The sequence below is a fragment of the Aotus nancymaae genome, unplaced genomic scaffold, assembly GCF_030222135.1.
Source record: "Aotus nancymaae isolate 86718 unplaced genomic scaffold, 86718_ANA_hifiasm-v0.15.2.pri h1tg000049l, whole genome shotgun sequence".
NCBI classification, from domain to species: domain Eukaryota; kingdom Metazoa; phylum Chordata; class Mammalia; order Primates; family Aotidae; genus Aotus; species Aotus nancymaae.
Genome location: NW_026988463.1, coordinates 29,343,331 through 29,415,419, shown reverse-complemented (window position 1 = coordinate 29,415,419; position 72,089 = coordinate 29,343,331). Strand labels below are relative to the sequence as shown.

Here is a 72,089-nt window from a genome sequence, read left to right as displayed (position 1 = left end):
GACAGTCTATACAAATGACTAAAAAGCACACTAGAAAAAAAAAAATAGAAAAAGAAAAAGCACACTAGAAGATGTTCAACATCATTCATCTCTAAAGAAATGCAAGGCAAAACCACAACAATACCACTTCACCCCCCTACCCCAATTATAATGGGCATAATTTTTAAAATGGAGGACAGGTGTTGCAGGGGGATATGGAGAAACTGAAACCCTTGTACATTGCTGATGGGAATGTAAAATGATGCAGCTGGTGTGGAAGTTTGGCAGTTCCTCAAAAAGTTAAACAATTGCCATACAACCCAGCAATTACACTTTTAGGTATATAGGCAAAAGGATTCAAAATAGGTATCAAATACTTATAAACCACTCAAATGTCTGTCAGCAGATGAATGACAAATTGTGGCGTATATACACAATGGCATTTTAGTCCTAAAAAGGAATGATGTACTGCTAAATCCTCCAAGGTGGATGAACCTGGAAAACATGCTAAGTGAAAGAAGGCAGACACAAAAGGTTACATAATGTATGATCTCACTTATATGAAATATCTAGAATAGATAGATCCATAGAGACAGAAAGCATATTAGTGGCTGCCAGGGTATAAGGGGGAGAGAGAACAAGGAATGACTGCTTAATGGGTATGGAGTTTTCTTTTAGGATGGTGAAAGTGTTTTGAAACTAGGTAGAGGTGGTATTATACAACACTGTGAATGTACTAAATATTACTATCTCCCAATTGTATACTTTTAAATGATGAATAAATAATACATAAATTTCACTTCAATTAAAACAGGTAAACAAAATCTTTGAACAAAAAAACTGCAGGCCTAAATGGTTTCATTGATTTCAATCCAACAGTGAGGCAGAAACAATACCAATTATATGCAATTTCTTCCATAAAAGCAAGAAAAAAATCACCATTCTCAACTCATTTTATGAGGCTCACATAAAAGAGAGACCCAAATCTAACAAAAGGGATTGTTAGATCTAACAATCTGAGACCCAAATCTAACAAAAACATTACCAGAAATGACAACTACAGTAGTTGCTGGCACCAGTTTGTATCAGCTCAGAAGATTAAGTTTTTAGGATGTACTTGAAATTTGCCATGGTGAGAGTACTTATACTACAACAATTGATAAATAGTATAAATCAGCTTTCCCAACTCCTAAAATATAATTATTAAACATTTACTACTATATTGATCACTGATCAACATCCCTCATGGTGACAGATGCAAAAATCCTCAACAAAATGTTGGCAAACCTAATTCAGCAATATATAAAAATATACACAGGCTGGGCACAGTGGCTCATGCCTGTAATCCCAGCACTTTGAGAGGCCAAGGCAGACAGATCAGAGTCAGGAAATTGAGACCATCCTGGCCAACGTGGTGAAACCCCATCTCTATTAAAATACAAGGACTTAGCTAGTGTAGTGGTGCGAGCCTGTAGGCGGCTGAGACAGCAGAATCACTTGAACCCCGGAGGCAGAGGTTGCAGGAGCCGAGATCACACCACTGCACGCTAGTCTGGCAACAGAGTGAGACCCAACTCAAAAAAAATACATATATGTACACATTATGACCTATTTATCCTGGCAATGAAAGGTTGATTCCACATTTGAACATCTATCAATGTATTTCACTATGCTAACAAACTAAAAAAGAAAACACGGTCATCTCAAAAAAAGCAGAAAAGCATTTGACAAAATTCAAGATTCATTAATGATAAAAACTGAACAAACTAGGAAAAAAGGGAACTTCCTTCATCTGACAAAAGGTATTTATGTAAAATCTGTAGCTTATACCATACTTATTATTGAATGGCTAAATTCTTTCCCCCCAAGGTCAGGTTTCATTATGTACATTCCTTTGATTATATAAAGGATGATTTTTAAATCAACAAAAAAATCAAAATTCAAAGTTTTTTACAGCCTACAAGGGCCATACATATTCTAGCTTCCTCTGCCTCTCTGATGTTGCCTCTTACTATTCTTTCCCGAAGTCACATCTCTTTAGCTTCAATATCCTACATACTGTTTCTCGAACATGCTTTGGGGTGTTAGGATTACTGTTTTTCCTGCTGCTCCCTCAGATTTCTACTTGGCTCTCTCTCTTGTTTAATTCAGGACTTTCCTCAAATATTATCTTTCAGGGCAGCATTGTCCTAACCAACCTATAACTGGTTCCTCACTTCTTTGTATCATTTTGTTCTCCTAAATTGCTTGAGATTATCACTGAACATATACCTCAGAAATATTACTCAAGTGCTGACATATTGTTATAAAATGTATTTTAAAAATCACATTTTTGGCCAGGACTGGTAGTCATGCCTGTAATCCCAGCATTTTGGGAGGCTGAGGCAGGCAGATCATTTGAAGTGAGGAGTTGAGACCAGCCTGGTCAATATGGTGAAACTCTTTCTCTACTAAAAGTACATTAATTAGCTGGGCATGGTGGCAGCTGCCTGTAATACCAGCTACTTGGGAAGCTGAGGCAGGAGAATCACTTGAACCTTGGAGACAGAGGCTACAGTGAGCTGAGATTGTGCCACTGCACTCCAGCCTTGGCAACAGAGCAAGACTCTATCTCAACAACAAAAAAATCACATTTGTTAGCATCAGCGTGATTGTCTACCTTATGCCAAACAGGCAGCAATCTATTTAGCATTGCTTTCATGCCATCAGTGCAAGTATCAACAGTGTAAAAGGCAATCTGCATTTTAGCACTCTGAGTCTGGACCTCATATACTCGAGAGGGTCTTGGAGCCCCCAGGGATCTGCAGACTACATTTTGAAAACTACTGTTTCATTCAAATGACATTTTGCCTGAAGGTGATTTTTAACTATTTCTATGTTTCTAATTTAGTATATAGGCTCTAGTTCATAAAACTCATTACACACACACACACACAGTGAAACAAAGTAAGGGGTAAATAAATGACTCACCTGGAACTTGTTCATTTTCTGCTGCTTTTGGGAAAGGGTGAAAACTACAAAGCCAGAGCAGGGAAAGTTGAAAGACAGAAGTCATAAAGGGATCTTATCTGGCAGCCCCAAGAATCACCTGTGAGAAATTTCCATAAAATATTTTAGTAAAATATATATGTCTGAGAAAATGTCCCTTTGACCCATTAGAAAGAATAGTAAGGACCATGATAAAGTAGCACCCACCTGTCCACTGGTGACTCTGATATAAATCTTGATGAACCTGGGACATTTTTGAGTGAATCTAAACATCTCTTTCCTGTTGGCTGTTTTGAAAATTACGTTTCTATTTTCTGAATAACACAAAAGAGTTGAAAACTTAAGTATCCAATAATGACAGATTAGTTAAATAACATGTATAATATATCCAAAGTATGGAGTCCTTTGCTGACACTAGAAATGATGTTAGAGAGATATATTTATTGACACATAAAAGGTACTTAAGTTACATATCATAACCATTTTTTTCTATTATAAACCCAAGGTTCAAAAGTCTCTTCAAAGTTCTCAAAAACAAGACTTTTTTTGTCCCTAAATTGCAGTTTCTCAAAAACCACTTCTCCAAGAACCTTCTTTTGATGTAAATATGATATAGTGAACTTAAAGACTCAGTTCTACCCTAGGCTCTGCTATAAACAAACTTAGTTTCAATGCTTTTGTCTTTAAAATGAGTAGGAAATAGATAATTTGAATAACGCTTCATGTACCATTCTGATTCTGTAAGTCTTCACCCAGGATCACAAATACAGACAGTACCTGCAATGCACTGTCCCCTCAAAACCTGGGCTGGGCCTAAAATTTAGTTAGGGCCTGATGAACTCTGACTTTACAATCTAATCTGCTGACAGTGACACAAATCTAGCTTCTAAAGTAACAGGCATCATTATTCTCAAGTGCTTCAAGGTGGTAGCAAAAGGCAACTACATGTCATAATCCTTAGATCTTTTTCATAAGCAGCAGAAACCATACAGGGCATCCAAATTGGAAAGGAAAACATCAAATTATCTTTGTTCACAGTTGACATGATCCTATATTTAGAAAAACAAAGAGACTCCACCAAAAAACTGGTAGAACTGATACATGAATTCAGTAAAGTTTCAGGTTACAAAATCAACATTAAAAAATCCATAGCATTTCCATACACCAATAGTGAACAATCTGAAAAAGAAACAAAGCAATCCCATTTACAATAACTACCAAAAATACTCCAACACCTAGGAATAAATTTAACCAAAAAAGTGAAAGAGCCTACAATTAAAAGTATAAAACAGACTGGGCATCATGGCTCACACCTATAATCCTAGCACTTTGGAAGGCGGAGGTGGGTGGATCACCTGAGGTCAGGAGTTCAAAATCAGACTAGCCAACATGGCAAAACCCTGTTTCCACTAAAAATACAAAAACCAAAAGAATTAGCCAGGTGTGGTGATGCACTCCTGTAATCCCAGCTACTCGGGAGGCTGAGGCAGGAGAATCACTTGAACCCAAGAGGCAGAGGTTGTAGTGAGCCAAGATCATGCCAAACTGAGACCCTGTCTCAAAATAATAATAATAATAATTAAAAAACACGGGTGAATGATATTAAAATGTAAAGATATCCCATGCTCATGGACTGGCAGAATTAATATTGTTAAAATGTCCATAGTACTAAAAGCAATCTATAGATTCAGTGCAATCCATATGCAAATACCAATGACATTCTTCACAGAAATAGGGGAAAAAAACCCTAAAATTTATATGAAACTACCAAAGCTCCTGAATAGCCAAAGCAATTTTGTGCAAAAAGAACAAAGCTGGAGGCATTGCACTACCAGACTTAAAAAATATACTATAAAGCTACAGTAAACAAAACAGTATAGTACTGGCATAAAAACAGACACATAGACCAATGGAACAGAGAATTGAAAAATAAATACATGCATTTATAGCCAATTTTATTTTTGACAAAGGGACCAAGAAGCACACATTGGAGAAATGACAGTTTCTTTAATAAATTGTGCTGAGAAAACTGGATATCCATGTGCAGAAGAATGAAACTAGAACCTGTATCATCATGTAAAAATCAAATAATAATAGATTAAAGACTTAAATGTATGACCTAAAACTATGAAACTACTGGAAGAAAACATTTGGAAATGCTTCAGAACAGGTCTGGGCAAAATCTTTTTGGTAAGACCTCAAAAGCATAAGCAACAAAGGCAAAAATAGACAAGTGGGGTTACATCAAACTAAAAAGCTTCAGCATAGCAAAGTAAACTATCAGTGAAAAGACACCTAAAGAATAGGAGAAAATATTTGCAAACTACCCATCTGAAAAGATAGTAATAACCAAAATATATAAGGAACTCAATAGTCAACAAAAAGTTGATTTTAAAAAATGAGCAAATGATCTGAACATTTCACAATAGAAGACATACAAATGGCCAATAGTTATATGATAAAATGCTTAACATCACTAATCATCAGACAAGTGCAAATCAAAAACTTCATGGGATATCATTTTACCCATTAAAATGGCTATTATAAAAAAGACAAAAAATAACAAATGCTGGGATATGGAGAAAGGGGAACCCTCGGGTACTCTTGGTGGCAATGTAAATTAGTATAGCCACTATGGAAAACAGTATGGAGGTTCCTTAAAAAACTAAAAATAGAACTACTATAAGATCTAGCAATCTCACTGCTATGTATATATCCAAAAGAAAGGAAATCAGTATATTGAAGAGATCTCTATACTCCCATTTTTATTGCAGCGCTATTCACAATAGTCAAGACACACAATCAATCTAAGTACTCATTAGTACATGAATAGATAATGAAAATTGTGGTATTTCTACACAGTGGAATATTATTCAGCCATAAAAAGAATGAAGTTTTATCATTGCAGCAATAAAGATCAAACTGGAGGACATTATGTTACATGAAATAAACCAGGCACAGAAAGACAAATATCATGTTCTCACTCATATGTGAGAGCTAAAATAGTTGATCTCATGAAGGTAGAAAGTAGAATGATGGTTATCATAGGCTGTGAAGGGAAGCAGGGGGTGAGGAATGAAGAAAGGCTGATTAATGGGTTCAAAAATACAGTTAAATAGAAGGAATAAGTCCTAGTGTTCAATAGCACAGTATGGTAACAGTTGTTAACAATAACAATAAATCATTTATTGTGTATTTCAGAATAGCTAGAGGATTTGGAATATTCATAACGCAAAGAAATGATAAATGAGATGGTGGATATCGTAATTACCCTCATTTGATCATCACACATTGTACACATATATCAATATTTCACGTGTACCCTATATGTAAATTATGTATCCACCTCCTCCAAAATAAAACTAGGAAAAAAACCACTTCCAGCTAGCATGGTGCTTACAAAAGGATTGTGTTATGCCACAATCATAATATGGGGGCACTGATGAACTACAGTTTTCATCTGTAAAAGAAAATTCTTTGTCCCATTTCCTCTCTTTGGAAACTAGCCTCTGGCCTGGATGGGATTCCCAGCTTCTCTTGTAAAATGCAAAATTGAGGACTCAAATGGTGGTTTGAATTTACACATTTAATAGTCCTCTAAGAAGAGACTAAGGTTGGAGGATGCAGGAAGGCCTTAAATGATCAACTTTTTGACTCAAGGCCTCTGAAGACTCCCCAAGCATTTTTGGAAACAAAACACTACCTGGTAAGACTGGGTTCAGTATACCCCACAACTGTCTTCTGGTGGTGCTCAAGGGACAAATGCTTTGCTAAATACAATCCAAGACTGGATTTTAGTGTGGCAAGGTGCATGAACTCAGAGGAAAAAGTGAGGATTTAGATCTTGCCTGCTAATACTAGGTAAACAAATTTATCTCTCTGAATCTTTAGTAGTCACATTTCTTTAAATGGAAGTGATTAAGTCCAAAGGATGGTTAACGATGATTAAATGAGCCAATAATGAAAACAGCATGTCTTGTAATAATAAAAGCAGCTCACCTTTATTGAGTCCTGTATCATACTTTACATCTACTACCCTATTCAGTACCCAGAGGCCCCCATCATTTCCCAGATGGGCGTCGAGCTGAAATGGGACCACTTGCAGACGCTAGACCGGCGTCCATGTCCCTCTGGCTTCCTAGCACCACGTCTGCAGTGGCCAGCGTGCCTGATGTGGTGGCTCCGGTCCACGTCACACAGGGTGGCTGCCTCGGGTGCCTGCTGCCCTGCCGCCGCAGGCCTCCTTGGGCCACCCCTCAAACAGGTTGGGCAAATGCCATTCAGAGCAGAGGCACAGCGCAGACGGCCAACCTTCACACCAGGCCTCTACCACCTGGGGTCCTTCGCGGATCCCGGGCCAGAAGGTGGCTTCCAGGCTTGAGACCCCGCCTCCCAGTCCCTCCCACCCGCAGAGGCCTTCAACACACCTGCAGGGGCTCTGTATTTGCTCTAGGCTGGCGCGGAACCTAGGCCCCGCCCTTTGCCGCCCAGCCGAGACCTGGAAGCCCCAGAGTCCTCTCACTTCCTGGGCCGTGAGGCAAAAACGGCTAGGCCATAAAGAAGACGGCACTGCACATGCGCAGAACGTTCTCCAGGCCCTACCCCAGAACTACGCTTCCCAGAAGGCCCGGCTGCGACTCCATTTTGGATGACGTCCTGAGGCGCTGCCTCCTAGAGTGATTGCTGTCAGATTTCCTGAAGCGGGCTGGCACTGACTTTGCTCAGTGATGGCCCTAGAGCCGCACCCCACACAGTGTCCTTGAAGATAAGGCCACCGTGAGATGCTGCAAGGAACACTGATGGACAGTTTTGTTAAAGTGATTGAACTCCGTGGCTACAGTAGTACATAGGATATGAGGGATAATGCCTAGCTTCCACAATTGTGCAAACACACGAAACGTAATAAACTAGAAAATATGTGTAAGCTAAAATAGAAAACGAGTGCCACACATACCACTTCCCAAAAACAAAAACGCTTAATGTTAGGTGTACATCCTTCTCAGAAATTTACACAGATTTTATCCTAATGGTATAGAATTACATAAAATAAGTAAGCTCTATATTTGCCACAGTTTACTGCCTTAAAAGAGTCTGCAGGCTGTGGCACAAGGAAGGGGATCTCAGGCTGAGTGTCGTGGACTCCTTGAATTGGGGAGATGCAGCTGAGAGTCCAGAGAGACCAAGGCAGTTAGAGTTTACAGGACAAGTTACCCAGGAAGAGAATCACAAAGAGAGAGAGAGCTCTGGTGATCTTCAGAAGGTCCTCCTTGATACCGCAGCAGAGTGCTGTCTGGAACATGCGTATGAGGAAACCACTTGAGGTTGGGGAAAGAATCATCCAAAAAGATTAAAGGGAATAGAGACCAGTGATGCTGGGGAAAGTGCCTGCTGTCACTGGCCAGGGTGAAAAAATCATGACTCATGAGCATTGGGTAGAGTACTCAGAATGGTCTTGTCCTGGCAATGAAGAATAATTAGCCCTAGAATAAACACTACAAATGTTAAAAGTAAAATTCAACAGTATCAATTAACTGCATCCCAGAAAAAACCTCAATAATATTTAGAGAAATACAAAAACATTTTATGATGTAAAAACACCATAAAATTCACAATATCTGCTAATCTCATTCAAAGATTAGCTGGCAGGCTGGGTGTGGTGGCTCATGCCTGTAATCCCAGCACTTTGGGAGGCTGAGGCGGGTGGACACCAGCCTGGCCAGCATGGTGAAACCCATCTGTACTAAAAATACAAAACTTAGCTGAGTGTGCTAGTGGGTGCCTATAGTCCCAGCTACTTGGGAGGCAGAAGCAGGAGAACTGCCTGAACCCGGGAGGTGGAAGTTGTAGTGAGTTGAGATCATGCCATGCACTCCAGCCTGGGCAACAGAGTGAGACTCTGTCTCAAAATAAATAAATAAATAAATAAGATCAGCAGGTTTGCAAAGAAATATGAAAATAACAACTCACTATGAGGAGAAAAATGAGCTATGCAAAACTGACTCAGAACTGATACAGATGTCTGATTTATCAGATAAGGACATTAAAAAGTTTCCATAATTGTGTCTAGCTGTTCAGAGACAAGCAGAGACATAGAAGATATTAAAAGATCAAACCAAACATACAGATGGAACCTACAATGTCTGTGATGAAAAATACACTGAATGGGATTAATAGCAAATTAGAAACCAAATAAAAGATTGGTAGATTTGAAGATAGCAGCAGAAACTTCAAAATGATAAAAAGTGAAAAAGAAGCATCAGTGGAACAACTTCAAGCTGTCTAACATGTATGTAATTGAAATCCACAAGGAGAAGAGAGTGGAGAAGGGGAAGGTAAAATTTTTATTTGAAACATTAATGGCCAGAAATTTTATGCATTTTATGAAAACCATATTTCAGAGAACCAGGAAGCTTGATAAACCACAATCTGCAATTATAGTTTGAGATCTCATACTCCTTCTCAATATTTGGTGGAATAGAAAATCAACAAGGATATCAAAGACCTAAACTACACTATCAATCATGTTAGGTTATTGACCTAACATTTATAAAACATTCCATTTTACAACAACAAAATATACATTCTTTTCAAGTGCACATGGAATATGCCAAAAGACTATAATTTGGGCCATCAAAGATGTCTTATAAATTTAAAAGAATTCAAGTCATTCAAAATACATTCTTTGGCCATAATGGAGTTAAATTATAAATTAATACCTAATTATATTTGGAAAATAATCAAATATTTGGAAACTAAATACCAAACACATTTCTTTTTCTTCTTTCTCCTCTTCTTCCTTTTCTCCTCTCCATTCCCCACCTCCACTTTTTCCTTTTCCTTCGTCTCCTTTTCCTTCTCTTTATTATTCTTCCTTTTCTTTTTTGTTGCCTAGGCTCTGTGCAGTGGTGTGATCATAACTCACTGCAGCCTCCAAACCCTGGGATGAGGTGATCTTCCAGCCTCAGCCTCCCTAGTAGCTAAGACTATAAGCACGTGCCACCATGCCTCCAACTATTTTTTGTAGAGACCAGGTCTCACTGGGTTGCCCAGGCTGGTCTCAAACTCCTGGACTCAAGCAATTCTCCCACTTTGGCCTCTCAAATGCTGGGATTAGAGGCATGACACACTGCACCCAACCTAAATAACATAATTCTAAATAACCCATGGGTCAAATTGCAAATTAAAGAGAGGGGGAATTAGAAGGTAATTTGAATTGAATGAAAATAACAACACATCAAAATTTGTGGGATGCCATTAAAACTGCACTTGGAGGAAAATTTATAGCAGTAAACATTCAAAAAAAGAAGTCTCTAATGAATGACCTCAGCTTCCCACCTTAAGAAACTAGAAACATTTAAGAGCAAAAATAGCTAAAAGTAAGCAGGAGAAAGGAAATAATAAGCATCAGAGTGGAAATCAATGAAATAGAAATATATAGAGAAAATAAATGAACTGAAAAACCGATCCTTTGAGAAGATAAATAAAATTGACAAGCTTCCAGCCAGAGTAACTAGGAAAAGAGAGACAAAAGAAATAACTAATATCAGGAATAAGAGTGGTTACATCACTACAGATTGTACAGACATTAAAATGAAGCAAGGGGCTGGGCACTGTGGCTTATGCCTATTTGCATATTTTAAGTAAAATATGCAATTGGTGATTCCTGTCTATAATCCCAGGATTTTGGGAGGTTGAGGTAGGTGGATCACCTGAGGTCAGGAGTTCAAGACTATTCTGGCCAACATGATGAAACCCCATCCCTACTAAAGATATAAAAATCTCTCCAAGATTGGCAACAAGGCTAGGGTTTCTACTCACACCATGTCTATTCTATGTTGTTTTGAAGGATCTGCTAGTACATTCAGGCCATACAAAGAAATAAAGTAGTTGGCCTGGTGCTGTGGCTCACATGAGTAATCCTAACACATTGGGAGGCTGAGGTTGACAGATCACCTGATTTGAGGAATCCGAGAGCAGACTGGCCAACATGGTGAAACCCTGTCTCTACTAAAAATAGAAAAATTAGCCTGGTGTGGTAGTGCCCACCTGTAATCCCAGCTACTTGGGAGGCTGAGGCAGGAGAATCATTTGAATCTGGGAGGCAGAGGTTGCAGTGAGCCAGGATCATGCCACTGCACTCCAGCCTGGCCGACAGAAGGAGATTCTGTGTGAAAAATAAAAATAGGGGCCAGGCACAGTGACTCACACCTGTAATCCTAGAACTTTGGGAGGTCAAGGCAGGCAGATTACCTGAGGTCAGGAGTTCAAGACTAGCCTGACCAACATGGAGAAACTCTGTCTATGCTAAAAATACAAAATTAGCTGGGCGTGGTGGCATGTGCCTATAACAACTCTACTTCAAATGATTATTAGTTTGCAAGTTTGTAATGCTTCAATGGTTCAACCCCTGTTTGAGGTTAGTTCTGAGTTCAGACTTGAGAGTGACAGACACACAAAGGCAGCTACGAGATTATCAAATACACTCAGTTAAAATTTTTGTGGTAGTTGCTATTATCTATTTTTATTTGTACGTATTTGAACGTCATATACCAAAATGCAAGCATGTACTTTGTGATGAATTGTTTGAAAATTGGAGATTTATTAAATGAGGAAAGATTCCTTTTGAAGCTTTTTGTGCAGTATGTAAAAATGGAGAAAGGCATCAGCACATAATTACAGCTAAACACAGATGTATGATTTCCTCAATACTACAGAGAGTGATAAAACAGATTTTTTTATTTTAAGGCTGGGCGTAGTGGCTCATGCCTGTAATCCTAGCAATTTGGGAGGCTCAGGTGGGCAAACTGCTTGAGCTCAGGAGTTTGAGACCGGCCTGGTAAACATGGTAAAACCCCATCTTTACTAAAAATACAAAAATTAGCTGGGTGTGCTGCTGTGTGCCTGCAGTCCCAGCTACTCAGGAGAACCAGGAACAAGAATCCCTTGAACCAGGTTGCAGTGAGCTGAGATGGTGCCACTGCATTCTGGCTTTGGTGACACAGTGGGACTCTGGAAAAAAAAAAAAAAAGCAGCAGCCCTGGGCCTGAAATCCCTGGGTGTTCTGTGAAGGGGCAGGGCAGATGGGGACTCCCTGTGGCTTTCCCAGGGAGGAAAATAACCATGGACAGCTGTAGTAGCCTGGTGAAGGCAATGCTGTGCTCACACACTCCTTGCTTTGCTTCGTATCTCCAAATGCTGCTCTTCAGAACAGACTGGGCTTGGGGTGGGATAAGGAAGCGAGGTTCTTGTAAAAGGAGTAAAGAGTCCATGAAGAAATATGATGAAAGTGGTGCAAAGCTTCCCAGTCTCAAGACAATTGAAGACTCCTGTCCATGTTCTAAAGGGAAGGAGCTAGTCTCTCTGGAGAAAAAAAAGACTCCCAGGAGTGAGAGGTGACTGGGGCCGGGAGGAGCAGATGGCCATATGACTCAGTCCCTGCCCAGGAAAGCGAGCCCACAGTTCACTATCAGTTATAACCACAAACAAGTAGCCATGAACACTACAGTCAGCAAACACACACAGGGATGCATCACAGGAGTTGGAGAAACCTGCAGGCTGCAGTGGTGACGCAAGAGATTAGTGGCATCATCAGGTTGAGGAATGGTGTTAGAAGGGACAGGGAAGGACATGGAGGGGGGGTCACAGAAATTCTTGGCTCCTCTTGGGGAAAGATTTGTTGATGAAACGGCTCTTTTCTTAGGTATCAATATTTGCATCTAGAATCTCAAGCAGCTGGAGGGCTACACTTCATATAGTTCTCTGCTTTCTAGAGCTCTGTTGCATTTGCAGTGATGAGGTTCTCCCCCTGGGCATCCTCCTCCCCTGGGATCCTGGGCTTCTGATTGAAACTGCACTTGGACCTGCAACCTAGGATAAGGAGGGTCTGAACAGAGAAGATGACCACAGCACATAGCAACTCCCCAATCCTCAGGGTCTGGTAGTCATAATGAAAACAGTCAATTTCCTTCTCCTTCTCAGCTACACTGGCCAGGACAATGAGGGCCAGCATCCTGCATAGAAAGATCAGCATCACCTCCACGGTGCCAGCACAACCAGTTCCCTCCGAGATGATCCCAGAAGGATGTGTCTAGTCCCAAGGAGCCTGGGAGTGACATGTTCACAATCTCTTTAGGGATAGGATTATGCAAATTGAAAGAAGAGCAAACAATGTTACTGAAATAATCCACTGAATAATGGAACCTGAATGCATTAAAGAAATAATAGAATATTCACAAGTGTCAAGACTGTTCTTAAAATGGAAAACATTAGGCTAGGCGTCGTGGCTCATGCCTGTAATCCCAGCACTTTGGGAGGCTGAGGTGGATGGATCATGAGGTCAGGAATTCGAGACCAGCCTGGCCAACGTGGTGAAACCCCATCTCTACTAACTATAAAAATTAGCCGGATGTGGTGGCGGGTGCCTGTAGTCCCAGCTACACAGGACACTGAGGAAGGAGAATCACTTCAACCCAGGAGGTGGAGGTTGTAGTGAGCCGAGATCACGCCACTGCACTCCAGGCTGGGTGACAGAGCGAAATTCCATCTCAAACAAAAAACAAAAAACAAAACCAAAAAAACAAGGAAAACATGATTTATGAACAGGAAAATAAACTGTGACTCAAATTGATAATCATTATTGTACTTGCCATGGCTGTCTTCTGAAATACATCTCATACCTTGAATAATTTGATTCTTTTACATGGATGTTACTAAATGCTTTTCCAACATGGGTACAAGTGGTATCATCAGTGGTTGTAAGGAAGGGAATAAAAATGGATAAAAATGTTTCTTTTTTGGTCGGTGGACATTTATTATTTATTTTTATTTTAAACTTCAATAGCTTTTGGAGTATAAGTGGTTTTTGGTTGTGGATGAATTATAAAGTGGTAAATTCTGAGATTTTAGTGTATCTGTCACCCGAGTAGTGTACACACCGTATCTAATGTGTAGTTCCCAGCCTCCCCTCCCCCCGCACACGGAGTTTTGCCCTTTTTCCTGAGGCTGGAGTGCAATGGCGCAATCTCAGCTTACTGCAACCTCCACCTCCTGGGTTTAAGTGATTCCCATGCCTCAGCCTCCCAAATAGCTGGGGCTACAAGTGTGCGCCACCACAACCGGCTAATTTTGTATTTTAAGTAGAGACGGGGTTTCACTGTGTTGGCCAGGCTGGTCTCGAATCCCTGTAAGTGATTCACCCACCTCAGCCTTCCAAAGTGCTGAGATTACAGGCATGAGCCACCGCGCTTGGCCATGTGTAGTTTTTTTAATCTCCGGCCCCCTTCCCATCCTTCCACTTGAGTCTCTAAAGTCCATTATATTACTCTGTATGCCTCTGTGTACTCACAGCTTAGCTCCCACTTATGAATGAGAGCCTATGGTTTTTGATTTTCCACTTCTGTGTTACCTCGGTCAGTGGACATTTAAAAAGTTATTGTGATCAGCAGGACGGGGTGCCTCATGCCTGTAATCCCGGCACTTTGGGAGGCCGAGGCAGGCGGATCACGAGATCAGCAGATCGAGACCATCCTGGCTAAGACAGTGAAACCCCCCCCTCTACTAAAGAATACAAAAAATTAGTTGAGCGTGGTGCTGCGCCTGTAGTCCCAGCTACTAGGGAGGCTGAGGCATGATAATCGCTTGAACCCAGGAGGCGGAGGTTGCAGTGAGCCAAGATCGCACCAGTGCATTCCAGCCTGGGCTACAGAGCGAGACTCCGTTTAAGAAAAAAAAAGTTCTTGTGATCAAGAGATTCAACATGTACTCCTGAAGAATGGAAAATGCAGGTTTGCCATGAAAGACGGTAGTACGTGGCTTAACAAAATTTGAAGAGCAATTCCGAATTATCTTTATGACAGTGTACAGGCTGGTAATGCTCATATCCAGCGTGTTTTCTCACTGTGAGCGTCCAATGGACCAGAACGAACCAAGTGGGGGTGGTGCCGTTGCAGCGCTGCGGCGCCACAGGAACCGACAGCATTTGGAAAAATGCCAATCGTGAATTCTGCCAAACGAGGAAGTGTTGAGGACAGCCAAATCATTAGGGAGACATAATTCATGAGAGAACTATGTAATTTAAATACTCATAATTTATTTCAGATAACAAATAAAACTGCAATACTGCACTTGCTGCATCTGGGAACGAACTCTACCCAATGCAGCTGAAACCTCAGGTCATTTCTAAAGGAGCCACCCGAGGACTTGTGGGAAATGTAGTATGCACGTTCTGAGGGAGCGACGCGAGGACTTATGGGAAATGTAGTGTGCACTTTCTGGCCCCAATCGCGGGAGGCGCTCCGGGCCTTCTGCGCCCTGTGGCTCCAGGTTTTTCTTTTCATCAGCCTGGTAGGGAAGGCTGTCTCCCGGCGACAGGGCCGAGAACGTGGTGGGTGAGTAGGGGAGGGCTGGGGCAAGGGTGGACTGGGGGTTCCGCGCGGCCTGGCGGCGGGAGAAGGGGGAGCGGCTTTGCCTCCTGGCCTGGGTCCGAATACTGCCTGAGTCGCACTCGTCCCGCGCCTGTGACGAGTGAGGTTGGGTTTTCTCGCCCCTGGGGTGAAGAATGCCCAGCAGGACAGCGCGGGAACGGGCCTTCTGCCCAGTAGATGCGCGCTTATCTCCTTATTCTTTACCCTCAGAATCTCGCTGTTGCCTCCCAATCACCTGTGGTCAGCGTCGCTGTCTCCCCAACGCGGAGGCCAGCCGGATGGCTGGAAGTGGACTCTACACTGAGCCTCTGCCCAGCGTCACCCGGCCTGCTTTGTCCTCGTAGGTTGCAGCTTCATGGCCTGACACCTTCAGGAAGTATTTTGAAGTCACCATGGCTGTGGATTGGGGGATTTGTTTCCACTGACCCATGAGGTTGCGCACGTGGAGGGAGGCGCCCCTGGCCTTATGGCACTGTCCAGCCTCCCCCATGTCCCCAGTAGTACCAGTGGGCATTTCCAGATGGTTCAGCTCGTGGCTCAAGTGACAGGAAGATGTAGGACCTTTCAGTCTTGGATGAGGATTTGAACTGAAGGACTTAGGTCCAGCTGTCTTGGAACAAAGCAGCTGTTGTGAGGTAAGAAGGGAAGGGTGGGGATCGAGAGCCCAGGGGCTCTCCTAGGTCACGCGGCCAGTTGGGCTGAGGCCTCATTAGACATCTAAAGCAGGGTAGGAGGAGAGACTCAATTTGTGTCCCGTCCAGACTCCCACAGGCTGGTTGATGGTTGGAGCTTTGGGCCCACTCAGAGATGTGGCAGCAGAGGAGGGCAAAGGGGAAGGAGCAGACAGCCGCTTCTTGGGGAGTTGTGAAGGCATCAGGCGGAGGGACAAGCTTAGCAGCCAAGTGGAGGAGAGCACCCCCATGCCTGCATTTGTTACTCGCTTTATCCTGTTATGATGCCGAGCTGCTGGCACACTGCAACACAACTAGAGATAAACGGATGCCCCTTTTTTGATCTTGCAGAATCAGAGGTGCGGCCACAAGAAAGGTCTTAAAATTATCTATTTCAGCTTTATTTAAAAGATGGGGTGGTGTGGAGTGGGGTGGGGCAGACAGGAAACGAGCTTACCATGTTAAGGGACTGGTGACATTGACACATTTTGTTGTGGCAGAATCAAGAAGACATTGAGTCGCTTGAGGACTCAGGCAGGTGTTTGCTGCATTGACAACAGAGTAAGTAAAAATCAGTTTGCCTTTTTAAATCCAAAGATGGTTTTGAGAACCTGAAACCAAGTTAGAGGGAGTTCGTTTTCCTTCTAAAAAAAAAAAACTGGGCTGAAAAATACCACATCCCTTTTTTCAGAACCTTGTTGGGATTCTTTGGTTTATAATAAACATTAAAACCTGAGTATTTTTGTTTAGCATCAGTTTTCATGAAAGTATTATGTTTCCTTCTTTGGCTTTTCCTAACTTGCTTAATTAGTTTAATATATTGGTTTGCATACTCTGTTAGAGTACAGCATACATTGTTTTTAAGTCAGTAAAAAACAAACGTTTTTACATTTGAAAACTAATGTGTCCGAGCAGTACATAATCATGCCAGAGTCATGCATGACATATGAGTATCTCCTTTTCAGAGATGTTTTGCCAGCTGTGAAGTGTACCTTTTCAGGCAAGTGACATCTCTCATGATCTTTTCTTATTTCTCAGCTACGCCCTCACAGTTTTCTCTGCTCTTCCAACACCAGTGGAAGATGATCACAGCCCAGGTAAGTTGTTATTATTATTTTTACAATTTTGCTTAAAACTAATTATTGAGATTTAAAAAATATCTATACATTCATATGAAAGAAGAAATGACATCATGGAAAATATGGAGGAGAGGTCACATTACAGTTCATGTGTCAAATGCAGCCTGCTGCCTGTTTTTTTATGGTCCACAAATGAAGGATGGTTTTTGTATTTTTAGGTGGCTGAGGGGAAAAAAATCAAGAGTATTATTTTGCTTGGAAATGATGTGAAATTCAGACTTCAGTGTTTATAAAGTTTTATTGGGACTCAGTCATACTCATGTATTTATGTACTGTCTGTGGGTACTTTTGCCCTACCAGGGCAGAGTTGACTGGCTGCAGCAGAGACTGTAATGGCTCACAAGCCTAAAATATTTACTGTGTGACTCTTTACAGAAAATGTTTGCTAATTCCTGTAGCAATTTTGTCCAGTAGGACAAAAATGCCATGTAGGTGAATGAAGATCTTGTGATCTCACTGAGTTGTGAAACTGGAACATAAAACAGTTTGTTAATGTTTTATTAGGTGTAACATTTTATTAGGTGAAACTGGAACATAAAACAGTTTGTTAATGTTTTATTAGATTTATTAGATGGCATTGTGAACCTTCTGATAACAATTTTGCAATTACATAAAAAAGTAGTACAACAAAGTGAATAATTCACATGCAGTCCAGGGAAAACTTAAGAGATGGCAAGAGAAAGTATGTGAATAAAAAATTCAAATGAATCGTATAGCATTAGGACTCATGGTCGTTTAAAGAAACAGGTCTGGTAGGGTAGGGAGATCATGGATCGTTAGGATGTGGCAGGTTTTGCGACAGCCCTACAGACTGGGTAGAACTAGAATATTTGCAATAACTTTTGAGGGATTCTACCTAAAAAAAAAAAAATTATGGAAAAGTACACATCACATGAAATTCACTATTTAGCCATTTTAAAGCATATAATTCAGTGACTTTAGTACATTCACAATGTTATACAACCATAACCACCATTTATTTCTGGAATATTTTCACCACACCAAAAGGAAACACAGTGCCCTTAATAAGCAGTATTGTAACTTAATACAGTTTCTCCCTTTTTCCCCTCTACTCCCAGCCCCTAGCAACCAATAATCTGTTTCCTGTCTTATAGATTTGCTTATTTTGGATATGGCATATAAATTGAATGATATAATTTGTAGCTTTTTGTTTCTGCTCTCTCACTTAGAATAAGGTTTTCAAGACCCATTTCTGTTGTAGTTGTGTATCAGTAATTTGTCCAATTTTATGGCTGAACAATATGCTATTGTATGGCTATACCACCTTTTGTTTATCCATTCATCAGTTGATGGACATTGAGGGTCATCCTGTGTTTGGCTATTGTGAATAGTGCTCCTATGAACATTCATGTACAAATATTTGTTTGAACACATGTTTTCAGTTATTTTGGGTATATACTAGGAGTGAAATTGCTGGGTTATATGGTAATTGTACATTTAATTTATTGTGAAACCGACAGTTTTCTCCAGCAGAGTGCTTTGCAATCCACAGGAATTTTTAGTTAGCTTTTCTATTTCTGCAAAACAAGAATGTTGAGTTTTTGATAAGTATTGCATTGGATAAGTGTTGGAGTGGGTGATAACACTTTGGGGAGTGTTATCATTTTAATATTAAATGTTATAATCCATGAACATGTGATTTTTTTTCCCTAGGTCTTCTTTCCTTCATTAATGTTTTATAGTTTTCAGTGCACAAGTGTTGCATATCTTTCCTTAAATTTATTAAATATTTTCATTTCAATGCTATTGTAAGTGGAACTTTTTATTTGCTTTTTGGCAGCTCATTGTAATTAGTACACAACTAATTTTTGAGTGTTGACTTTGTATCCTGTAATTTTGCTGAATTTGTTTCTACTTCTAATAGTTCCTTTGTGGATTGTTTAGTATTTTCTGCATATAAGATCATGTCATCTGCAAACAAAAACAGTTTTATTTATTTCCAATTTTGGTTTATTTATTTAGCCTAATTGCTCTGGCTGGAATTTTTATTACAATGTTGAATATATGTGGCCAAAGCAGGCGTCTTTATTTTTTGTTAGTTTGTTTTCACCATCTTAACTATTTTTGGATGTACAATTCAGAAGCAGTGTTAAGTATATTAATATTGTAAATCTAATCTCCAGAACTTTTTCTTCTTGGGAAACTGAAATTCTGTACTCATTAAACAATAACTCTCCATTTTTCCATCCTCCTTACCCTTAGCAACCATCTTACTTTATGTTTCTATGAGTTTCATTACTTTCGCTGTATCTCATATAAGTGAAATCATACAGTATTTGTCCTATTGTGGCTGGCTTATTTCATCTAGCATAATATCCTCAAGCTTCCTCAGTGTTGTAGCATGTGTCAGAATTTATCTTTTTTTTAAGGTTGAATGATATTTCTTTGTACCTGTGGTTTGTTTATTCATTCATCTGTCAGAGGACATTTGTGTTCCTTCCTCCTTTTGACTGTTGTGAATTATGCTGCTGTGAACATGGGTGTATAAATATTTCTTTAAGATCCTTCTTTCAGTTCTTTTGGTTATATACTCCAAAGTGGTATGGCTGGAACCTATGGTAATTCTATTTTTAATTTCTTGAGGGAACACAAACCTGTTTTCTACAAAAGGTGCACCATTTTACAGTCCCACCCTCAGTGTACAGGATTCTGATTTCTCCATATTCTTGCCAACACTCATTATTTTCTTTTGTTGTGATAGCAGCCATTATAATGGGTGTAAGGTAATTTTTCATAGTAGTTTTGACTTGTATTTCCCTAATGATTAGTGATGTTGAGCATATTTTCTTTTTCTTTCTTCTTTTTTTTTTGAAATGAAGTCTCACTCTGTCGCCCAGGCTGGACTGTAGTGGCACAATCTTGGCTCACTGCAACCTCCACCTCCAAAGTTCAGGCAATTCTCCTGCCTCAGCTTCCTGAGTAGCTGGGATTACAGGCATGCACCACCACGCCCAGCTAATTTTTGTATTTTTAGAAGAGACGGGATTTCACCATGTTGGTCAAGTTGGTCTCAAACTGCTGACCTCGTGATCCACACATCTTGGCCTCCCAAAGTGCTGGGATTACAGGCGTTAGCCACCGTGCCTGGCCTGTTGAGCATATTTTCATAAGCTTGTTGACCATTTGTATATCTTTTATGGATAAATGTCTGTTCAAGTCCTTTGTCCATCTTTGAATCAGGTTATTTTGTTTGCTTTGAGTTGTAGGGGTTCTTTGTACATTTTTGATATTAATTCCTCTTCAGATATATGAATTACAAATATTTTCTCCTGTTGTTTTGTTTGCCTTTTCATTCAGTTAATCATGTCCTTTGATCACAGTTTTTAAGTTTGATGTTGTCCAATTTATTTTTACTTCTGTTGTGTGCTTTTTGGTATTACATCCAAGAAATCATTGCCAAATATAATGTTAAGAACCCTTTCTCCTATGTGTTCTGCTATGAGTTTTGTAACTTTAGCTCTTAGAATTAGGTCTTGGATTCATTTTGAGTTACTTTTCTTTTTTTTTTTTAATTGAAACAGAGTCTCGCTCTATCACCAGGCTGAAGTGCAGTGGCGTGATCCCGGCTCACTGCAACTTTCGTTTTCCGGTTTCAAGCAATTCTCCTACAGGCATGCACCACCACCCCGGCTAATTTTTTGTACTTTTAGTAGAGATGGGGTTTCACCATGTTGGCCAGCATAGTCTCGATCTCTTGACCTCGTGATCTGCCTGCCTCGGCCTCCCAAAGTGTTGGGATTACAGGCATGAGCCAGAGTTACTTTTTTTTTGGTAGTTTTCTGTTTTGCATGTGGCTATCCAGTTTTTTCAACACTATTTGTTAGAAAAATTGTCCTTTCCCTATTGACTATTCTTGACAACTTTGTTGAAAATCATTTTACCATACATGCATGGATTTTCTATACTATACTGGCTATTTGAGACCCCTTGAAATGCCATGTAAACTTCAGGATGATTTATTTCTGTTACTATGTCTCCTTTGTAGATTGATCTTTTTTTTTTCCAATAAATATGTAATGTTTTTCTCTTGTAAGAATTTTTGACTTAAAAGTCTTTTTTGTCTCAATATAGTCACCCTGACACTCTTTCAGTTACTATGTTCTGTCATTTCATTTTTAACCTATTGTGTTTTTGTATCTAAATAGAGTGTCTTATAGATAATATATAGCTGGATCATATAATTGTATTTATTTTGCCAATTTCTGTATTTTAATTGGGAGTTTATTTACATTTAAAGTAAGTGATAAACTGATAAAGGACTTATGCTATTTTGCGATTTGTTTTCCATATGTATTACATCTTTCCTGTTTTCAGTTTTTCTGTGTATGCATTCTTTTGTGTTTTTTTTTTCTAATGTGCCATTTTAATTCCTTTTGCATTTCTCTGTATTCATTATTTGCCTAGTGGTTATACTTGGAATTACAATTAACATCTTGAATTTACAACAATCTAGTTTCCACTAATACCAACTGAGCCTTAATAGTATATAAAAACTCTGCTCCTATACAGCTTTGTCCCCATCCTTTGTCTTGTTATTGTTACAGATTATACCTTGATAAATTGTGTGCACATTACCATAGATTTATAATTATTGTTTTATGTATTTGTCTTTTAAACTAGAAAAAAGAGAGAACATAAAAGCCAAGAATACAATGAATACAATAAGACTGGCTTTTGTATTTACTTATAGTAGTTACTTTTACCATTTGAATTTTTTGTGTGTTTGGATTGGAGTTACTGTCTAGCGTCCTTTTGTTTCAACTTGAAGGACTTCTTTTGCATTTCTTGTAGGACAGGTCTAGTACTGATAAATTCTCTCAGATTCTGTTGATCTAGAAATGTTTTAATTTCTCCTTCATCTTTGAAAGCTAGTTTTACCAAATACAGAATTCTTGATTTTTTTTTCTTTTGGCACTATAAAGGCACCATTATCCTACTGCCTCTGGGCTTCATGGTTTCTAATGAGACATTGGCTGTTAATCTTATTTCAGATCCTTTGTACATGGTTAGCCACTTATCTCTTGCTATTTTCTTTTCTTTCCTTTTTTTTTTTTTTTTTTTTTGAGACAGAGTCTCACCCTGTCACTCAGGCTGGAGTGCAATGGCACAATCTTGTCTTGGCTTACTATAACCTCTGCCTCCTGGGTTCAAGTGATTTTCCTGCCTCAGCCTCCTGAGTAGCTGGGATTACAGGTATCTGCCACCACACCCAGCTAAATTTTTGTATCTTTAGTAGAGATGGAGTTTCACCATGTTGGCGAGGCTGGTCTTGAACTCTTAACCTCATGATCTGCTCCCCTCAGCCTCCCAAAGTGCTGGGATTACAGGCATGAGCCACCATGCCTGGCTGATGTAAATTCTTTATCTAGTAAGATCAATAACAAAGGTGTGTTGGGGAACAGGTTTTATTCATTTCTTTTTTTGTGTGTCTTTGGGTCATATTATCTTCTTTGCATTCCTCATCTTTTATTGAAAACTGAACATTTTGAATATTAAAATGTGCTAAATCTAGAAATCAGATTCTTCCTTTTCCTCAGAGTTTCTTGTTGCTGTTTATTTTGTATTGTTTGTGACTTTTCTAAACTATTTTTGTAAAGTCAGTGTTGTTTGTTGTACATGGTCACTGAAATCTCTGTTCTGTTATTTTAGTGGTCAGTTTGTGATTTGACAGAGATTTCTTTAAATGCCCAGAGCCAAAACAAAACAAAAAACCGTTCTGGTCTTTGCATATCAACCCGTTTTAGGGCACTCCTGTAATGGTTTGCCAGGCCATTTACATCTCTGCCTTATCCTTTACTTCCTGCTTACACAGAGCCTGAAAGTCAACCAGATGTGAAAGCTTAGGTTCCTCTCAGGTTTTCTGAGTATGCATACTGCCCTGGCCTTGCACATGACCTCAATTCCCTGGTTTTTGCAGAAGCTTTTCAAACCCCTTATTCCTACCCATGGCCCCCATGTATTTCTTTCTCAGTTTTATCAGTCCATCTGCTGCTTTTCTCATCTGGCTGCTATGGCCAGATAATTGGCTTTAAATGTTTTCAACAAGCACTTCCTGGAAGACTACTCTAACCCTGAGAAAGTTCCAAGGCAGGCAAAACAAAGACAAACCTGTGAGCCACTTCTTCAGAGAGTCTGCACAGACATCAAAATACAGAACCAGAGTTCTCTGAAAACAAGGTGCATACTGTTCATTTTGACACAGGCACCAGCAAGCCATATCAGGAATGTTCCAGGTGTACTAGTTTTTTAATTATATTGTAGCAATCTGAAAAGCTTGATTCTGAGAGGGTTCCCCCACCCCCAGCTTAACTGTTGCTTTCGTCTGGGATGGAGTTTTGGAGTTACCTATTCCATTTTCAGCCTGACTCCCACATCAGTTTTTGAGTAATTACTTTGTGGCACAACAGATGCGCCTGGCCCATTTTGTCCTTTTCCTGCACTACCTCTGCCATCAGCCATTTCTCCAAAGGACATTGTTCTTTTTAGTGGAGGATAGAATTTAAAAACCAAGATCTGGGTGCTCATTGGTAAAGGCTGTCGCTGCCTCAGACCCTCTCAATTGACAGAGTTAGAAAATATATGTATGAATGTATACACACACACACACACACACACAAATACACATGTGTACATCTATTTTTGTATTGTCTGTCTATATGTAGTTTTTTAAACAATGAGTATACATAGACATTTCCCAGTTTCAATCTTAACTCCATAGCCTTTCTGTTTTCTGTTTCTGTTATCTACAAGGTTTGTTTGCTCCTTCTCCCTGTTTGTATCCAATCTCTCAAACCTGCCAGTGCTACCTGTCTCCTCAACTCTGGGTTGATTCCTTAGATCACCATCTTCCTGGAATTTCAATATTTGCCATATTGCATATTCAAATCAGATTTGATGTATGAAAACATTTTAGAAATTAAAAGGGGCCATTTGACTAAGTCATTTTAGTTTTGGAAAATCATCATTATTTTATGTAAACTTGTCAAAAATAAAATTTCTGATTATTGGGAGCACAGTATCTAAACTTGTCTCTCCAGGTTGTCAAGCCACTACTTTGTCCATTAAGTTATAAGGACACTTCCCATTCATGAGGGCAGAGCTTCCTAATCACCTCCTAAAGGCCAAGCCTCTTCATACTATTGCAGTTGTATTAAATTTCAACATATAAAGTTGCAAAAGGCACAAACATTCACATCATAGCACTAAGTATTTTATTCTACCAGATATTATTGTAAATAGAATTGTTTTCTGAATTTCCTTTTGGATTGTTCATTGTTGGAGTGTTTTTTTAAAAGACCTAATAGTAGTGTGTTGATTTTGTACTCTGCAGCTTTGCTGAAACCATTTATTAGCTCATAGATTTTTTTTGTGGATTTGATAAATAATATTATCTGCAAATTAAATAGTTTTACTTCTGCCTTTCAATTTGAATGTCTTTTATTTCATTTTCTTGCCTATTTGCTCTAGCTAGAACTTCTAATATAGTGTTGAATTGCAGTAGTAAAAGCACTATCCTTTGCCTGTTCATGATCTTGGCACAGGTTGGGGGGTTGAGGGGGAGATCTTTCAGTCTTTCAATCTTTCACTATGGAGTATGTTACCTGTGAGATTTTCCTATGTGCCTGTTATCATGTTGAGGAACTTTGCTTCCATTCCTTTGTTTTTGGAGTTTTGTTATCCTCAAACGGTAATGGATTTTGTACTTTTTTCTGCATCAATTGATATGATCACATGTTTATTCATTTGTTTTATTAAGGTGTTGTCTTACACTGATTAATGTTCTTATATCGAACCACTCTTGCATTCCTAGGATAGATCCAACTTGGTCATAGTATGTAATGTTTTTAATATGCTGCCAAATTTGGTTTGCTAGTATTTTATTGAGAATTTTTTGCATCTGTATTCATAAGGAATATTAGTCTGTAATTTTATTTTCCTGTGAAGTCTTTATCTGGCTTTGGTATCAAGGTAATGCTGGCTGGCGAGTTAGGAAGTATTCCCTTCTAATTTCAGAAATGTTTGAGGAAGATTAGTATTACTTCTTTAATTTGATAGAATTAAGTGGTGAAGTCATCTTGCTCTGGATTTTTTTTTTTAGGCAGTTTTTTTAAAAAAAAATTACTGATTGAATCTCTTTAGTGGTTATAAGTATGTTGAGATTTTATATTTCTTCTTGAGTCAGTTTTAGTAATTTGTGTCCTTCTAGGAAATGTATCTATTTAATTGAGTTACCTAATTTATTAGTGTACAGTTGTTCATTCATAGTATTCTCTTATAACCCTTTTTTTCTTTTTGTAGTGTCACGTTAATTTCTGATTTTAGTTCTTTGCATCTTTTTTTCTTTAGACAATCTAGATGAAAGCTTATGAATTTTGTTCTATTTAAGGAATCAGCTTTTAGATTTATTGATTCTCTGTAGCTTTCTATTCTCTCTTCGCTTATCTTTGCTCTAATATGTATTATATCCTTTTTTCTGCTAGCTATGGCTTTAGTTTGATCCTTCTTTGCTAGCTGCTGAAGGTGTAAAGTTATTGCTTTCTTTTTGAAAATAGGCATTTATTGCTACAAATCTCTTGATAGGCATGCTGTTGGCTGCATCCCATAAGTTGTGGCATAGGCTCTTTACCCTTTCACCCATTTCTAAGTATTTTTAAATTTCCTTTGTGGTTTCTTCTTTGATCCATTAAACGTTGTTTAACATCCATGTTAAAAAACTCTATCACTGTTACTGATTTTGAGCTTTATCCTATTATGGTCAGAAAAGATATTTTTTATGATTTCAGTCTTTTGAATTTACTGAGATTTACTTTGTGCCCTAATCTATGGGCTTCCCTGTAGAATGTTTCTTGTACACTGGAGAAGAATGAATATTCTACTTTTGGTAGGTAGAGCATTCCACATACTTCTCTTAGGCCTATTTGGTTTATACCATTATTCAATTACTCTGTTTTCTTATGAATCTTTTGTCTGGATATTCTGTCCATTAATGAAAGCAGACTAATGAAGCATCCAACTATTATTACAGAACTCTGTATTTCTTCATTTAAATCTGTCCATTCCTGAAATTAGAACACTGACTTCTCTTTCATTAAGTAGTTGCCTTAAGGCAAATTATGTGCTCTTATAGAAGATTGATGTTTTGGGAGTTATATTTCTTGGTTGGCTTTATTTTGGGTGGAACTGTCCATATGGTCTATGTATAGAACTGGTTAAAAAAAAAGTCCCTCACTTTCCAGAGGTGGCTGCTTATTAGTTTCCATCTTCATGAGCTGCGAGGTGTCTAAAGAGTAAGGCCCACCAAGTTGCCCTGGAAGTTAGGTACTTTGTCAGTCATTGATCCTACTACCTTGGCTAACCCCTAACCCTGGTTGAAGGTTTAGAGCTGCACTGTCTCTGGCTATGGTTGGAAGCCACCACTCCTGCCCCTTCTATACTTGTATAAGTGGCAGGAACCCTGCCTCTGGTTTCTCATATCTGATACTATCTACTGATATCTTCCAGAAATTATATAATTGTCTTTTTTGGTGTATATTATTTGCACGTTTATTGTTTATGTTTCTTCCACTTGTATTTTTGAAGGCATCAGAGGTAGATGTGTGTTTGAGGTTCACCATCTTTAAATGGAAGTGTCAGTTACTTTTGAAACTGTGTTCTCTCCTATTTTCCATTGCTCTGGAATGTCTTCTGGTTTCATGCTCACATTTTTGTAAATTCCTTCTGAGCCTTTATAGCCTATGTTTCTTTTTCTTGCCAGCCACTTAAATATTTGTATTCCCTTAAATTCTGTGTTGACAATTTTTTTCCTCCATCTTTGCCTCCTTTGTGAATATCTGATCACTGGTGGCCCCTGTGACACAGAGTTGCCATTTTCACCCATATCCTTATTGCCATGCAGGATCTCTCTCCTGAGCTTCAGAATAATCTCTGTAGCCTTCCACTGGACATGCTGACTTCCATGACATGAAGACATTCCGAGAGCTGCATGACCTCCATGTGACTTATTGTCACTTTGCAATTCCCCCCTTCCCCAACCTCCTGGTTCTACTTTCCAGACCTTCTAAGGCCTCTAAGCAGACCCTCTGGAAGTCACCCTTCCTCTCTTCCTTTGATTAGTGAATTATCTCTTCCACATCTCCACTGCTACCCCTTAATATAGACAGTCTACCTCTAATGCTGCTCTCCAGCACAGTATCCATTCTACTTGGGTGGCATTACTTCCTTGGTGAAAATGGAATTATGTTACAGGGATTCAGGTGTGTATTTCAGTTCACCATCAACTTCTGCTATTCACATCAATGATCTGGTGTTGGGGGAGCAGGGAGCCTATGGCCTAAAGGAAGTGTGCTAGATAATTGGGTATATGTAATATACTGCCAGTTCTTTAGGGGATGGGAGGAAAATATCATCATGCCTATTTATATTTTTATCTAAAAAATAAGAACAAAATTAAGCTGTCCTTATATGTGGGTTGACTGTATTTTATTTACTTTATAAATAAATATAAATAAAACTAGTAGTTGCTAAAAATTTTTTACAGATTAGATGAGTGATACATAATTGGAGAACACTAACAGTATTAAAGCCAAGAATATTTCCTAGTCTCCCTCATCTCCCATGCCTCTGCAACCTTTACCTCATCACAGGTCAGCCATGCCCTCTTATCCTGTTAAGCAATTCCATTGACTTGCCACATATTTTTTTCAGGTTTTTAACATTTCCTTAAGTTTTTGTTACATGTTTGCAAAGGAACTAAAGTTTTATCACTTTAGTGAAATCTAATACATTGACACACTCTCACCTGAATTTGCACAGAACCTTTTTATGATTCATCTGTGTTGCACATATCTGTGGTATGAATCTTTTAAGTCCTGTGGTGGGTATGTCTCTGTATGTATGTTTCCTCATGAGAAGATATATTCTTCTTTTGTAAGGAAAAGTCTTGTATTCAAATTAGAATACTCAGAAACTAAGAAACCTGTAGGCACATGTGGGCACTAAATATTTTTCCATTAAGTAATAAATTAATGCACTAACAGAATATTTCTACTATGATTTTTTACCCACAATGTATAACATAAAACATGTGTCATGGAGGCCCTTTATAACATTTTCTGTTTAATTTTCAACAATAAAAATGGTAAGAATTAGTCCCTAAACATCTTTCTTCACATCACCTGATTCTGATCACTTGAAACTGAGAAGAACTGTGATTTTCCAGGGACCAGTGTCATTTAGGGATGTGACTGTGGGCTTTACTCAAGAGGAGTGGCAGCATCTGGACCCTGCTCAGAGGACCTTGTACAGGGATGTGATGATAGAGAACTACAGCCACCTTGTCTCAGTAGGTAGGTAGGAATTGTTTCCCATATAGAAGGCCTGAATGCATGTCCTTTCTTATCAATAGAAACTTGTGGAACTTTTGTAGAATATAAAAATATTTAGGTTTGAGATTCAGAGGTCAAGGACAATTTATCCTTTTTGGATACCAGAAAGAAGGGTTTTTCCTCTGCTCCCATGACAGGATTAAATGAGCTATTTATGTGTGTGTGTACTGTTTGGGGTATACTGTCTTCCTCCTTCAGGGAAACCCACTCAGTTTGTCCCAAGTAATATAATTCTCATTCACAGGGTATTGCATCCCTAAACCAGAAGTAATCCTCAAGTTGGAGAAAGGCGAGGAGCCATGGATATCAGAGGAAAAATTTCCAAGCCAGAGTCATCTGGGTGAGTTAGTATGTGTCAGGTGGAATTTAAAGGAAGGTAGATCACAAAGGGTAAGTTCAGATAATAAGACCATTGAAATGTTCTTCAAGAATCATGTTTTAGAGGCTCCAGACCTTTACAAGTAACATGTTGACAAGAGTCAAATATCCAGTGGCTTTCAATCACCCAGCATCTCACCATATCAATTCTGTACACACATCCTGTATTTTTTTAATTGTGGCATAAATTATATAGAGTTAAGTCACAGCTTAATAAAATTTTATACACACACACACACACATCCATCACTGAGATGAATATATATGAATATATGTATCATTGAGAGTGATTTTTCAATACCCCTATGAAAACTCCCTGGTGTCCTCTTCCCGGTAAAGAACATCCCTCCATCTATAAAATATTAAATATATTTTTCTATACATGCTTTTTTGAGTTGCTCATTTGTTAGCATTTATCATATTTACCTTTTTTTTTCAGCATTATTTTAAAATAGTCTGGGCCAAGTGGCTCATGTCTGTAATCCCAGCACTTTGGGAGGCTGAGGTGGGAGGATCACTTGACCTCAGAAATTTGAGACCAGCTTGGGCAACATAGGGAGACCCCATCTCTATGAAAACTTAAAAAATTGGCATGGTGGTAGACATCTTTGGTCCCATGCCTGGCTAATTTCTGTGATCTCAGCTACTGCGGAGCTGATGTTAGAGTCTTGCTTTAGCCTAGGAAGAGGCTGCAGTGAGCTGTGTTTGTGCCATTGCACTGCAGCCTGGGTGACAGAGCAATACTCTGTCTCTAAAAAATAAAAAACTCTCTGGGTAAACACTGATAAACATTATTTATTAAATACCATTGGTTTAAATATCTGGGTATAACACTGAGAGAAAACCATAAATAAAATAATGGCTTCCAGGAACATAGTTAGTGAATGAAAACAGAAGTGCATGAAATATTTTAAAATTCAGTGTTTAAGAATACTGTTATAGCAATCAGCTGATGTTTGTGCCTAAATGAATTATACAAACAGCCCTTTCATGTTTTTTAGTAGATGAAGCTGGAAGTGGTGGAGAAATTTGGGAAGGCAACTTTTTAAAAACATTGCTAGACCATAAGCTGACAATGAGAAAATCATCAGTATGAGATTATGATGGGAATGAGTAATTTATGAGGAACAAACAGCTCATATATATTTATCTAGAGTGAAATATATTCATTCTAGACTTGTTAAAGAATGGCTTGGTGCTAATCTGCATGTAAATGTAAAAATACGTTTACTTCAGTGATACCTTGCTAAAAAAAAAAAAAAAAAGTGTTTTTGGGACATTGGACTCAGTACTGTATAGTACAGTTAATGGAATAAAGGGCAAATTCCATAGTCAGAATAGAACCATAAAACCTGATCCTATGGCAAGTATGGCTTTTTCACTCATTGATTTTACTCTTATTCAAAGTGAATCAGAGCTAGAAAAACAGTTAGGCCAGGTGCAGCAGTTGATGCCTATAATCCCAGCACTTTGGAAGGCCAATGTGGGTGAACTGCTTGAGGGCAGGAATTCAAGACCAGCCTGGCCAACATGGCAAAATCCTGTCTCTACTAAAAATATAAAAACTAGCCAAGCATGGTGGTGGATGCCTGTAGTCTCAACTACTTGGGCGGTTGAGGCATGTAAATAGTTTTAACCCAGGAAGTGGACATTGCAGTAAGCCAAGATTGTGTCACTGCATTCCAGCCTGGATGACAGAGCAAGACTCTGTCTCAAAACAAACAACAACAAAAGAACCACACAGAATTGGAGACTGCATTATAGGACTATTTATGAATTAGAACTTTCAGAAATTTGATTGTTGCTTCTGTGTTGAATTAAAAAGAGGTTTAAAACTGGAAGTGTGCACACTGGTGTAATAATGTAGGTATGAAGAGATAATGGCTGAAACTGAGCCATGCCTTCAAACCTAATGCTAACTTTATTTCTTTTACATGTCCTTGTCAACTAATCTTTCTTATCACTCTATATTTCAGAGTTAATTAATGCCAGTAGAAACTATTCAAGAATGAAGGTCGATGAGTTTAACAAAGGTGGAAAATGTTTCTGTGATGAAAAGCATGAAATAGTTCATTCTGAAGAGGAACCTTATGAATATAATAAAAATAGGAATGGCCTCTGGCTTAATGAAGACCTTGTTTGGCATCAGAAAATTAAAAATTGGGAGCAACATTTTGAATACGATGAATGTGGGAAAGCTTTCCCTGGGAATTCACTTTTCCTTGTACACAGGAGAGCTTACACAGGACAGAAAACCTGCAAATATATTGAACATGGGAAAACCTGTGATATGTCATTTTTCATTACTCATCAGAAAACATATCCAAGAGAGAACCACTATGAATGTAATGAATGTGGAGAAAATATCTGTGAGGAATCCATTCTCCTTGAACATCAGAGTGTTTACCCATTCAGTCAAAAGTTAAACCTCACTCCAATTCAGAGAACCCACTCAACTGACAATATTATTGAATATAATGAATGTGGAACTTTTTTCAGTGAAAAATTAGTCCTTCATGTACAACAGAGAACACATACAGGAGAAAAACCTTATGAATGTCATGAATGTGGAAAAACCTTCACTCAGAAGTCAGCCCACACAAGACATCAGAGAACACACACAGGAGGAAAACCCTATGAATGTCAAGAATGTGGGAAAAACTTCTGTAAGAATTCAGACCTCATTAAACATCAAAGAATTCACACAGGGGAGAAACCTTATGGATGTCATACGTGTGGGAAATCCTTCAGTGAAAAGTCAACCCTTACTCAACATCAGAGAACACACACAGGGGAGAAACCATATGAATGTCATGAATGTGGGAAAACCTTCTCATTTAAGTCAGTCCTTACAGTGCATCAGAAAACACACACAGGGGAGAAGCCCTATGAATGCTATGAATGTGGGAAAGCCTTTCTCAGAAAATCAGACCTCATTAAACATCAAAGAACTCACACAGGAGAAAAACCTTATGAATGCAATGAGTGTGGGAAATCATTCTCTGAGAAGTCAACTCTTACTAAACATCTAAGAACTCACACAGGTGAGAAACCTTATGAATGTATTCAGTGTGGAAAATTTTTCTGCTACTATTCTGGTTTCACAGAACATCTTAGAAGACACACAGGGGAGAAACCTTTTGGATGTAATGAATGTGGGAAAACCTTTCGTCAGAAGTCAGCCCTAATTGTTCACCAGAGAACTCATGTAAGACAGAAACCCTATGGATGTAATGAATGTGGAAAATCATTCTGTGTGAAGTCAAAACTTATTGCACATCATAGAACACACACAGGGGAGAAACCCTATGAATGTGATGTTTGTGGAAAATCATTCTATGTTAAGTCAAAACTCACTGTACATCAGAGAACACACTTGGGGAGAAACCCTATAAACATAGTTAAGTGAGGGAAATTACTCTGGGTGAAGTCAACTTTGTAGAGGAGAGAACATAAAGGGTGAGAGAAATCTGTTAATATAATGCTAATGAGAATGCCTTTGCCCTGAAGTCAGTTCTTACAGTATAGAAGAGAACTTAAAGAGGGGAAAAAACAATATGAAGATATGGAATGTAGGAATACATTCCTCTGGAATTTGGACCACACATTATGTTGCAAAACTAAAGGTGGAAAAAACTTATTGGCAAATGAATATAGGAAATATTTTGCCCAATGCCACATCTCACTGAACATTAGAGAGTTCACACAGGGTAGAAACTTGCATCAGCATCCCTAGATTAAGAAGGGATGCATTTTTTTGCTACTACTCCAGTTTTACTGAACATCTGAGAAGACACACAGGGAGAAACCTTTCGGGTGTAATTAATGTGGGAAAACCTTTTGTGAAAAGTCAGCCCTAATTGTTCACCAGAGAACTCATATAAGACAGAAACCCTCTGGATGTGATGAATATGGAAAATCATTCTGTGTGAAGTCAAGAGGCCAGAGAAAATTCACAAACTATAGGAAACTGTAGGAAAGCATTTACTATGAGGTTATATTTTATGGAGAATGTGTAATTTGCAGTAGCTTCTCAGTGAACATCAGATAATAGAGAAGGTATTTTTAACTGTATCCAATGTGTGGAAGCTTTAAGTTAAAATCTAAATTTAAAATAGACCAGAGGTGTTGAATTTGCAGGATATCTAGCAATTTAACAAAATGTGGAAAAAAGGTTTTTATTGAGGAATAGCATTTTACTTTGTAAAAATCCAATTTAGTTCATTGTCAAGACAGCTATTTTCTAAGATAGAGATTTCAAAAGATGCCACTCTAGAGTCAATGGCTATAAGTAGTTACTGCTTAGTCATATGCAAAATCAGGAAAGATTTTAGCAAGGGGACCCAGCAGCAAGGTGCACTTGTACGTCCAAGTAAAAAGAGAGAGACCCTTAACCTGGAGACATAGGACAGGAGCCTGCTGGCAGGATTTTTCAATAATCCTGAGACAGACTAATTTTGGGTGACCCATCTCAGAATGGTGGATCAAAGGGGCAAGTCAATTTGCCTTGTATGCAACTTATGAGGATTAGTAGAATAGAGTGGGTCCAGATTTTTGGTGGTTCTGCCCTAGCATATGTCTAACACATAAGCCAGGACATTCTGCTGTGATTGACTTCTTATACCCAACTCTATTTCTCTTCATACTGCAACACATTTTTCATAGGTGATACAGCTATTTTTAAAATATATATACATATAACTTAAATATGGAGCTTTCAAAAAGCACGAATAGGCTGGGCATGGTAGCTCACACCTATAATCCCAGTAATTTGGGAGGCTGAGGTGGGCAAATCACTTGAGGTCAGGAGTTTGTGACCAGCCTGGCCAGCATGGTGAAACCCTGTTCCTACCAAAAATACAAAAATTAGCCAGGCATGGTGGCACATGCCTGTAGTCCTGGCTATTAGAGAGGCTGAGGTGGGAGGATCACTTGAACCTTGGAGGTAAATGTTGCAGCGAGCTGAGATCATGCCACTGCACTCATCCAGTCTGAGCAACAGAGACTGATTCAAAAAAAAAAGCAAAAATAGATTTTGCTATTGGGTAAGGTATAGTAGTTGGCAGAAAAATGGACCCATTGAGAACAACTCTATAGAAGCAAAGAGGACTAAAGTGGCAAAATTCTAGAGAGTGGTAAATCCCAGAAAGCACATGCACAGAATGCAGCTGTTTGCTCTGGGGGTCCTTTCTACTTCTGGCCATAGGGAAGAACCTGAATACTGAACTTGATTCAGGCAGAGGGCCATAACCTAGGGCTTATGGGGGGACCAGAAACCAGGAAAACAATCAAAACTGCATTGAAAAAAAAAATTTATACATTAGGGGCTTCAAACACATACTATTTGTCAAGAAATTTTCAGATGTCTCACACTGCATAGGGCAGGAGCCTGAAAAGCTAATTTGAGAAGAAAACAAGTAGGATTTTTGTTTTGTTTTGCATTTTGCAGTATGGAGGAGAAATGATTAGAACTTAAGAAGTGCTAGTAGGCTGGTCCTTAGGTGAACATGCCATCAGTAAAAGCCCTGGAAACAAGGTCAAACCAGAGGTTGATTGTGCCTTGTCACAAATGCAAACAATAACTTAGTGAATATTAAAAAACTTGCTTAGAAAGAAAAACTCTATGAACAAATGGCTTCACTGCAGTTATTCCAAATATTTAAGGAATAAAGAATACCAAGCTTTTATAAACTTTTTTAAAAGAAAAAAGATGGAACTTTTCCAATTCAGTTTTTGAGGCCAGTACAACCTTGATACAAAACCTAAAAAAATAAAAATAAAAAAATAAAGCTATAGACCAAAGTCTCATTGATTTAGATGCAAAATCCTAAAATTAAAAAAAATCTAGCCATATCCATAAACTATATCATCACCAAGAGATGGTTATTAGGGCAATCAAAAGATGGTTTATTATTTAACCATTCTTTATGAAAACAATGTGGTCTTCCATTCCTCTTTCTTTTTATTCCTCCCTTTGACTTTTCATGTGTCTCTCTTGCCTGCCCTCCCCAGAGTGGAGGAGTTAGACCTGCCTTGTGGGATGAGAGTTGTGGCCATGTGCCTGCTGGCACCAAGGGGGCTAAGGGTGAGGTGTGGAAGGAACAGGTGGAGGAGACTGTTGAGAAATTGGTACCATCGAGCAAATAAATATGTTGAGAATGATGAAAGCAAGGTTTCTCTCTGATAGAGAATGTATTTATAAAAATAGAAATGAGGACAGCTAGAAAACCTTGGAGTGTGGGACTGGAATAGAACTCACGTCTTTTAAATATATAGGAACAAATAGAGAAATTGTTTATGTGTGCACACATGCATATATTTTGTGATTTTACTGAGAGGACCTAAATGTAATGATACCTCAGTAACAGTAAGCACACCAACTGCCAAGTTATTAGTTCCTGAATACTAATCACAAAAAAGGGGACCAGGGCTGATTCCTAGTCTGAGATTGGGAGAAATACAAGATGAACCTGAATCATTTCATGTACCTAACAGTAAGAAAATACTCTAGCTGGGCTCAGTGGCTCATGCATGTAATTCTTGCACATTAGAAGGTCGAGGTGTGGGTTGCTTGAGCTCAGGAGTTTGAGACCAGCCTGGGCAATGTGGTGAAACTGTCTCTATAAAAAATACAAAAATTAGCCAGGCATAGTGGCATGCACCTGTAGTCCCAGGTACTCAGAAGGTGGAGAGGTGGGAGGATTACTTGAGCCTGGGAGACTGAATCTGCATTGAGCTGTGATGGTGCCACTGTGCTCCAGCCTGGGTGACAGACTGAGAACCTGTCACAGGAAAAAAAAAAAGAAAAAGAAAGACATCATTCAGCAGGCTAATGGATAAACTATGGAGCATCCAGAAAACTTTAATATTCTTCAAAGAAATAGAAAATACAATCCTAATTGGAACCACAAAGACCCAGGAATAGTCAGAGCTATCCTGTGCAAAAGGAATGAAACTGGAGGAATCATATTACCTGACTTTAAATTATTCTATAGAGCTATAGTAACCAAAACAGCATGTTATTGGCATAAAAACAAACACATAGAAACAGAATAGAAAACCCAGAAACAAATTCATACATTTATGGTGAACTCACTTTTGACAAAGGTGCCAAAAACATACATTGGGTAAAAGATAGTGTCTTTAACAAATAGTGCTGAGAAAACTGGATATCCATATACAGAAGAATGAAACTAGTTCAATCTAAGACCTCAAATTATGAAACTAGTAAAAGAAAACACTGGAGAAACTCTCCAGGACATTGGAGTGGGCAAAGATTTCTTGTGTAATACCTAACAAACAGGCAGCCAAAGCAAAAGTGGACAAATAGGATCAAATCAAGTTAAAAAGCTTCTGCACTGCAAAGGAAACAACAAAATGAAGAGACAACCCATAGAATGGGAGAGAGTATTTGCAAAGTATCCATCTGTATTAGGCATTCTTGTAGTACTATAAAGAAATAGTTGAGATGGTAATTTATAAAGAAGAGGTTTAATTGGTTCATGGTTTTGCAGGCTGTACAGGAAGCATGGTGCTAATATCTGATCAGCTTGTAGGGAAGCCTCAGGAAGCTTCCAACCATGGTGGAAGGCAAAAGGGGAATGAATATCTCACATGGTGGGAGCAAGGGCAGAGAGAGAGGGGGAGGGAAGTGCCACATACTTAAATAACTAGATCTTGTGAATACTCAGATCTTGTGAAAGGTGCTTGAGGTCATGGATACTCCATTTACCCTGATGTGATTATTATACATTTCTTGCCTGTATCAAAATATCTCATGTACTCTATAAGTATATACACCTACTTTATACCCATAAAAATCTAAAAATAATGTTAATTTCAATGTTTAAAGACTCATTATTAAAATAATAGCAGTTTTCTTCAAATGTGTCTATAAATTTAATATTTCAAGAAAACTCCCAATATTTATTCTTAACACTGGAAAAAGTTTTCCAAAACGTGTATGGCAGAAATATGGGCCTTGATGTGAGGACAGCTTCAATTCATGAGGGATCCTCTCCCTTGACCAAAACACTTCCTACCAAGCCCCACATTTAACGTTGAAGATTTTATCTCAAGATGATATTTGGGCAGACAAATATCCAAGCAATATCACCATCTGTCAAGGTGTTCACAACCAGAATATATAAGGAGCTCTAACAATTCTATAGGAAAAAATATATAATAATCTGATTTAAAACTGGGCAAAAATCTGAATAGACATTTCTCAAAAGAAGGCATACAAATGGCAAACAGGCATATGAAAAGGTACTCAACATCATTGATCTATCAGAGAAATGCAAATCAAAACTACAGTGAGATATCATCTCACCCTAGTTAAAATGTCTTCTGTCCAAAAGACAGGTAATAACAAAAGCTGAAGAGGATGCGGAGAAAAGGGAACGTTCATGCACTGTGGAAATACTGTATTAGTACAACTACTATAAAGAACAGTTTTGAGGTACCTCACAAACTAAAAATAGAGCTATCATATAATCCAGCAATTCCACTGCTAGGTATATACCCCAAAGGAAGGAAATCAGTATACTGAAGATATATCTGCACCCCCATGTTTACTGCAGCAGTACTCACAATAGCCATGATTTGGAAGCAACGTAAGTGTCCATCAGCCCATCAGCAGATGAATGGATAAAGAAAATATGGTACATATATACAATGGAGTACTATTCAGCCATAAAAAAGAATGGGATCCTGTCATTTGGAACAATATAGATGGAACTAGAGATCATTAAGTGAAATAAGCCAGGCACGGTGACATCACATGTTCTGACTTATTTGTTGGAGTCAAAACAACTCAACCTACGGAGATAGTAGAAGTATGGTTACCAGAGACTGGAAAAGGTAATGGGGGCATGGTGAGGGGGAAGTGGGGAATGTTAATGGGTACAAAAAGTAGAATGACTAAGACCTAGTATTTGATAGCACAACAGGGTTACTATAATTGTCAATAATAATTGTACATTTAAAAATTATAATTGGATTGTCTGTAACACAAAGGATAAATGCCTGAGGTTATGGATACCCTGTTTACCCTGATATGATTATTACACATTGCATTACTGTGTCAAAATGTATTATGTACCCCATAAATATATACACCTAGTATGTACCCACAAAAATTAAAAATAAAGTAAAATTAATTTCAGTGATTAGAAAGACCATTATTATAAGTGTTCTTCAAATGTTTTTATAAATTTAATACAATTTCAATAAAACTCCCAATAGTTTTTCTTTTTTTTCTTTTTTTTGAGATGGAGTCTCACCCTGTCACCCAGGCCGGAGTACAGTGGTGTGATCTTGGCTCACTACAACCTCTGCCTCCCAGATTAAAGCATTTCTCCTGCTTCGGCTGCCTAAGTAGCTGGGACTACAAACACATACCACCACATCCTGCTAATTTTTTGTGTCTTTAGTAAAGATGGGGTTTCACCATGTTAGCCAGGATGGTCTCGGTCTCCTGACCTCATGATCTGCCCACCTGGGCCACCCAAAGTGCTGGGATTACAGGTGTGAGTCACTGTGCCTGGCCCCAATATTTATTCTTAGTACTAACTCCTCTTCTTTCACTCTCATTCCTGTTTTCCCACAGGTGGTTACAATGAGATGCTAGACTTCTCATCTGACCACCTGCTGCTTGTTGATAATCTTACTTACTCCCTTAAATCCTGTCTATAAAATCTCCTAACCTTAGTTGGGAGAGGGATGGATTTGATGGTTAGGCTGACAGCATCCACAATGAAGCCCTTCTTCCCTGACAATATTCGTCTTAGTGACTGACTTTCTGTGTGGTAAGCAACCACACCTAGGCCAAACCCCTGGTGCTCAGCAACAATTCCTTTGTTCTACTTGATCACTGAGCTAATACCTTTGCCTTGTAAAAACGCCTCACAGCCACGCAGGTCAGGGGATACTCAGTGAGGAAGAAATCATTAAGAACTATGTTATCTATTTCTGCTTAGGGCTCCTATGATCGGGTGGTTCACTGTACAGTGAAAAGCCATCACAGCAACATGTAACAGCCCTGTCATCACAGTTTTCCTTCTCCATCAAGCAAAAATCTTAGCACACCTGTGAAGCCAACTATAGCCATAACTGCAGCCCATGCTGAAGCTTTTTGCTAATAACCAATGATCTAGAAAGGAGGTGGAGTTGGTCCATTCCTCTGTGCATTGTATCTAAGCCATGTAGTTTGGGCCCTAGAAAAGAGCTCTCTACCTGACAATGAGCTATTCTGACAAACAGTCAAGTGGGGATTTCAAACTTTGGACCTGAAGGGACTTTCGGTATTCTCTAATAAAGATGCACACTATGTCTACATCTTTTTGTATTTTGAAGTGCAAAAAAGTAAACATTTTTGCTGAAATATTCCAATTACCAAATAATTTTATATGATAGTATTGAATTGACCCCCAAATAGATCTAAGCTGAGGAACTGGACAAGACTGATATGTTCACCTTTTGCCATGTTCATGGAATGGGAGCTATACCCAGTGAGATTTGTAGTGGTATGGGTTTTGCTGTTGGCTTTTTTTGGACTAGTTTGAGGCATTAAAGCTCTCTAATTGTTTCAAAATCAATAACATCCAGATTGAGGACCCTCAGAATGTCTGCTGTTTTCATCTTTTCAATTATGCCAACTTTCTTCACTGATAAAAACACTCAAATTGTATTTCTCTCTTTAATACTAATATATGAGTGTTAGAAATGAAAAATGGAAAACAAAGGGTGTATATAATGTGTGTGATACTTGGTTTTAAGTGAAACCAGAAATGTTCCAACTAACAATGTGCCTTCCTAATGTTACATAGCTCATTCAGGTGGTAGTGCACTGGTGGTATATGATAGGGAGTTGCAAGGGGCCAGTTTGTTAGTAGAACACCTGAGTTAGAGACTCTCCCACTTCTTCCTACATCTTTCTCTGGTTCTCCAGCTCATTTCAGGACCCCTTTCCTTAGCTTCTCTAACACACCAAGCCTGTATCTACTCTCAGGAGGATGCCATTGACACAGAAGTAAATACAGCCCAATTCATGGCTTCAACAGAATTTGGGCCGAAGTAAATATTTACAGAAGTGTAATAAGCTCAATATAGTGCATGCCATAAAAGAGGTGTGGCTGTAGTGTCAAGGAAGTAGAAGGAAAGAATTGCATTTTCAGGTAGAACAAGAACAAGATAGTTACCTGAAAGAAGAGACAATTAAAGCAGAGTTTGATACTTGGGTATAATTCTAGTAAACAGAGAAAACACATGGGCAGTTGAAACTGAGAGAAGTTGCTTACCTAATGGTTAGGGGATGTTTGGGGCTAATGTGAATCATGCAGTTTTGTTAATAAGTGCGGAAAAATGTAAGATCAATGTGGAGAATTTAGAAATTTGTGGTTGGAAACAAACTACTGAAGAACAGGGAAAGATATCCACACTGAAGTATGAGATGTAATTGTGTTTTAGAAACTCATCATAAGATTTTAATATGCATTGATCAATAAGAGTTTAGGGGTGAGGAGGCCTGGTAGGAGATGTAAGAAGAGAAAGGTATTAATTGGAGGGAAGATGCAGAGACAGAGGGCCTAATAGGCTTAACTAATTCATTAATTCATATTGGGCCCTGGGGTTGTGGTGTTGAGCAAAAATAACCATATTACAATCAAATGCAGTGGGAGGAATTAAGTAATTGCGCACATCTAAGCATAATCATGGCAGAGATGCATACTCAATAGAAGCAATCTCAATCTAGGAAGATTTGAGTACTCAGTCCTAGTACTCACTAGGAGAGATTGAGAATATTATACTTTCTGTCCCAAATAATTCCTTGTTAAGAAGTTTGGGCTTTATCTTTTAGATAATGAGACACCATTGAAAATTTTCCATCAGGAACTAAAATTTAAAAAGTCATTTTTTTCCCCATATTTCTTCTGATCATGTGGTCTTCTTTCTAAAGATGTGCATTACATGATGTATACCATGACATTCTGGAAGCTAAGTCAGAGACTAAGTGCATGTTTATTATATAGTTAAATTGTGTGTTGCAGGCCCCTACCTTCGTGTACAGACCCCTACTTTCCGCCCGTAAGTAGGCCCTGGTGCCTGTTGTTCCCTTCTTTGTGTCCATGTGTACTCAATGTTTAGCTTTCACTTATAAGTGAGAACATGAGGCATTTGGTTTTCTGTTTCTGTGTTAAAAAACTGTAACTTGGCTACTGTGCCTATGGAGTAGCCAGTCTTTATTTTTTTACTTTCTCGATAAACTTGCTTTCATTTAAAAAGAAAAAACTACAACTTTAAAACATGTTTCTATGCATCTTATAAAACTGCCATTAGAGAGTTCACCTTTTAGGAGGTTTATCATTTTCCACTATATTTAGATACAATTTAAGTACTTGCCTTCAAATTTATTGCCCAAAACCCCTTATCCCAACTAACATAAGTTTGTTTTGGGTTTTGTTTCTAAAAATTGGTATTCTTACTTGTTCCATCCTGATTTCATAATTTTGGGATGATTTACTTTGGTAAAATACACATAAACAATATCTTTTAATCTATTTGTAAAATTCAATGGCATCAAATACATTCACAATGCTATATAACCATCAATACTATCTATACCTAAAACTTTTTCACTTTCCCAACAAAAACTTGATCTACTCAACCACAACCTTTCCTTCTCTCTTCTCAGTCCCTGGTCACTTTTTTTTTTTTTTTGAGACAGAATCTCGCTCTGTCACCAGCCTGGAGTGCAGTGGCATGATCTTGGCTCACTGCAACCTTCACCTCCCAGGTTCAAGTGATTCTCCTGCCCCCTGAGTAGCTGGGACTACAGGCACGTGCCACCATACCCAGCTAATTTTTGTATTTTTAGTAGAGATGAGATTTCACCATGTTGGCCAGGATGATCTTGATCTCTTGACCTTGTGATCCACCCACCTTGGCCTCCCAAAGTGTTAGGATTACAGGTGTGAGCCACTGCACCTGGCTGGTCACTTCTATTCTACTTTTTGTCTTTGTGGATTTGCCTATTCCAGGTATAGCATATAAGGGGAATCATAAGATATGTGTCCTTCTGTGTCTAGATTATTTCACTAAGCATAACATTTTCATGGTCCATCCATGTTTAGCATATATTTAAAAAAGTAATTTTTATGGTTGAATAATGTTCCTTTGCATGTTCGTACCATGATTTGTTTATCCATTCATCTGTTCATGAGCACATGGGTGATTTGTACCTTCTGGCTATTGTGAATGATGTGTCTGTGTACATTAATGTACATATGTCCATTCAGATCTCTATTTTCAGGTTTTTGAATGTACACCTTAAAGCAGAATTGCTGGGTTACATGGCACTCTTATGTTTAAACTTCTGAGAAAATGTCATATTCTTTTCTTTTCCCTCTCCATCCCCTCATCCTCTTTTTTTCTTTTTGAGACAGAGTCTTGCTCTGTCACCCAGGCTGGAGCGCAGTGGCACAATCTCAGCTCACTGCAATCTCCACCTCTGGGGTTCAAGTGATTCTCATGTCTGAGCCCCCCAGGTAGCTGGGATTACAGGGGTGCACCACCATGCCCAGCTTAGTTTTTTTTTTTTTTTTTTTTCAAGTACAGGCTGAGTTTCACCACATTGGCTAGGCTGGTCTTGAATTCCTGTCCTCCAGTGATCCACCCATCTTGGCCTCCCAAAGTGCTGGGATTACAGGTGTGAGACATTGTGCCCAGCCCACCACACTACTTTTGACAGCAGCTGTACCATTTTACATTCCCACAGGCAATGCGCAAGTGTTCCGATTTCACCTCTTTCTTGTCACCTCATGCTATTTACCATTTTTGTTATAGCATACACATCTTACTAAGTAGAAAGGGGTATCTAATTATGACTGATATTTGAACTCCTCTAATGACTAATAATGTTAAGCGTCTTTTCAAGTGTTTGTCATTTGTGTATATTCTTTGAGTGACGTCAAAGAATTTTCAAATCCTTTGCTCGCTTTTAATTGGGTTATCTCTGTGGTGGTGTTATTGGTGTTCTTTATATATTTTAGATATTGCTATCCTGTCAGACATATGATTGGCAATTATTTTATCATATTGAGTAGGTTGTCTCTTTGCTTTCTTGATATTATTATTTGATGCAAAAAAGTTCTTAAGTTTTCTGAGGCCTCCCAGCCACATGGAACTATGAGTCAATTAAACCTCTTTTCTTCATAAATTACCCAGTGTCTGGTATTTCCTTAATAGCGATTTGAGAATAGACTAATACACCATTTTTTTTTTTGCTTAAAAAAAAGGGCAAGGTAATCGGCAACCAACAGAATGGGAAAAAATTTTTGCAGCCTACCCATCTGACAAAGGGCTGATATCCAGAATTTACAACGAGCTAAACAGATTTACAAGAAAAAAACAAACAAGCCCATTCAAAAATGGGTGAAGGATATAAACAGGTACTTTACAAAAGAAGACATACGTGAGGCCAACAAGCATATGAAAAAATGCTCATCATCACTGGTCATTAGGGCAATGCAAATCAAAACTACATTGAGATACCATCTCACGCCAGTTAGAATGGCAATCATTAAAAAATCTGGAGACAACAGATGCTGGAGAGGATGTGGAGAAATAGGAACACTTTTACACTGTTGGTAGGAGTGTAAATTAGTTCAACCATTGTGGAAAACAGTGTGGCGATTCCTCAAGGACCTAGAAATAGAAATTCCATTTGACCCAGCAGTGCCATTACTGGGTATATATCCAAAGGATTATAAATTGTTCTACTATAAGGACACATGCACAGGAATGTTCATTGTAGCACAGTTTACAATAGCAAAGACCTGGAACCAACCCAAATGCCCATCGATGATAGACTGGACAGGAAAAATGTGGCACATATACACCATGGAATATTATGCAGCCATCAAAAACGATGAGTTCACATCCCTTGTAGGGACATGGATGAACCTGGAAACCATCATTCTCAGCAAACTGACACAAGAACACAAAATCAAACACCACATGTTCTCACTCATAGGTGGGTGTTGAACAATGAGAACACATGTATAGGGAGGGGAGCACTATACACTGGGGTCTGTTGGGGGCGAGTGGGGGTGACGGGGGGGTGGGGAGTTGGGGAGGGATAGCATGGGGAGAAATGCTAGATATAGGTGAAGGGAAGGAAGGCAGCAAATCACACTGCCACGTATGCACCTATGCAACAACCTTGCATGATTTTCACATGTACCCCAAAACCTAAAATGCAATTAAAAAAAAAAAAGAGAGAGAAAGACTCTGTCTAAAAAAAAAAAAAATTACAGGGGGCACCAAATAGCCAAAACAATCCTCAGAAAGATGAATAAATTTGGGGTACTCCTATTTCCTGACTTTGAAACCTACCACAAAGCTACAGTAATTAAAATATTGCAGTACTAATAGATTAATGTAATGGAGATCCCAGAAGTAAACCCTCAAATGTTGATATTCACTCGGGGTGGCTTGCAAGATATTAACTATTAGGAAAAGTTATAGATTGTAATCTCAAACCTTTTGTAAGGCCAAAAGGTTTTATTGGGGCTTGCTGAAGGCAGCCCCCTCATTAACATAGGAAAGAGAGATGATCAAAAGCCTTACCCCACATCCCTTTGTCTCCACTCTGTTTACTCATGTTAATTTTGTGCTGGGTGGCTCTCTTCAGGGAAAATCAAATGGAAATTACCTGTTAATAGTATTTACTCTGGGCACCAGAACCTAAAGCCTTTATCAGTTATAAAACCATTCTCTCTCTCTCTCTCTTTTTTTTTTTTTTTTTTTTTTGAGACGGAGTTTCGCACTTGTTACCCAGGCTGGAGCGCAATGGCGTGATCTCGGCTCACCGCAACCTCCGCCTCCTGGGTTCAGGCAATTCTCCTGCCTCAGCCTCCTGAGTAGCTGGGATTACCAGCACGCGCCACCATGCCCAGCTAATTTTTTGTATTTTTAGTAGAGACGGGGTTTCACCATGTTGACCAGGATGGTCTCGATCTCTTGACCTCGTGATCCACCTGCCTCGGCCTCCCAAAGTGCTGGGATTATAGGTGTGAGCCACCGTGCCCGGCATAAAACCATTCTCTTGACCATGTTAAGTATCCCACAAGTGTGTTAACTTAGAACCTCTATTGTAACATCTATGGATTAAAAGTGTGGATGGATAGAGGATCTTGGTCGATTGGTTGCATTTCACCCTTTGAAAGCAGTCAAAGGCCATCCCTAGCCCACTTGTATCACTGTAATGGTGTGAGAGTGCATTCATTTATCCATCATTGAGTCAGGGTCTGCAGTCCAGACTTCCGCAAGTGGTGGTCAACATCTCACTCAAATATATGGTAAATTGTTTTTGACAAAGATGCTAAGGCCGTTCAATGGAAAAATATAGTCTTCAAAAAACAGTGCTGGGAAAATGGGAGATCTGCTTGCAAAGCAATGAACTTGAACCCTTGCTTTACAACATAGACAACAATTAACACAAAATAGATTTTTATCTAAAGGCAAGACCTAAAACTATAAAGCTCTCAGAAGAAAGCATTGGAGAAAATCCTCATGATATCGGATTTGTGGACATACCAAAAACACAGACAAGAGAATGAAAAACTTGGTCAGTTGGACTTGATCAGAAAACTTAAAATCATGGCAGAAGGCACCTCTTCACAGCATCAGGAGAGAGAATAAGAGCCAGCAGGGGAAATGCTAGAAACTTATAAAACCATCAGATCTTGTGAGAAATCACTCTCACAAGAACAGCATGGAGGAACCGCCCCCATGATTCAATTACCTCCCACCAGTCCCCTTTTTTATGCCTTATTTCTTTGTGATTTTGTTTTTATTGACTGGACTTTGAACCTTATAATGTAGAAACTCTGGAAAGCAGATTCTCCCTCTTCCTCCAGGTCTTGTTGGTTTTTAAAAAAATGTTTTATGTTGTCCCTGTTTTGGCGATCAGCCTGAGGTAAAAACTTATGGTCTTATTCAGGTCATTCCTGGGTGTTTGTCTTTCCCTAGGCAGGTAATTGGCTTTCTAAATTCCCTCACATATGCAATTACTTTTTAGTCCCCCAAAACAGGTGCATCCTTTTTGAATCCCTTTGTGGCTACTTCAGTTTATGGAGGTTGGGTAACTGGTGACCAGCCTACACACCCACACCACAGTTATCAGAGATGTATTCCATAATTAGAACACAGAGCCCTGATATTTGGAAGGCCAGGTCTTTATTGCTCACCCTGGCTCCAGCAAGACCCTTCATCCTTGAATGTAATTTATGGACCCCAATGCTGCATGACATGAGACTGTTGTTGGGGGATGGTTGTTGCAACTCTGCTAGTGGCTTAAATAAAACAAAGCTTACCATAATGTACCAGCCAAGCTATCCCCTGGAATTTGCAAGTGTTAAATAAACTACAGAGGTTCAAAATAGTCCCCTCAGCCAATATTTTTCAATATAATTGTTGTGCAAATGGAGAGAGAGATTTTTGGTACTTTGTACTTTGCCATTTTTCTTGACTTTATTCCCCTAAGGATCAATTTTAATGGTAAAGAATACTCTTTGAAGCATATTAGTTGTCCTGTATTGGAAGTCCTAATTTGCTCCTCTTTTATTATATTTAAAATGTTTATGACTCATGATATTGGCATCCTAAAATAAATAACTCTTTGTAATCCAGATATTTTGATTAATCAGAAAATTACATTACTCTAACATCCCAGTCAATCAAGTATCTATGCAGCACTGTGGGCCCACTTTGCAGAGTGACTATAATTGCCTTGCTTTGCCGTTAGTGATTGCTTTAGAGTGTGAAATTATTATAAATGTATGAAGCCTCTTGTAGAGAGAACTTCACCTATGCTTGTGGCATTCATTATTGGAGAAATGAGTGCCTTCTGGGGACAGTCAGCTCAACTGACTTCAAATTTTTGCAGTGTGACACCACAGAAAGAAATCTATACTTAGAGTAAGTATAGATTTCAGTGTGAAAAACTATAAATTTACCTTTTATTGCTGTGTTTGGTGATATAAATGCAGCTAAAACCATGAGTTAACCAAGTACGATTTAGAAAGAAAATGTCATAGACCACCTGAGCTATGATATTTTCTTTCTAAAAAAGCCCCTAGAAAATCAGGAAACTTATGAAAGAAGCTTTATATATGTATGTGCATATATATATGTTTAAAACTTATATTGGATTAAGATTAGAATACTTAGTGGGGTCTAAAATGACAAATGGGGACATGAAAATATAAACAAGTACTGTCAGTGCTTAATTTATTAGCAGCATGTGCTCACCAGGAACCAACTGTCTAAAAGCCAATCTCCTGAGAACAAACAGCATTGAGTCTGAAATTCAGAATGGAAAAGGATGAGCCCTAGAATTTTAGAGTCTTGTCATTAAATTTGCAAAGTTCAGTTATATCACAGCCTGGCTACTTAACTCTTATTATTACTCTTCTCATTGGGTCTGCTTAACCCAACTAAAGAATCAGAGAGTCAGACTAAATATCCTTCGTAAAGACACATCCTCTAGTTTCAGACATTTTGAGTATCCAACTCAAAGTTCTGTCCCTGCAGGTGTTCTTTTTTTATAGCATCCTTTTAGAGCTGTAGCCTATCTGCAGAGGAAGGGCTACAGACAGGCTTGGAGTACATGAGTTCATTACAAATATCATGTTTTATAAATTGATGCCAGTGTTCTCGACCTGTCTTGTGAACAATCAGGACCTTACTTCCTGTGTCACTCTCTCCCCTTTACATCTTACACTTTCAGCTAATCTTAAAGGTTTCCACTGTGTTCTGAAAACAGACTTTCAGAATATTCATTCTCTTGCTTCCTTTTCTCTAGAGTTATTTCTGTTCGTTATTGTCCTTCTTACTTGGTTTTTTATTCTGATTAAAAGGCAACTAAAATAGTCTTGATTATTGATCAGTATGTTGAATCTCTAACTGTATTTCTTGAATGGTTAGACATATTTTTCATAGTTAATACTTCTAGCCAGAATGAGTTTTAAAATGTGCATATTTAGTTTACTATTTTTCTTCCTTCAAGCCTCTGAAAATATTCATGGTGTCTCAAAATTAATAATTTATTGATTGAAAAAATAATTCCATTGATATATTCATATTTATTTATAATGTATCAAATCTAGTACCATAAGTAGTCCCAGGAATTTGGTTCCCATTTTGGAGTTATATTCGAATTTCAATTTTTCTTTTTTTTTTTGAGATGTAGTATCACTCTATTGCCAGGATAGAGTGCAGTGGCCCAGTCTCGGCTCACTGCAATCTCTGCCTTCTGGGCTCAAGCGATTCTAAGTAGCTGGGACTACAGGCACACACCACCGCACCCAGCTAATGTTTGTGTTTTTAGTAAAGATGGGGTTACACCGTGTTGACCTTGTGATCCACCTGCCTCAGCCTCCCGAAGTGCTGGGATTACAGGTGTGAGCCACCACACCCAACCAAATTTCAGTTTCTTTATAAACCCCAGTTTGTTTTTCTCTCCTATGGGACATATATTCATAATCATTTTAGCATTATTTTAGTTGTTATGGATGAGGTAACTGTAGTTTGATGTTTACTCTCCACTCTTTTTCACCTGCCAATGGTGGCCAGAGCTGTGTGGTCCTGTAAGTTTGCTGTACTCTTGATAAAATAACTTATATTTTATAATGATTGCTATGGCTGTACTGGATCATAGATCCATAACTCTATGGATTTGTCAAAAACTACCAAATGCTCCACCACAAACACTGATCTTTACTTTTTGCTTATTAAAAGAAGCAATCAACCAGGATGTTAATGGATTCCAAGAGGAAAAAGAAATTGACCAAAGTAACTTTGGAAAATGGTATTTTGACTGGATACTCTAAGGCTAACACAAACTGAGCTGTAGGTAAACACTGTATCTAGTTGGTAATTTTATCACAGGGACAAAAGTTAATTCTGACATTACTTTTAATTTACACTAGGCTAGAGAATATGAGTAAGTTGTACAGAATGTGAGCCAGATTCCTCACTGTTGCAAAAGGAAGTTATAAGTATGAAAGGGTAAAAGACTAGAAAAAACTCTGTGGTGCTGGATTAGAGTTGAAGATACCAATATATACACAGATAAGATATGCAGATGAGGTAGACTGAAAGAGAGATGTAGGTACATAGATAGATAGATAGCTAAAAAGGGAGAGAGATTGATAGATAATGTATATACATGGGTTAAGACACACTATTCCTAGTTGTGTCTGCTAAGAGGCACACGCATCCCATAAGCAATGAGCATAAATCTTGGTTTTTGAATAACATTCTCCAATATAAGGATTCAGATCTCTGGAGCAATGGTTGCTTCTAGGACTGGGAGAGCGAAACCATAAGATGATCCTGCAGCAACCTGATGTACCAGCATGCAAGAAAGTGCTAAACACAAGGGTGGGGCACGTGTCATAATCCAAAGTAAAATATAAAGAGAAGTGAGTCCACACTATGTAAATAAACTGTTAATTAAATGAATGAGAAGGAAGAGACTAACGTCTCCCATGGAAGAATTTCAAATAATTTATGTAGAAAAAGTGAGGGCAAAGGAAAATCGCCATTAGAACACTACAGTGATAGTTGCTCGGCAAGATCCAATAAGAGACCCATATTAGTGGGTGAAACTTGAGGAGGAGACAGAATCTTTGCAAAGCCTGCAAGTATCTTTAACTGAATATTTTCTAATTACCATGGTTGTTTTAGCATACTTTCACAAATTTATTGTTTTTTCTGCTTTAAGGAGGCAGAGTTTAGTTTTCTTCCCCTTAAGTGTGGGCTCAATTTAGTGACTCAATTTTAACATAGAGAGGGTGGAAGGGAAAAATAATCTCACAGAGGAAAAACCTGGCAGACTCAAGTCAAACTGAGTGATCACAGTTCACCTTATCCCCATAGGATGTGATGAAAAAAACCACCTCACCTCTGCTACATTTTTCCCTCAATCCATAATCCTAGTCTAGTCAAACCAACATAAACCAGGGAAACTCCATGCATATCTGACTGGTTTTCAGCAAAAGTGTCAAGGCATGAAAAACAGGAAAGACTGAGACACTGTCACAGGGTCAAAAACACTAAGGAATCATGATGACCAAACACAGCATAGTACATTGTATTGGATCCCAGAACCAATAATGATAATAATAAAAGAAAAGTGGCAAAATCCAAAGTCTAGTTATAGTATTATACCAATGTTAATTTTTTTAGTATTTTTAAATATATTGTAGTTACATAAGATGTTGACCTTAGGGGAAGTTAAAGGCACATTGAAACCATCCATACTATCTCTGGAATTCTTCTTGAATTATTTCAAAATAAAAAAAAAAATTTAATAAAGCAGGAAAGAAGTTAAAGCAGGCCAGGCATGGTGGCTCACCCCTCTAATCCCAGCACTTTGGGAGCCGGAGGCAGGCAAATCACTTGAGCCCAGGAGTGAGACCAGCCTGGCCAACATACTGACACCCTGTGTTTACTGAAAATACAAAAATTAGCAGGGCACAGTGGTGGGCACCTGTAATCCTAGCTACTCAGGAGGCTGAGGCAGGAGAATTGCTTGAACTCAGGAGGTGGAGGTTGCAGTGAGCCAAGATTGCGCCACTGCACTCCAGCCTGCGTGACAGAAAATGAAAGAGGATAAAGTGTCAAAATGGAAAGCAGGGGAGCAGGGCTCTATTTTGTCTTAGTAGGGAGGTCTGACAAGTTCTGGCACCATTATCATATGTTTATAAAAGGGCAGAAAGCCAGGGCTGGGCAGTGTCTGGTGAACAGCCTCAGGATAAAGTAGACAGCAGATAAGGGAACTAAGGCCAGACCCCAGGAAAAACAAAAATATATATTTATACAGAGAGAAATACCAATATAAACAAACTTCTACTGCTCTGATGATAAATAAATGTAAGATTGACAGGGTACTAATGCATATCTACCCTTACTATCAAAAAATATAAACACTATTAAAACAAAATGTTTACATAGATCAAAGCTTATATTGTGAAATTAGAGCTTCTCATTGTTCTCTAGGTGGGGATGTGTACAACATTGGTGGATCCTGGTAGACTCAAGCTTGCTCAGGTACAGCTGATCATCTGAGAACCCTAAGCATGGCTTAGGGTTTTGTCAATAAATGACAGAATTGGTCAGGCTGGTTCTGCCTTCAAGAACAGAGATTCCACTTTAGCTGAGAGAAGGTAATATTTTTAAAAATTCTATTTTGGTATGTCTATGACATTTTTTAATTTCTCAAGATCCTCTATCTGTGACTTCAGGTGTCACATTTTAGGCACATCACTTGTTGTAGCCCACTGGTGTCCACATTCTGCCATGCTATGATATGGAAGATCCTCACCTCCACGTAGACCCGTTTCTCCTTCTCACTTTACAACATACTTTACATGCATGGAGAACTATATCAAACTATGGGGTAATTTTTGCTTCAATCATCAAACACAGTTTAGAAAACTCAAGAAGGCTAGACTATCATATTTATCCATGTTTTATTATTTCTACTTTTTTCTTCATTCCTGATGTTATAAGTTTCCTTCTTTTATCATTTTGTTTCCAAATTGAGAACTTCCTGGCTGGGTGTGGTGGCTTAAGCCTATAATCCCAGAACTTTAGAAGGCCGAGGCAGGTGGATCACATGAGGTCAGAAGTTTGAGGCCAAGGCGGGTGGATCACGTGAGGTCAGGAGTTCAAGACCAGCCTGGCCAACATGGTGAAACCCTGTCTCTACCAAAAATACAAAATCTAGCTAGGTGTGTGGCAGGCACTTGTAATCCCAGCTACTTGGGAGGCTGAGGCAGGAGAATTGCTTGAATCAGGAAGGTGGAGGTTGCAGTGAGCTGAGATCACACCACTGCACTCAGCCTGGGTGACAAGAGTGAAACTCTGTTTCAAAGAAAAAAAGAAACTCCTTTAGCCATATCTTTAAGAAGGTTGTTGTCTTCTTCTCTGAGTCTCAGGTCCCCTTGGCAGCCTGCAGTGTGGATCTGGGATACACAGGGTGGGCATGGGCTGTAGGAGGTCTTGAAAGTCTGGCACAGGGGTCTGCACTTAACCTAAGAGATAACGAACCAGCACTTCTGAAACCAGACAGAGTTGGATGGAAGCCACATTTCAAGGTGATTTTCTATATTTATGAGGATTAATCTTTTGGATAATTTGGAAGACCTGGTAGACTCCCTGGAAAGATACAGTAATAATTTCAATAAATATTTAAGGGCTAAACCAAGGTGAGGCTGATGGGACTGGGAAGAAGCAGCTGCATGTTACATATTGAGATCATCTAAAGACAGGAAACTGATGTTGTATATAAGGTTGATTTTGAAGAGTAAGGAGACATATCTGGTCCCCAGTCTCATCTCTGAAAAGTATTGCACTAGACTCAACCCATTCTAATTACCTGTTCTCTCCTGATTGTGAAGTCTATGAAAAGAAACCCATAGGTCATTTTTCAGAAAATGAAGACATGATGTTAGTAGCAAAATCTCACTGTGCGTTGAGTGAACATTTATGAATTGTCAGGAAGGACGAGGCCTTCATTGCTCTGTTGTCAAGAATGGGAGGCACTAAGAGCTCAGCCAGGACTTTGACTTAAGCTCCGTGTGAAGGAACTTGGCCTATGCTCCCTGGACATGCCATTCACCATTTGGAGAATATGGCCAGTTTGCCTGATGGGAGGAATCTCATGAACTGCATGGCAGGAGCCACCCCCTGCTGCAAGAAGTCCACAAACAGGACTTTTCCCTGAAAACAGTGAGGTCAACTGGGGCCTGGAGCTGCCCAAAACTGGCTGCATGCTCCAGGGATGGGAGTTTTAGTGCCCTGGGGAGCCTCGACCTGTGACTGCTTTAGGGCTGCTGTGAGAACATGGTCGACTTGGCGCCTGTTAGCCGAGATGTGGGAATGAGGAGACATCACTGAACTGAAGAGGTCAACACGGATGTGGAAATGTCTTTGATTGCAATTAAGTTTTCTAGTCATCAAACCTCTTTGAGGTATAGAATCAACTTTGAAATTCTGAAAGTGTTTTGATCATAGTATTCAGGGATTTATTTTTTAACTGAGATTTACATTGCTATGTATTTGCAGTAATATTTTTGTTAAAAGTTGTATTGCAATGTATTTAGCCAGAATGCAGTGTCTGTGAGAAAGAAAATATACTAGAACTTCTTACTACCTTCTATGATATGAAGTTCAAAATTATATAATGTAACCAGTGACACTCCTGTTTTTTTAAAAAAATCACGTAATCAAAAAAATAAACTTACTGTCTGTATATATTTGTTTTAATCAGTATATACTCATCCATGGGTATATTAATTTCTCTCACAGTCAAACACATTTATAAAATATATATTTTGGAATAATGTGACCCACAGATTCATGATGCAATATAGTAAGAATTAATTCTTTTTTATTATAGTCACTGAATGCTGTGTCAACTTCTCAATGAGGGGTCAAGCCCTGAAGGACCTAATGAATCCACATGGTAACGTTTACTGTCCAGCGGAGCCCACATGGGTAGTGCTCCTGGACATCTGAATATCTGCTGATATAATTTCTGAAATATTTCTGTCACATCAATTACCTATGTCTGCTTGGGTGAAGTTGAAAAAATTCAATCATCTCATCATAGAATAACATCTTGAATTCTTTAACATTCCCAGCAGTGAACCCAATGCTGCATGCAATTCTTGTTTGCAGCACCACTGAGCTGCATACAAGACTCAAGAATCAGAGGTAAGAAGCTAGCCAGAAGTCATCCAGATTCTATAACATATGTAGTGCTGGGTCAGGTCAGTTCAGCTCTAAAATAATACATTTACTAAAATGATGGATTTATATAGAAATTTTCCAAATGGGAGTAGTGGGAAATAGCATATGGAGAACTGACAGTATTGAAAGTTAAAAACAAAGTCAGAAATGCAAATCCCCTCTCACTCCTTTACACCCAGGGCAGTTTTGAATGGCTTGGCTGCTAAACATGTGGGAGACAAATTCAACAGCCTTATTGACATTCACACACTCCTCATTTTCCAAAACAAAACAAGCAACAATAAAAGCAGATCCAGGCCCAGTGGCTCACGCTTGTAATCCCAGCACTTTGGGAGGCCGAGGTGGGCAATCACCTGAGGTCAAGAGTTCAAGACCAGCCTGGCCAACATGGTGAAACCCCATATGTACTAAAAATTAAAAAAAAAAAATTAGCCAGGTGTAGTGGCACACACCTGTAGTTCCAGCTACCCAAGAGGCTGAGGCAGGAGAATCTCTTGAATCCAGGAGACAGGTTGCAGTGAGCTGAGATCACACCACTGCATTCCAGTGTGGGTGACAGAGTGAGACTGTCTCAAAAACAGAAACAAAAAACAAAACAAAACAAAAACCAAGCAGACCCAGGGGGAACAAGGATCAGAATGCCACAAATTCTACAGAAGCTATAGAAATAGTTGTGACTCACACTGCATATGATTAATATAATAAAATCAGTCACTAATACAATTTGAAATTTAGGAAGGAAACAGATTGTCTTGTTAGGGTTTCTAGCTCACTGTACCTACAAAAAGAGCCTATGAGTGCTCTGAGAGTAATTTGAAATCCACATGTGTCTTTTCCCTTTAATATTTTTTCTCACCAGGCACTTTATACTTTAAAATTTTTGTGGAAAATTTCTAACAATGGACCTCTTGTTATTCTTTCACATTATCTATCCTACATTTTTCACATTGTCTCTACATTCTCACTAGGGATCTTTTCTATCAAATGAATGGAGTATAAAGAGACTTCTGGAGTACTAGATCAGGCTTTTAAATTAGTCAGTCAGGAACCATTTTCACCCTTTGGTTCATGGGTCACTGCACAGTGGAAAACAATGGATGTGCCTGTACAGTTCATATTGGCTGTGGGCTCAGTTATTGTGGTTGATTTACTGTGGAATAAACTAATTCCAGAAATGTTCCTTAAGAAAACAGATTCCAGATTGGAAACCATCATTCTCAGCAAACTGACACAAGAACAGAAAACCAAACACTGCATGTTCTTATTCATAGGTGGGTGTTGAACAATGAGAATACACGGGCACAGGGAGCAGTACATCACACAATGGGGTATGTTGGGGGATGGGGGTTTAGGGGAGGATCAGAAGGGGGTGGGGAGGTCAGAGAGGGATAACACTGGGAGAAATGCCCAATGTAGGTGACAGGGGGATAGAGACAGCAAACCACCATGGCATGTGTGTACCTATGCAAAAATCCTGCAAGATCAGCACATGTACCCCAGAACTTAAAATACAATTAAAAAAAAAAAGAAAAGAGAAAGGACCAGCTGAGTGAGAATATATCTACATAACTGTCTTTACTCAAAAGGAGACTAGAAAATAGACTGTGAGTGGGACGAGCGGTGGCTCATGCCTGTAATACCAGCACTCTGGGAGGCTGAGGTGGGCAGATCATCTGAGGTCAGGAGCTCAAGACCAGCCTGGCCAACATGGCGAAAGCCTGTCTCTACTAAAAATACAAACATTAGTTGGGCATGGTGGTGGGTGCCTGTAATTCCAGCTGCTCAGGAGGCTGAGGCAGATGAACAGCTTGAATTCAGGAAGTAGAGGTTGTAGTGAGTTGAGATTGCACCATTGCACTCCAGCCTGGTTGACAGAGTGAGACTTCATCAAAAAAGAAAAGAAAAGAAAAGAAAAGAAAAGAAAAGAAAAGACTGTGAGATACTTTTTTTCCCATTGAAATCACTGCCTCTTAACCTGGCATAATTTGAACAACCCAAGCAGGGAGAAGCCAGAGCCAGGCACATTTCCCTAAGACTTAACAACAGGTGTTTTAATAGTTTGTGAGGATATTGATAAACAGCTGGATTAGACTTCGGGATAAATTAATTAAGCCCTCATATTTTATTGGTGAAAAGACAGGTCCCGAGAGACAATAAAAAAGATACTTGATTTTTACTGTAGAGTTGATCCTGGGACAATGTGGGCCTGAACTGTGCAAGTTCACTTACAGAGGATTTTTAAAAGTAAATGCAGTAGGTCTGTATAGATAGTTTCCACATTTGAAACCAAACATTGGAGGAAAATACAGTATTGGCCAGGTGCCAGGCCTGCATGCACAAAGGGTGGCCTTTTCCTACCCACAGGCTCCACAAGGCTGGCTTCAGGACCTGGGAACACATGGATTTGGGTGCCCAAAGTGGGTCCTGGAACCAATCTCTGGCTACCAAGGGATGGCTGTGTTTGAACCATGACTTGGGTTTGGAGAGACTGATGACAACAGTGGCTAAACATGGAAAGGGTTTCTATGGTGGGACTGCAGACTGCATTGGACCACCTCTGAATGTGTGTATTATGACTCATTGGAGCCTGCTGTGTTAGCCCATAAGGAGAGTAATTATTGGTTGACACTTGCTCATCCTCTACAGCTCAGTCAAGTGAATGTTCAGTTTAGTAAACAAATCTAAATTATTATTTGATTGGGATTAGCAGGATGCAAATAATAAGATTTACTTAGAGTATCCTAAAAATACCACCAGTTTTATTTAGTTTTGTGGAATTATGTCTGCTTTCCAATTTTGCAACATTTTCTTGCACTTTGAAACATTCTTCCCTGATGCCTCAATGAGTCTTTTACAATCCATCTCTGATACAAGAAAAAAGATATTTCAATGAAAAACAGGGGTTGATTTTGTACATAAGCTAAAACCAAACAAAATAAACCCAGTAGCACACCTGCTCTGCTCATTCCCTTGTGCCCAAGAGAAAAAAAGTAAATAAAGACCCCCTCAAGGAAACTGATGCCTTAGCAAATCTCTTACTCATCATTTGGAAATTTATCACCAGCAAACTGAGGGCAAAACCCCTCTTCTTTCAGCTGCTTGTAGATAATTCACATCTTTGTCAAAAGACTCTTTCAAAAAATGTGAAAAACTGATTTTGATGAGTAAAGGAAATACAAGTCATGAGGAATGGAGAAGAAAATGCACATAGATAATTTGTCTTGTCACATTTTATGTCTACATATTGAGAGTATCAAGGAAGTGCATGACTGGTGACAAATAAAGACAAACAGTTGATCCTGGAGGCATGGAATTGAGACTTGGAACTGCAGCCCCCAGCTCAGATTTTCTTATGTTATTAACCATCTGGAGAGACAGGCACATTGGCATCCATGGTTTACCTACACTAAATCTCTTGCATACGGATGAGCAAACTGAGACCTAGAAAAATGAACTGGCCCAAATTTCCAGAAGTAGGTGACTTTGTCACATGAGTGGGTGAATAGTCTCAAAGATAAGTGAAGTCTGTAAGACTGTGGGAGAGTCATCAACTAAGTTGTGCAAACTGTCCAATCCCCTCCCAGATTTCACATGAAAAATTTCAGTGGGTACAGAGCCAAATGAAGGGAGTTGGGAACACACACGAGAGCTGGTGTGGCCATTGAGATCCCTGAGCATTTCCCAGAGGAGTTTTTATTTTTGGAAGGGAATATCTGCAGCATCTTATCCAATGCTATGCCTAGGATCTCAGATGCTCTGAGTACACTAGGCTCTGCCTGTGATTCTACATTAGGAAAAACCAAGAAAGATGTAGCCACTGTGCTTGTGTTTTACCTAGAGGGAGGCTCACAGCCCCATCCAAACAACCTCCACACCCCATGGTTGATCCCAGAGGCTGAAGGGGAATGTCTTAACCAGCTGCGGCCTAAGGTATGGTTCTAACTCATAGATGCTCCTCTGAGAAATCTGAAGGGCTTCATTAGGGCCATCAGTAGGGTTGCTTTTCTTGCCACATTTCTGGGACTTTGGAATTTTGTTAATGGTTGTAATATATTTTTTTTGATGGAGTCTTTCTCTGTCACCCAGGCTAGAGTGCAGTGGCACGATCTTGGCTCCGCACAGCCTCTGCCTCCTGGGTTTGAGCAATTCTCCTGCCTCACCCTTCTCAGTAGCTGGGATTATAGACACTCACCACCACAACTGGCTAATTTTTGTATTTTTAGTAGAGACGGGGTTTCACCATATTGGCCAGGCTGATCTCAAACTCCTGACCTCAAGTGATCCATCCTCCTCAGCCTCCCAAAGTGCTGGGATTACAGATGTGAGTCACCACACCAAGCCATACTAGCTTAAATATTCTAACACAAAATGATACCTTAACCTATCATTAATATTCCCACTTCTGAGAAGGATGCAACTGCTGTGCTCTTTTTGAAATAATTACTTTTGAAAATATTTATTTCAAAATGTAGTCTTCCCACACAGTCCTATTTCTATTGGGATTTTAAAAGATTACACAAAACAGCCATCACATTTCACTTAATATGCCCTATATAATGCAGCACCCAGCCTGCTATAGCCGCTTGGGTGGCTCTTGCCCACACTCACCTCCTGCTTCTCTCACCTGCGTCAAGGTTGTGATCTAACGGGAGATTCTCACTCCATCCCCTCCTACCCCCCTAATTCAGATTGCAGTTCACCCCTCAGCAGTGCCTATCCCCTTTCCTTCATTTTGTGCCATAATAACTTTTGACATTTTCCAACATTCTACAGTTATGCTTATTTTTCTTTTGTGAGCTATTTGCTCTTTTGCACAAAATTGCAAGTTCCACCAGGACAGATTTTTTTTAATGAGTTTATTCTTTACGGTATGTCCAGTGCCTAGAAAAGTACCTGGCACAGTGTTAAGTCTTATGAAGTATTTCCTGAGTAAAGGTTGAATATTGTGACAAGTTTCACTGTGACTCCTCATCTGTGTCTACACTTGGAAGTTTCTTCTTGTCTGCCTGAGGAGGTGTGCTAGGTACCCTTAGCCTCTACCACTCAAGGTCCCCATCTACGTGAGCGTAATCACCATCGAGTGTCAACAGCTCCATCCCTTCCCCGACTCTCATTCAGAAGTTCCTCATCTGCTCTGGGATGGGACAAACTCGCTCTTGTGTCATCATTTTTCCAAGTTTATTAAAACTCAAAATGTGAGTGTCTACTCTTTTCTATCTCTTTGTCCTTTTGTTAAAATGTCCCCTTCAAAAGACAAGATGCCAAGGTTTAGCCTAAATGGAAGTGAAATAGTGGGCAACTGTAGAACAAGGGAGGAAAACCACATTGAATCATCTATCAAATCATTGCATTTCTATATGATTAAGCACAAAATAAAACGTCCTTGAAGAAGTTGTGCAGTCCAAAATGCCTTTAACTAATAAGCAGGTCTTGAAGGACATGGTAAAGCCCAGATCAAAGCCAAGCTAATTAGCATTTTATCCTTATGCATCTGTGGGGACAAGAAGTTCAGCTCAACTTTCATGAAAGAGACATTTGTGGGGTCTGTGTCTGGCCTTGTCATAGGTGGGACATCCTTTGAGAGGCATCCATGAGTCTTAGGTAAGTTAATGGGGAAAGGGAGTTTTGTGCAGTAAGGCAGGAACACAAGGTGGGCATTTCTTCAACATCACTGTTTCCCAGTGCCTCAGGGCTCAAGTAAAATTCAACAGTGTCACTATCAATACCTGAACATACATCATAAAAGAAATAGTTGAACACTCCAAATCTTTATTTACTGAGGAACTGCAACAATCATGTTCATGGATTTTGAAAATACAATGGCATGCTGCATCTTGCCATCTGGGACATGTTCCATACTCAAATGAATCCCATGGACACAAGATTAGTCACAGACAGAATTGTGAAGAGCAACAGAACATCTTAAACTACATGGATAATTCGGAATCTAAGTGAAAAAAATAAAACTGGAATGCTTGGGGCCACTCTGAGAGTTATGAGGTGCATGATTCAGGTCATTCCTTTAAACCACAGCCACAGATGCAACAGACAATGGAACTGAGTAACTTGCAGTCTTGTCATGAACACCAAGCTGGAGTGAAATAGCATGATCTCTGCTCACTGCAACTTCCACCTCCTGGATTCAAGCGATTCTCCTGCCTCTGCCTGCTTCGTAGCTGCCATTACAGGCACCTGCCATCACATGTGGCTAATTTTTTGTATTTTTAGTAGAGATGGGGCTTCACCATGTTGGCCAGGCTGGTCTCGAACTCCTGACCTTGAGTGATCCATCTGCCCCGGCCTCCCAAAGTGCTGGAATTACAAGCCTGAGCCACCGCACCTGGCTATGTAATTTTCTAATCTTTAATGTTCTTCTACAGAAGACTGAAGATTATCTATAGAAATTTAAGAACTCCGTATATTCAATCTTTAGTATTTTTGTTCATTTTTTTTTTAGGAGTCTCACTCTGTTGCCCAGGCTGGAATGTAGAATGTAGTGGCACAATCTCAGGTCACTACTACCTCTGCTCTTGGGTTCAAATGATTCTCCCACCTCAACCTCCTGAGTAGATGAGATTACAGGCATGCACTATCACACTCAGCTAATTTTTGTATTTTTAGGAGAGAAGGGTTTTGCCATGTTGCCCAGGATGGTGTTGAGCTCCTCAGCTCAAGTGATCTGCCTCACCTGGCCTCCCAAAGTGTTGGGATTATAGGCATGAGCCATCATGCCCCACCTTATGTTTTCAGTCTTTAAAAGAATGCCTATGTCTTCATAGAGTTTTGCTCAGTGTTAATGAAGAAATCCTTGCCAAAGTCCCACCAAGTGCCCCATGTACAGTGGCAATACCCTGAGCTCCCAGATGTTGCAAGCTGCTTCACTGGATGCTGAGACTTGGTTACTGCAGAAATGCTGAGACTGCTTGTTGAGGAAGGAGGAGATTATAAGTAAATAATCTTTCAAAGGATTTTTTTTTTTGAGAAGGAGTTACATTCTTGTTGTTCAGGCTGTAGTGCAATGGCGTGATCTTGGCTCACTGCAACCTCTGCCTCCTGGGTTCAAGCAATTCTCCTGCTTCAGCCTCCTGAGTAGCTGGGCTTATGGGCATGTACCACCATGCCTGACTAATTTTTGTTTTTTAGTAGAGATAGGGTTTCTCCATATTGGTCAGGATGGTCTTGAACTACTAACTTCAGGTGATCTGCCCGCCTCAGTCTCCCAAAGTGCTGGGATTACCAGTGTAAGCCACCACGTCCAGCCTTGCTGAGGATTTGTAAAGCTATTCACAAACTTTGATCACAAATCTACCATTGGAAGTTGTTTTCTCTGGGAAACTACATTGCTGTTTGCGCCTAACACAGTGTGGACATGGTGGCTGCAGCTCTCCTAGGTCCTACTGTGGAAGCTTCCTCCTCAACAGAGCCTCAGTATTTAGCAAAGTAAAAAAATAAAAAAAATAAAAATCCATATCCTATCTGACTGCTGCCACTGCTGAAGGAATCTGTTCTTTCTCAACTACCAATAAAACAGAGAAAGTTTCCTTAAAGATGGGTTGTTGTTTTTCTTTTGAGTGACAATATCATTATCCAAGACTTCCACAGTTGTTGATCTGATCAAGGAAATACAGTGAAACCTTTTGTTTCAGGTTTTGAAGCAAAGCATTTTATTAGATGCTCCACAGAGCATATTAATAATAAACAACAACCCGGTTTTAGATTATTAGTACTAAACTATGTTTTAAAGATAATGTATAATACTTCTACACAAAGCACAGAGTGGTGGCTCAAGCCTGGAATTCTAGCACTTTAGGAGGCCAAGGTGGGAGGACTGCTTGAGCCCAGGAAGTGAAGGCTGCAATGAGCTGAGTTTGCACCACTGCACTCCAGCCTGGGCCACAAAGTGAGACCTTGTCTCAAACAAATAACAAAAGCCAAAAATAAAAACTTGCCATGGCCCATGGGGACAGTGGTCATGGCTGTGTCAACAAAGACACTTTAAGCCTATGACGTTTGGAGGTTTGAGCCAGCCGCCACATCAGATGCATCTTCTGGGCTCTGCTGCAGAAATGGAGGGGCTGTGCTGGACCCCTTGCCCGACTCTGAAGTTTGGGCCATGGGCTGGATGTGCTTTTGCTTGGGGAAGATGCCACAGATTCCTTCCTCCTTTCCAGAGACAGACACAGGTCCTCAAAGCCTCCCGTACCTGGCTGAGGAAGCCAAACAGACACATTCCCTGTCCAGTAGGAAGGCCCCAGAGCTCCTCAGGAGATGGAAGCTGAGCAGGAAAGTGGGGTGGCATTCCCTGTCACCCCCACTGACCCTGGGGTCATCTGATTTGCAGAGCTGATACCCTGGCTTGTGGAGGAGGAAAGTTACGTGTATTTTGAGATTTGTGTTTGTTAACATGTATTGTTATCAAGGCCAATGAAGTCTACTGAGAAGGAAGGAAGAGGACACTGAATGCCAGCCCAGGCCACAACGAGGCCTCCAGCAGCCTGCTGTATGACTTAATAAATGCTGAGTCAATACACAGTTGCGCTTGAAATCATCTCCCAAATCATTCCATTTAAATCGATCTTCTTGACAATGAGCTTTCTGCTTTTGGGAAGGTTGTTAATAATCTGACCACATATATTCGTAATGAATTTCTCTGCACATGAATTCCAGAGTAATTATTCAGTAAGTCTAGAGTTAACATTCTTTCCATTGTTACTTGCATACATGTAGTGTGTTTACTCCCTTCATGCCAAATATTTTCTCTTATGTAGCATACCAACTGCAGAGTTATCAGATTAATTTTGAAGACTTCAATATGTTTCAAACACAAGGTATCTGACCAATTCTTATGCAATTGTTTGTTTTTAGATCTCAAGTTATAGTGTTAAACTCAACATTTTTTTACTACATTGAAATTATACAAAGCTTTTGGCTCAGAAAATGGTTAATCACCATTTAATTACATGTAGTTAATAAGCAAATATACAGAAAGTAAGTAAGGTAACATACAGAAAGCTCAATTGCTAACTTAACCCACTGCAGGTCTTTTTTTTTTTTTTTTGAGACAGAGTTTCACTCCTGTTACCCAGGCTGGAGTGCAATGGCGCAATCTCGGCTCACCACAACCTCCACCTCCTGGGTTCAGGCAATTCTCCTGCCTCAGCCTCCTGAGTAGCTGGGATTACAGGCACGCGCCACCATGCCCAGCTAATTTTTGTATTTTTAATAGAGACGGGGTTTCACCATGTTGACCAGGATGGTCTCGATCTCTTGACATCGTGATCCACCCACCTCGGCCTCCCAAAGTGCTGGGATTACAGGCTTGAGCCACCATGCAGGGCCGACTGGAGGTCTTTAATGCGGATGGCCACAGTTAGTTGACACTCATGAAACTCACCATTGACCTCGTGGTGACTGTGTCCTTCCTGTTGTTATGTTTTGCGGGTGCCATCCATGTGGAGACCTTGATCTTAGGTGTAGTAGCTCGTGGCTTTCTCCCCACTGGACATATCCAGCTCTCCTCCCTTCATCTCCTCTTCCAAGATAACCAGTGTGTTGTTTCCCCTCTTTCTCCCTACTCGGCCAGACGGCTTACAAAACAGGAACTATTTCATATACATCTGACTTTCTCATCCAGATCTCTGTGTGTGCATCTGCATGTATGTATGAATATGTGTGCACATGTGTGCATTCATGTGAATATGGGTGGCTGTGTACCAAGACCCCTGAGGTTAGTGGTTAAGTATGAGGAACCTGAAACTCTTACAAGTACTTTGAATGTGAAAAGACAAATTTGTACAACATAGGTGCATCAGTCCTTTTCAGTTGCCTAACAGTCCATTTTATTTTAATGCTAATATTTGTGATAACGCAATGGATTCACAGAATGACAGAGTCACTGCCTCCCCAACATCACTGCCCTACACAGGTGATATTATTCAGCATGCACACATGTGGGCTGTTAAGTCTTTAGAGTAAACGGGGAGTTCATGGAGACCTGGCTGCTCCCAGAAGCACTCAGCACAACCTAACATGACATAAAGTGTGACAATTAATAACTAAATTAGGTAAAGCTACTGCATAAAAGATCATTAGCAACCAGATTACTATATACAACTATGAAAACAAAGAAAAGAAATTAAATAACAGAAATTAAACTAGAGAACAAGAACCTATGACAAAACTGAGCCAATAAAGGGCTAACTTACAGATTTTTAACGGTAAGTCCTTCAAATTAATATGAGGAGAAAAAAAAACCCTAATGAAAAGTTAACAAAGTAAGAAGAATATATGAAAAAAAAAAAAAGGTACAGAGGCCAAGAAACATTTTCTAAACTCTACCCCACATGAAACAGGTTACAGTGTGAAAGGATCTGTGCATGGCAGGAGTCCAGAAACACTGAAAATCTATCACCTCAACTTCTTTATCAAGCTTCAAGAAAGAAAAATCAAGTTGAAAGAATAAATGATGAAGGCAATAATAAAGACAAGAGCAAACTTCAATGAAATGGAAAAAAAATACAACAGATATAAACCGATGCTAAAAGTTGTTTTTATAAATAATAATATAGTTAATAAACCACAAGCAAAATGGATTAAGAAAGATTCAAAAACACAAGCAACCAATATCAGAATCAAAACAACAGCCTGCTCTACATAGCAGTATTATAATAAGATAATCAGAGAATTTTGTGAAATACATGGGATCAAAAGTCTGACAACAGAGATAACAGTGGATGATGCTGAAAACCCAACTTACTAAAACTGACACAAAAATTAGCATAACAACAACCCCATATATATTAAACAAAATTAATTAACTATTTTAAAAAGTCAACAAACAACGTTCCACAAGGAAAAACACCAGGATCAGACTTTGAAAATTTTCCAAATATTTAAGGGAAAAAAATATCAACACTGTTCAGACTCTCTCAAAGAGAAAGAAAGGAATGTTTTCAATTTGTCTCCTGAGGCCAGCATTACCTTAATACACCATCTGACGAGGCAATAGAGGAAAAAAAAAAAAAAAAAACCCAGAAATAATAGATGCCGTTTCACACACACAGATACAAATATTCTAAGAAAAACATTGTTACATGAATTCAACCATTATTAAAAACCTAATTCACTGATACCAACTGCAATATACTAAAAAATGCGAGTGGTTAACCCTTAAAAATAAATCATGTATAATATCCTATTTTTGGCCAAAGAAAGGGAGAAAATCGTAATTATTAAGGATAAACGTGAAAAAGCACATTAAAATTCAGTAAGAACTCACACATAACTTATCAAATGTTAAAGAGGGCAACTTCCTTAATTTGATTTAGTCTAAAATAAACTTATTAAAAACAACGTAAGTAATATATGCTTATTAAAACCTTTCCCCTGGAATCAAAACTAAACAAGATTTCCTTAAAACACCTCCCAAATTAACACTGTATCGGAGGTTTAATTAGGACAATAAAACAAAAATAAATAAAGTATAATGTCCAACATTTAACCAGTAAACGATTACATGGGACTGACAATTACATACATGAAAAATTCACCACAACCCTAAAATAATGACCGTTAATGGGTGAAGTAAGCGAAGTTACTGGTGGATGCATGATCAAGGTATAAGATCGATTCGATTCCTTTGTACAAGAAAGCAGGAAATAAAAAATGAAATTAAACAATAAAGACCACACTAGGAAACAACTACCTCCAACAGAAATGAACCAATAAAGGACTAATCCATAAAGTGTCTTTAAAAACGCTTCACATCAATATAGAAAAAACTCAAATGACCCAAGACAAAAAGAACACTAGAGATGGCGGGGGAGGGGGGGGGAAGGGGTCCATGGGCGAATACAGATTTGCTAAGCCGTTCTTTGAAGCTGGTTATTTCTAGTTCCAGATGAAAGGATACCCACAGGCAGCCCAGAGGGCTGGACCCTAGGGGGCAGGACACCCAGGAGGGGACAGAAGCCCAGACAGTAGGGGAACCGGGGCCCAGGGGGACCCCATCCTCCTCCCTGGCTACCGCCCAAGGCTCCTGCCTCTCACGGGCTCCAGCGCCCTCTCATTGGGTCCTAATCCGGGCTCCCTTTCTCACCCCGGGGCGGGTAGGAGGCCCTGGACCCCAGTCCCGGAGCACACGGAGGCTCCAGGGATTCCACGGAGGGAAGGCGAAGGCTCCTCTACGACCCAGGCTCCTCCGGCGCCACACCCACGGGCTCTGAGAAAGCGAGGACGATGCCGGGAGTTGGGTTCAAGTCGCACAGAGCCCGGGATTCAAGAAGGAAAAGGGAAGGTGCTGTGCATCGGAGGGGGTCTGGCTCAGGCTGGGATGGCAGCTTCGGGAGGGACCGAAGGCTCCGCTGGGCTCCCAGACTGCGGCCTCCCTCCCCGGCCTGCAACACCCGGCGCCGCGTGAGCCCTTCTGCTTTTTCCCGCACGCCGCTCCCCGGGGGTCGAGACTCCTACCCGGGCACCCCCCGCCGCCGGCACCCTAGACTCCCAGACTCACCCTTCGCTGGGCCGCCGTCCCCTCCTTTCAGCGCTGGACGCCACAGGCTGTGGACTTCTTGGGCTCTGAGAGTAGGCGCAGTGAAGGCCACGCTGTTGCCACCTTGCTGCCTCCAGCCTCCAGCCTCCAGCTAGAGTATGGGCAGGCGGCGCCCAGTCCTCTTCCTTCTCCTCCCGCCCAGGACGGAGCAGCCTCCAGCATCCAGGGAGAGTGCGGGCAGGCGGCGCCCGGTCCTCTTCCTTCTCGTCCTGCCCAAGGCGGAGAAGCAGAGACCAGGAAGCCTGGAGTAGGATGAAATGACGGAAGCAAACGGAGAAACTACTTATATTGGCTCCTATTTAAACGCGCTTCCTGAAAGGCATGTGCAGATTGGATGAGAGCCACTGTGTAAAACAACTCTGATTGGATAGTATGACCCCATCAGGGTTGGCCAAAAGGTTCCTTCTTGTCCTATCAGAACTAGGGTACAGACGGTGGGGGGAGGGGCAGGAGCCAGTGCCACCACCGGAGTCGGAAGCTGTTGCGCATACAGAGGACAGCTTTGGCTTTACAGCCACCTCGCCTTCCGCTTTGCCTCCTGCCAGGCCCTGCAGGGCGGGAGAATGTGGTCCCAGACTGAAGTGAGGAGAAAGTAGCCCCTCGGAGGGTGAGTCTCCGGATGCTGGAGCAGGGGCTGTGAAGCGCCCGGACAGGAGTCTCGGCCTCTGCTGGGAGCAGCATTTTCAGTGTATAATGTAAATGACAGGGAAAATAGGTCTTAACTGCTTGTGTTATCAGTGAGAAAGACTTCCGGCTAATCGCAGGATGCTAGGAGTTATGTTTTCCGGTAGTCGAGAGTTAAACTCGCCCGGGCGCAGTGGCTCATGCCTGTAATCCCAGCACTTTGGGAGACCGAAGTGGGTGGATCACGAGGTCAGGCGTTCCAGACTAGTCTGGCCAACATGACGAAACCCCATCTCTACTAAAGATACAGAAAAAATTAGCCAGGCATGGTGGTGTACGCCTGTAATCCCAGCTACTCGGGAGGCTTAGGCAGGAGAATCGCTTGAACCCAGGTGACAGAGGTTGCAGTGAGCTGAGATCGTGCCTTTCCACTCCAGCCTGAGCCACAGGGCGAGAACCAGTCTCAAAAAAAAAAGAGTTAAACTCGGATTTTTGACTGTGAGGATTGGCATCCTTATCCCCCAAATTGTTCAAATGTCAGATGTATTAGAGCACTGGTGTGAAATCACTTTGGGTCCCACTTGTTGAAAATACGCATTGCTATTTGGAAGAGCTTCCTTGTAGGGAGCAGGTACTATTGATCTCTCTCTCTTCATGTACTTCCCTTTCCCCAGCTTCTGTGGAACCCTGTTTCCTGGAGTTAACTTACATCCTTTAATCAGTTCTCAAATTCTTCCGAAAGTGGATTTGGGGAAAGGGAAGACAAACCCTCAGTCCAGTCTGTGTCCAGGTTTTGGTTCTGATTCCCGTGTGTGGTCCACATTCAGATTGGGGTCCTTAATGAAATCCGTGGCTTCAACTCTCCCTGAATGCCAGCATCACCCAATTGTGTATAATCTCGTACTCCCTTTGCACAACAGACTCCCATCTCCAGGTGTTTACAAGGAATTGGATACTGAGCATGTGATACTTTTCCCCAAACCAAAATGCATCATCTTTTGTCCTTGTTTACCGGTGTGCTTCTCCCCTGCCTAACCACCAGCACCACAAATCTACACGCCCAAAATTCATCGATCTCCTTTTGTAGTGACACCCACCCACCGTATACGGTCCTTTTAAATGTCTCACTTCTGCATTTGAAAAAATTTTAACCGACTTTTCACTGCCTTTACATTAGTCTAGGCCCTCATGATTTCTTCACTGTTGGACTAATGAGTTATGAGTGTTTACGCTCCTAGTCCTTCTGCATACTCCTTTACACCTCAGACGGAATAAATCCAAATTAAACTCGTGGGCATTCAAGGACACCCCACGGTTTTCAGGATAAAGTTTGTATGGCTTAGCCTAATGTCCAATGTCTTTCACATTCCTCTGTTGATAACCTCAGTCTCTTGAAACTTTCTCAAATAAAAATAACTAACATTTATTAACAACTTGGTGTTTCCAGGAAATACTTTAAGCAATTAAAGTCATACTTAAAGTAACATATGCAAAAATCCTATCAGTACTGCTTTTATACTTAAAGTTTTGTTTAGACATAACCTTGTTTACTTGTTTATGTGTCATCTATAGCTGCACTCATGCTGCAAAGGTCGAGTAGAGTATGAAACAGGTGATGTGGACCACAGCTCCAAAACATGTTTACTATTTTGCCATTTTCGGGAAAAAGATGCTCCCTATAACTTTGAAGGGCTCAGCTGTTCATCCTGTTTTGATTTCTTCTTACCATTTACACTCCTTCCAGATTCCAAATCAGGTGATTTTATATTATTCCTCAGTAGGGTTCTGAGCATCTTGTTTGTTTAACATGTCTCTATGAGCCTCATTGTTGTTTCATAAATAGATTGACGATGTGTAAAATGTACATATTCATGGAAATAGCATTTGTTCCAAAGTGACAAAACCATTTATAAAATGAGGATTTAATTATGTGTGCTATTCACATTCTGTACATAAATATTTCAGTCCTTTGATTGGAGGCAGAAAAGGGAGTGATTTTGGCTTCAGCCATGGTTGTTTCCTTAGAATCCTAACTAGTTGCTCTAGACATGGGGCCATAGGGTGAATATGACAGTCATTGTAGATCCTTAGAACTTTATTCCCATTGAGATGTTTAGTAAGTGGATTAATATTTTAAGAGTTGTATTAGTTACAAGAAGAAATAGAATCAATTTTTATTTAAAAATTTTTCAATTTGAAATAATTGTACACTTCAGAAAAATGGAAATAATAATATTAACAGTATTTCTGCATACCCTTCATTTATCCCTAATGCTAATGTTTAACATAATCATAGAGCAATTATTAAAGGTGAGAAACTCATAGCGAATGAGTACTGTCAACTAATCTTCAGGGTGCATCTGAATTCTCCCTCTAGTACCCATTTTCTGTCCTCATTGCATGTAGTTCTCATATTTCCTGAGGCTCCTCCAGTTTGCATAATTTCCTTTTTCTTTCTTTTACTTTCATGACCGTGATACTTTTTAAGAATCCTATTTAGTTTGTAAATATTTTGTAGACTGCACCTCCATTTGGGTTCATCTGATGTTTCCTCATAAGATAACCTTCCATCTAATCATGAGAAAACATCAGACAAACCCAAATGGAGGTCCAGTCTATGAAATAGGATTAGGTGGCAGGAATACCACAGGAGTAGTTACATACTTCTCAGTGCATTTTATCAGATGGTAACGTGATGTTGCCGTGTCTTATTACTGGTGACGTTAATCTTTGTACAGTTGTGACTGCCAAGTATTTTTCCCCTTTTAGTTGAAATGTATCTATGGGGAGACATTTAGAGATATGCAAATATCCTATTTGTTATCGTACTCTCAGCCATTAATCCTAGCACCCACGAGTAGATTTTTACCTACAGTAGTTGTTAAGGTGGAGGTTGCCTAATAATTTCTTTCCATCATTCCTTCTGTATTTATTTGGAATGCTTCAGTAGAAAACAGCTGTTCATTCTACACCACTTATTTATTTAACTTTTTATAATTATGGACTCATGGCTGTTTAGTGTATTCTTTGGATAATGATCCAATGCTAACATTATTTATTTTGTTTTCAAGTTGTCTCAACATTGGCCATTGAGAGCCCCTTCAGATTGGTACCTGTTTCCTTTTGATGTGCCTTCATCATTTTTCAGTACTTCCCTATTTTTGGCATCACAAAGTGTTCCAGGCTTATTGTGTGTCTTCCCTGACCTCAGGCCTGAAATTAATCCTATTTTTGGGAGACCTGGTTCACTAACTGGAGAATAGTACTAGAAACCATGATCTGAGCACTAGGTGTGCTCATTAGCACTAGAATGTCATTGGCTGTATGATTTCTCCATGGACAGAGCTTGGAACTCTATGTTGGTGTACTAGCACATGCATTAACATTTGTCTATACCTATCTGACTATGTACCTACCTACCTACTTAAAAAACTGTGAGTTCATACTGTTGTCTTGATTCCACTCTAACACCACCAAGTTCATTCTAGCTTTTCATTCTTTGTAACTTCTAACAGTGAGAACACTGGCTTTTATTTTCCAAGTTCTGTTCACTTTTTGTTTATTCCTAGTGTGTGTGTGTGTGTGTGTGTGTAGTAGATTGAGAATTGTGAAACCATGTGCTTCTTGAGAAACAAATTTACTAATTAAAAGATAGTATTTGTGGGACAGCTTTTTCCTTCTTTAGCTTTCAACAATGAAAATAGAATTTTCCAAAGTTACTTAGGCTAGTTATGTTCTTCCCCACCTCCTTCTGTGTGCTGATATGATTAGATTATCTTTTATTAGATTTCCATTTCATTAAATTCCCTTTTATCCCTGTTAGATATCTTATGCACAAATGAGCAGATAATGTGTATTAATTTTTAATAACCCGTTTTCATTATATGAAGTGTAGCTTATACTACACATGTATATATCTACATTCTCTCTCCGTCTTTTGCATTTTTCTTTTTACTTAACAAGATAGCCTACATTTTAGAACATGTTTAAATTTACTTCTGTCTTAGCATGTTGTGATAGCAAACACTTTCATTATTTTTCAGCCATAGAATTTTGACTATAAAATGTTCATTTCAGAAATGTAAAAGTAAATAATCAACATTAACAGAAACACTGTCTTTTTGAGGTTTTACTTTTTAAAACAACATTCTGAGGTCACTCATATTGGTATTTTCCCACTGTAGACTTACATCAAAGTCTATAAATATGAATTTTGGTAGTTATTTAAATGTATTTATAAATGCACATATATGTTTCATTTCTAGCTGGTTGCAGTGTTTGCTGAGCAAGGTCTTTATCATGGAGGTGATGACAGCAATGCCAGCTCCATGCATACCCAGAGCCCAGAGAGATTTGGTAGTGAATTTGGCACCAACAATGTCTCAGCTTTTCAGTCTGGTAAAGCAGCAAGTGAAATTGAGGTCACACCTTCAGTACTTCATGCAAGCAAGTAAAATCTGTTTCTTCTCTGCATACTTCATCTTAATTTGAAGGATGCAAAGTTTTGTCAAACATTCTTCTGTAAATGCAAGGAATTAATTTCTTGAGGTGATAATAGAATTCATTACCTGGTTTTATCCAGAAATAAGTTTAGAACCTTGGCAAATGTCTTGCAAGAGAAGTAGGCACATTAAAATTACATTTTAAGGAATTAAGCTTACTTTAGGCAACTTTTAATGGCAGGACAGGGGCCCATCAAGGCAGGGGATAGAGAAATATTTAAACACTGACATGGCCCAAGTCCCAACAAGTTTAAGTACATGTGCTGCTGAAGTGAGCACCTAAGTCTCAACCAATCTGAATGAATCCTTCTACCATATCCAGCCAATACTGATATTATTCATAATAAAATCTTAATAAAGGAAAATTCAATAAATAAAAAATAAATATAAAATACCTAAACATAAATGTGTTTTCTAGTTGAGGGTCTAAACATACCAAGAGTAACTGTTTCGAGTCACTTTAAAACATTGCAATTTGTACAACCAAAAGGAAATATATCCTAAGGAAACAAAGAATTGATAAACAAGGACCCCAAAACTGTTTGCTGTTAGTGTTGTTCATCTTTGATTCATAAGTGGTATTATGGGGTGAAGGAGATGAGGAGC

At 39.5% G+C, this 72,089-nt stretch overlaps 3 protein-coding genes across 3 annotated transcripts in view; 1 reads left to right on the top strand and 2 right to left on the bottom strand.

The window, feature by feature from the left end:
* LOC105705680 (zinc finger protein 25-like) overlaps positions 1 to 7,520 on the bottom strand; it is a 20,325-nt gene extending 12,805 nt beyond the window's left edge. The window contains 3 exon segments of the mRNA XM_064362705.1: positions 2,950 to 3,067; positions 3,175 to 3,281; positions 7,395 to 7,520. Coding sequence (XP_064218775.1) covers positions 2,950 to 2,964 — 15 coding nt within the window. The 5' untranslated portion in view covers positions 2,965 to 3,067; positions 3,175 to 3,281; positions 7,395 to 7,520.
* Positions 7,521 to 12,733: 5,213 nt separating this feature from the next.
* LOC105730237 (FXYD domain-containing ion transport regulator 6-like) lies at positions 12,734 to 13,008 on the bottom strand. Its single transcript, XM_064362706.1, has one exon. The coding sequence runs from the start codon at positions 12,995 to 12,997 to the stop codon at positions 12,734 to 12,736; it is 264 nt and encodes an 87-aa protein (XP_064218776.1). The 5' UTR covers positions 12,998 to 13,008.
* Positions 13,009 to 14,692: 1,684 nt separating this feature from the next.
* Positions 14,693 to 38,167, top strand: ZNF37A (zinc finger protein 37A). The gene is made up of 7 exons (XM_021672286.2): positions 14,693 to 15,353; positions 15,600 to 16,024; positions 16,561 to 16,621; positions 17,099 to 17,157; positions 28,439 to 28,565; positions 28,849 to 28,944; positions 30,959 to 38,167. The coding sequence occupies exons 4-7, from the start codon at positions 17,143 to 17,145 to the stop codon at positions 32,389 to 32,391; spliced, it is 1,671 nt and encodes a 556-aa protein (XP_021527961.1). The 5' UTR covers positions 14,693 to 15,353; positions 15,600 to 16,024; positions 16,561 to 16,621; positions 17,099 to 17,142; the 3' UTR covers positions 32,392 to 38,167.
* The last annotated feature ends 33,922 nt before the right edge of the window (positions 38,168 to 72,089 follow it).

Excerpts from the sequence above, each read along its gene's own strand:
- ZNF37A (XM_021672286.2), top strand. Across the intron at positions 28,566-28,848 it reads CAGCCACCTTGTCTCAGTAG|GGTATTGCATCCCTAAACCA; the intron begins GTAGGTAGGAAT and ends TCTCATTCACAG. Across the intron at positions 28,945-30,958 it reads TCCAAGCCAGAGTCATCTGG|AGTTAATTAATGCCAGTAGA; the intron begins GTGAGTTAGTAT and ends TCTATATTTCAG.
- LOC105730237 (XM_064362706.1), bottom strand. The coding sequence starts at position 12,997 with ATGCTGATCTTTCTATGCAGGATGCTGGCCCTCATTGTCCTGGCCAGT.